The 60,948-nt window shown below is 43.3% G+C and overlaps 6 protein-coding genes across 7 annotated transcripts in view; all 6 read right to left on the minus strand.

Annotated features, from left to right (window-relative positions):
• LOC110538427 (3',5'-cyclic-AMP phosphodiesterase 4C) overlaps positions 1 to 367 on the minus strand; it is a 68,067-nt gene extending 67,700 nt beyond the window's left edge. Inside the window, exon 1 of the mRNA XM_036938384.2 lies at positions 1 to 367. This exon is cut by the window's left edge and continues 20 nt beyond it. Within this exon, the coding sequence (XP_036794279.2) occupies positions 1 to 276 (276 nt within the window). The 5' untranslated portion in view covers positions 277 to 367.
• Positions 368 to 11,533: 11,166 nt separating this feature from the next.
• Positions 11,534 to 28,909, minus strand: LOC110538426 (ribonucleoprotein PTB-binding 1). 2 transcript variants are annotated; one of them, XM_036938387.2, is made up of 15 exons: positions 28,501 to 28,842; positions 26,881 to 26,947; positions 26,260 to 26,729; positions 18,720 to 18,911; positions 18,490 to 18,610; positions 17,781 to 17,881; positions 17,581 to 17,652; positions 17,188 to 17,266; positions 16,648 to 16,835; positions 16,428 to 16,506; positions 16,178 to 16,317; positions 15,675 to 15,746; positions 15,392 to 15,523; positions 13,575 to 13,634; positions 11,534 to 13,474 (listed from the first exon to the last, which is right to left on the minus strand). In XM_036938387.2, the coding sequence occupies exons 1-15, from the start codon at positions 28,813 to 28,815 to the stop codon at positions 13,340 to 13,342; spliced, it is 2,223 nt and encodes a 740-aa protein (XP_036794282.2). In that variant the 5' UTR covers positions 28,816 to 28,842; the 3' UTR covers positions 11,534 to 13,339. The 2 variants fall into 2 exon arrangements, with proteins under 2 accessions (XP_036794282.2, XP_021480920.3); XM_021625245.3 differs by lacking the exon at positions 17,581 to 17,652 and having other exon boundaries at positions 28,501 to 28,909.
• Positions 28,910 to 29,460: 551 nt separating this feature from the next.
• On the minus strand, positions 29,461 to 44,650 carry LOC110538425 (non-receptor tyrosine-protein kinase TYK2). Its single transcript, XM_021625244.3, has 24 exons — positions 44,022 to 44,650; positions 43,187 to 43,395; positions 41,240 to 41,363; positions 40,028 to 40,160; positions 39,719 to 39,882; positions 39,066 to 39,450; positions 38,769 to 38,954; positions 38,341 to 38,498; positions 38,153 to 38,270; positions 37,831 to 38,014; positions 37,549 to 37,667; positions 37,136 to 37,309; positions 36,765 to 36,852; positions 36,368 to 36,495; positions 36,004 to 36,139; positions 33,962 to 34,113; positions 33,687 to 33,837; positions 33,465 to 33,556; positions 33,115 to 33,307; positions 32,763 to 32,881; positions 30,743 to 30,915; positions 30,530 to 30,647; positions 30,254 to 30,364; positions 29,461 to 30,164 (listed from the first exon to the last, which is right to left on the minus strand). Exons 2-24 carry the CDS (start codon positions 43,371 to 43,373, stop codon positions 30,024 to 30,026), a joined length of 3,534 nt encoding a protein of 1,177 aa, XP_021480919.3. The 5' UTR covers positions 43,374 to 43,395; positions 44,022 to 44,650; the 3' UTR covers positions 29,461 to 30,023.
• A 5,255-nt stretch (positions 44,651 to 49,905) lies between these two features.
• LOC110538424 (hsp90 co-chaperone Cdc37) lies at positions 49,906 to 53,456 on the minus strand. The gene is made up of 8 exons (XM_021625243.3): positions 52,971 to 53,456; positions 52,270 to 52,551; positions 52,017 to 52,122; positions 51,821 to 51,936; positions 51,320 to 51,442; positions 51,051 to 51,233; positions 50,869 to 50,940; positions 49,906 to 50,688 (listed from the first exon to the last, which is right to left on the minus strand). Exons 1-8 carry the CDS (start codon positions 53,079 to 53,081, stop codon positions 50,548 to 50,550), a joined length of 1,134 nt encoding a protein of 377 aa, XP_021480918.1. The 5' UTR covers positions 53,082 to 53,456; the 3' UTR covers positions 49,906 to 50,547.
• A 9-nt stretch (positions 53,457 to 53,465) lies between these two features.
• LOC118937738 (vascular cell adhesion protein 1) lies at positions 53,466 to 55,996 on the minus strand. Its single transcript, XM_036938388.2, has 5 exons — positions 55,785 to 55,996; positions 54,968 to 55,234; positions 54,462 to 54,794; positions 54,096 to 54,347; positions 53,466 to 53,812 (listed from the first exon to the last, which is right to left on the minus strand). The coding sequence occupies exons 1-4, from the start codon at positions 55,834 to 55,836 to the stop codon at positions 54,097 to 54,099; spliced, it is 903 nt and encodes a 300-aa protein (XP_036794283.1). The 5' UTR covers positions 55,837 to 55,996; the 3' UTR covers positions 53,466 to 53,812; position 54,096.
• A 1,013-nt stretch (positions 55,997 to 57,009) lies between these two features.
• On the minus strand, positions 57,010 to 60,660 carry LOC118937739 (intercellular adhesion molecule 1-like). Its single transcript, XM_090193432.1, has 3 exons — positions 60,375 to 60,660; positions 59,953 to 60,279; positions 57,010 to 59,754 (listed from the first exon to the last, which is right to left on the minus strand). Exons 1-3 carry the CDS (start codon positions 60,535 to 60,537, stop codon positions 59,729 to 59,731), a joined length of 516 nt encoding a protein of 171 aa, XP_090049558.1. The 5' UTR covers positions 60,538 to 60,660; the 3' UTR covers positions 57,010 to 59,728.
• Between the last annotated feature and the right edge of the window lie 288 nt (positions 60,661 to 60,948).

Raw genomic sequence — 60,948 nt, forward strand, 5'->3', positions numbered from 1 at the left:
GCCGATGGAGGGGTTCGTGGTTCCTTGGAACGAGGATGGCCAGGACATCCGACACTTCCTCAGCCCCGGTCTGTCGCTCGTGTCCATGGCATTAGAGCGCTCTATCCCTCGGTGGTGTTTGCGGTCGGTGTCGGAGTATCCCCGGTGTTTGATTTTGATGGGGGTCCGTGGCTGCCTCCAAAGATGTTGCGGAGGCTTTAGGGTCGCCTGCTCCCGGGGAACGGGGAGCGAGAGAGATAGGCTCTTTTTCGAGCATGGTGGTGGTACTTCCATCATAGTGCAAATTCAAATTTCCCTTTTATATCTCAACTTATTGACACAAATAATAATATGGCTATATATTCTTTGACTTCAAATTACTAACCTATTAATGTCCATCATTGCCACTTAATCGTAGCCTACCCTGTGTATTTGGGTAGACAAAAGTGACCAAGTCAAGTGCAGTCCGATGTTATATGTAATATTCTAAATAATAACATTGAAACCTTTCGACAATTATCACAGTGGTACTGTCAGGCAGAGAATGTGACTAATTTCACCCAGAAAGTGTCTTTCTTTTTCCTACCGTTATCCAATTAAATTCCCAACCAAAAGTTAATCTCTCTTCTAAATGAAAAACGCTTCCCTTCTTTTTTGCTTAGAGCTTCGCCAATCGTTAAAGTATCCGTCTGGTAGGTGACGATAGCCACTCGCCGGTGCTTCAACCTGAAGTTTGACGCCTTGTCGCCCATTGCGCACTGGATCACTTTAGTTACAGAACAATGTATTGCTTTTATCAGCTCCTTGTTGCAAAATCACAGACCGCCGGCTCCTGTGCGACGCGGGGTATTATTGCTGCTCCCGACTGCACATGTCTGTTAAAGCTCGCTCGTAACCGCTCCGTCTCCAACTGCAGCCATAAAAAGTAACAGAATACCGTTGTGCATCTGGAACTACATAGGTTGAGCCGCACGCGCGGAGCCCACTGTCTCGACTTTCCCCTCTATTCAAATGTTTGATCCAATTATTTCAGTTTGAGATTAAATTAGACCTCGAACACTAGAACATCTCCATTAATTACATAATTTCGGTTGCCTTTGGAGTTGTGGTTGTGCCTGTATCCAAAACCCACGCGATGTTATTTTCTTTGCCGCTCTTCTTCGCACAATGCATTATCAAAATAAAAGGCTACCAGAAAAGCATTGACTGTCGAAGTCCTGTAGTCGCTGCTTCCATTATCTCTCCATTGTCACGTCTGAACTCCAGATTGACAAATGTTACATTAACCATAACGCATCATCAACCCCTCCAGTCCACCGCTCTCTCTCTCTTCTTTCTCGCTCGCTTTTTTCTCTCCAGCAAGCCCACACCCGCGGCTCGGGTCCAGTTGGTTTATCTCTTTGGATTGAAAGGAATTTAATAATGAATTATTATTTCCCTCATGTTGCTTTCTTTTCTCGACAGTCAATTTTGTGCAAGCGCATTTGACGGTATTCTCCTGAAAAGCCCTCGACATAAAATCAAAATAACTGATGTATTTTAATAGGCTACTAAATCGTTTTTCACCACTGTCTGCTTTTAGTGCACTGCCGACGTGGTCAAAAGTGTAAACCGTAGTAAATGGATAACCACCTCTCACAAAACGCGCTATTTGTTGTATCCGTTTTAGCTATTTGTCGCAGTCGTTCCACTGATGCGAGCTGTCACTTAGATTTCTCTGACCGTTTTCAGCATAATTGGATCATATCTGGACACGCAGGGTTGAAACCAAGAGCAGTCTCAATGCATGATGCGTTTGTAGAGCGCTTTCACAACTGCATTTCTACAACCTTCCGTTAATCATATTATCGTCTCATCTGCTGATGCATAATGATCAGGGATTCTCAGCTCCACTTTTTATTCAATCTCCGGGCAATGCTATGGCACCGTGGGCCATAGAATTAAGTATTTGTAATATCACATATGAGCACGTCTACTTACCCATAAAGGCATTAAACAATTAGATTTTTAATCTGCAGAAATTCTCTCACGTCAAACATATTTTTTTGCTTATCAGTTAGATATTCTACAGCTATGGAGAGATGGCTATAGGCTACGGGAATAATTTAAAGTCCCAGTGCAGTCAAAAACGTGATTTTCTGTGTTTCAAATATACACAACATGACCAAAAGTATGTGGACACGTGTTTGTCAAACATCTCATTCCAAAATGATGGGCATTAATAGGGAGTTAGTCCGTTGCTGCTATAACAGCCTCCACTCCTCTGGGAAGGCTTTCCACTAAATATTGGACATTTGCTGAGGGGACTTGCTTCCATTCAGCTACAAGAGCATTTGTAAGGTCAGGCACTGATGTTGGGACTGATGTTGGGTGAATAGGCCTGGCTTGCAGTCAGCGTTTCAGTTCATCCCAAAGGTGTTTGACAGGGTGGAGGTCAAGGCTCTGTGCAGGCCAGTCAAGTTCTTCCACACCGATCTTGACAAAGCATTGTCATGCTGAAACAGGAAAGGGCTGTTGCCACAAAGTTGGAAGCACATAATTGTTTAGAATGCTATTATATGCTGTAGTGTTAAGGTTTCCCTTCACTGGAACTAAGGGGCCTAGCCCGAACCACGAAAAACAGCCCCAGACCATTATTCCTCCCACCAAACATTACAGTTGGCACTATGCATTGGGGCAGGTAGCGTTCTCCTGGCATCCGCCAAACCTACATTAATCTGTCAGACTGCCAGATGGTGAAGCGTGATTCATCACTCCAGAGAATACATTTCCACTGCTCCAGAGTCCAATGGCGGTGAGCTTTACACCACTCCAGCCAACGTTTGGCATTGCACATGGCGATCTTAGGCTTGTGTGTGCGGCTGCACGGCCATGGAAACCCATTTCATGAAGCTCCCGACGAACAGTTATTGTGCTGACGTTGCTTCCAGAGGCAGTTTGGAACTTGGTAGTGAGTGTTGCAACTGAAGACAGGCAATTTTTACGAGCGTCAGCACTCGCCTGTCCCATTCTGTGAGCTTCTGTGGCCTACCACTTCGCGGCTGAGCAGTTGTTGCTCCTAGACAATTCCACTACACAATAACAGCATTTACAGATTCAGATAACTTTTAATGTCCTCAGATGAAATTCATCTTGCAGTAGTCATAAAACATATCACATCTAAAAATGATAATAAGTAGCAAAGGATATTTACAAACACATAGGCAGGGTAAGTGCAGTTTCATAGTGAAGTGCCAAGTGCAATTAGTCCAACATTTTGCAGGGCCGAAATTTGATGAACTGACTTGTTGGAAAGGTGGCATCCTATGACGTTGCCATGTTGAAAGTCACTGAGCTCTTCAGTAAGGCCATTCTACTGCCAATGTTTGTCTTTGGAGATTGCATGGCTCTGTGCTCTAATTTTTACACCTGTCAGCAGCGGGTGTGGCTGAAATAGCCAAATCCACTAATTTGAAGGGGTATCCACATACTTTTGCATATATAGTGTATTTCCACACTGAGGATGGAATAGTACTGTGAAATTGTGAAAATGATGAAAATGCAGTTTAGTGTAAGAGCTGTTTGAAAAGAACACCTGAAATGTCTGCCTGTTTTGTTGAGATGAAGTTTTGGCCTGCAGTATAAGTTTCAAACCTTTCAGGTTACATATCCCTCCCATTAGGCTCGTCCAATTAGTCCCCTCACTCAAACCACTCCCAGACAGTCCTAGCAAAATTCTTGCTTGAGAAATTGTTCTTTGCTAAGAAGATATTTTTGTTTATTTTTGTCATTAAATAAAAAAAAAATAAAAAAAAAACAGTAAGGTACTTAAATTGTTACCCAGAAATGATTTGATATTGAGATCATTGATCAGTGGCGACTTGTCTTTCAGGGCAGGTGGGACATATTTTTTTGGAGGGGGGGGGGGGGGGCTTGACTGTTTTGCATGTTATTTTGGCATTAATACGAGTCACACATCAGTTTGCAAACAATGTAAAAAAATATATATATAATTTAGTTAATAAAGCCGCATACAATCATGGTCTCTTTTTTGTTTTCTTGAGTAAGGCAGCTCCAAAATGCAGGTGTTTCAACCTAGCTCAGTGCTTTCTGTTGTGGTGGGGCAAGCCAGCAGAAAATAGGAGTGCTGTGCCGTGATTGGCTCAGTGTTCTGTCACTCATGGGGGAAACTAAGTCACCAGTCCTTAGTAAGGGTAGACATCGAAAATTCTAGCCCTATGCGTCCTGCCATATATTTACATTAGTAGTTCCCTTCCAAGAAGGCTCAAGGTCATTGGCCACAGATAAAATGACATCAAGTCACGTTATATGTACAGTAGCTTTGATTAGACTGATCATGTCAACATCATACTTTCACAATCTTATCTAGCAGTCACATCACGAATCAAGTTGACAATCTACTGGCAAATCCTTTTTAATCCTTGTCATATGAAGAGAAATAATGAAGATAAATTATAGATAAAATGTATCGCTGCTCATCGGCCACTGGACATAAACATTACACAACAAGTTGGAAATTGCAAATTCCACAATGAGTGGTTTGGAAGGAACCGGTGACTGTGGCTAACCGCAAGCATTGCAACTGGGAAGTCGGAATAAATGAGTTCAAACTGAGAAAATATGTTTTGAACGGTCATCCAACTCGGAATTGTCAATCTTTCTCTTTCTCTTTCTTTGATGACAAAATTTCCCCAAGAAGAACTACTGCGCCACCTTCCTGTTTAAGAGAGCACATCACCACAACGTGCGTCCAAAAATGTCTTATACGGTGCTGCATAAATGATGTAATATGCCAGGGAGATATGTATACTGTAACTAAGAAAGTAATAGAAAGTGTATGTTGTGTAGTAAGCTGTTAGTTGCCCATGTGCCTCACCCTAATAATTTGGTCTATTTTCACCTCAATTTAACCTTAATTTCCCCTAACATTACCGTTCTGACTCAGTGGTGCACATATAGCCTATGATCTGTTTATGAGAAATATCATCATCTAATATTGTAAGAGCTTTCATTGTCTTCTTATTTGCCCCCTTTATTTATCCTATGGTTCTGACTTGGTGTACAGGGAAAATACTTTACGAGCAGCCCATGTTCTGCTTTCTGTCGCTGTACATTTCAAAAGTGATGAACACATAGTTATATTTTTTATTTAACTAGGCAAGTCAGTCAAGAACAAATTCTTATTTACAATGACGGCCTACACCGGCCAAACCCGGACAAAGCTGGGCCAATTGTGTGCCGCCTTATGGGACTCCCAATCACGACCGGTTGTGATATAGCCTGGAGGCTGTCTGTAGTGAAGCCTCTAGCACAGAGATGCAGTGCCTTAGACCGATGTGCCATGTCCGTTTTAGCTCACTTGTTAGTCTTAATTGAAAATACGGAATGCCTCTTATCCACTCATTGTTCCTTCAATTGTCAGTAGAAACCACATTTGTTTAAGCAAGTTAGCCATATCAGCTATGTTTTTTAAAAAGGCTGTAAACGAGGCTGAATTAATTGTTTCGCTGCCAGACAAGGCTCCGCTGACAGCCAGGTGTAGCGGTGGTAAGGATTCACTCCATTGTGCTGGAAAGAAAGCTCTGCTATAGGGACAGCTTTATTTAGGCCCTAACAGTTTGTGGGCACCGATTGTTGCCGTTATAGTGCAATTCATGTATTGTTTAGTGTTGTGTTGTGTAGTGGCTTTGCTGGCAAGCATCTAAAAAATGTGGGAGGAGTTTGCCCCACCAAGATTTACATGCTAAAATCACCACCGATTGATATAAAAACAGCTGCATTGGGCCTTTAATACAAAAATAATGGAACCTTGTGTATTCACAATTTACAAGTCTAAATGAATTCTCCAAATCATAACCAAGATACCTGAGCCCTGTAACCACAGGACAAGGAATCTACACAGAGTCAAAATAATTACCCAGGGATGCAAACCCAGATCGACTCCAATGCTTCCTACCGTTGCTGGATGTCCTTTGTGTGATGGACCATTCTTGATACACATAGGAAACTGTTAAGCAGTCATTGAACGCGAAGAACCCATCAGTGTTGCAGTTGAGTCATTTAGCAGACACTCTTATCCAGAGTAACTTACAGTAGTGAGTGAATACATTTTTCATCGAACCCACAACCCTGGCGTTGCAAGTGCCATTCTCTACCAACTGAGCCACACAGTAACAGTTCTTCACACAAACTGGTGCTTCTGGCACCTACTACCATAACCCATTCAAAGGCACTTAAATATTTTGTCTTGCCCATTCACCCTCTGAATGGCACACACACAATCCATGTCTCAATTGTCTTAAGGCTTAACAATCCTTCTTTAACTTGTCTCCTCCCCTTAATCTACACTGATTGAAGTGGATTCAATAAGGGACATCAATAAGGGATCATAGCTTTCACCTGGAAAGAGCAGGTGTTCTTAATGTTTTGTGTAATCAGTTTAAATACTGTACCTGCTATGTTGATGAGGTAACATTATGAACACTACCATAGATACCTGATATGCTTATGTCATGACGTTGCCCTCTTTGGGTACAGCAAGCACCATCCCCCGCTCTCTGCTTCTACAACCAGATGGCTGTGGTCAGAGTGAGGTCGTAAATTCCTAGGGAAGACCCTGCCATATGGCCACACAGTATAGAGAGAGAGAGTGAAGTTTCATAGAGAACAAAGGAATTTCTTCCACCTCACAGAACTTGAGGTCCGAACAACGTTTACGTTCCGGAGAAGGTATAAAAGATCGGTGAAGAATCCAGCTACGAACTGGTTCGTTTGTTACAACTTGGGGAAGCTCATGGGAGACGGTGCGGCCACATTACCCTAACGCTGTTTATATAATAGCCTCAGATATGAGGTTTACATCTAATTGTTGTATAAGATGAATGAGTGAGGATGATCCTGTTTGTAAAATGGTGTAATGTGATTTTGGACTGTTTAATGAAGGAAACTCCAATTCCCTTTTGAGTTTAACTAAATCAGAGGACCGCCCATGAGCCCAGTTGGGGTCAGGCATCCTGGGACAGCCCCTTTTCTGCAATTCCGAGTAAAACCCAACTTTGAGAAATTCTCAGTAGACCATGTTTCTCTCAATCACGGGAGGACAAAGGTTGCAGACCATTGCTGAATATTTTAACCACCATACCACGTGGTTAAACTCTTAGACTATCGATACCAACAGAATAAGAACAAGTCTTTGATATTAATTACTAGTCTGCAGCTAGGAATTCGGTGTCATTGAACGCGAAGAACGACAACCGCCGAAACAACATGAATGAATGTCGCTCTGAACTATCCCCTCTAACAGACAGAGAGAGAGAGAGATGGACAATTCTACAAAATAAACAAACTTTTCAACAGCGATCAAGATAACACACTGAGCGTATATATATATATATAATATATATATAATATATATATATATATATATATTGATTGCGATTGTTCCCGAATGAGTGAGCGTTCATGTGCAAAGGATTGGCATTTCAATTGTTATAATTATTAACTCTGTAGTGACTTCTCAGTTGACCCCACTTCCCTTTTGTCTAACAAGCCACCATGCCAGTTTAGCCCACTAGGGCACATTCCCCTATCATTTCTTGTAACCATATTGACTTTGTTGGTTTGTTTATGCATTTCTGTGAATTACTTAGTTAGTAATAAATACATGATTTAAGACAACTGATGTATGGATGACTCAGTGAAGACTGGGTTCGTGCAGATAACCAACAATTTACGACGTTTGGAATGAGACTAAGGTGAGGTAAAATAAATAAATCATTAATTCGAAGACTAATTGATCAGATATAAAATATCTGAAAAGTTATTTAAGGAAATTATAACTTTGTAATGTGAATATTTTCCTTGGTGCCTCGACTTCCTATTTAATTAGTTACATGGTTAATCAGTTTAATCGCGTAATACTAATTACAGAGAATCTTTGATAAAAAACCAAGTCTTCAATTTAATGATAGTAAAGACACGACACTTATGAGGAAATGTTATAATCATTACCATACAAATCCTTATAAGTCCTTATAAAAGCTACCATATAAATGCTGGATGTGCTAATGAGGTACCATTATAGACACTACCCAATGAATTCCCGGCTATACTGATGAGGTAACGTTATATGAGGATAAATAACCTGCTGGTAAGTGAGACAGGAAGCCATGGGAATTATATGAGTTTACTAGATTAATGATAAGTGACGATCCATCCAGACCAGCCTTGCTGACTGAACTTTCGTCAACTATATTACCTGCTGCTGGCGAAATACCATGAAGGTTATTCACATTTAGAAATCACCTGTAGAAATCTCACATTAGTCCTCTGAATATAGTGTACGCATGTCTGTCTGTCTCTCTGTGAGAGTGAGCGCTCAACATAAACGTGTGCCTGCTGGGTATTTGATGTTTTGGAATATTGATATTAAGATGATTCTGGTAAAGGAGCGCGCTCTCTCGCTCTTTGATGCATCACCAACACATGAAAGTCTCTATTTATATCATGACAAGAAAAGCCCTGTGTGTCTGGCCTCTGTCCCAAGTTGTGTGTAGTCAAGTGTGAGCACCAGGGAATTCTGGGAATTGTCTGTTTGGCCTCTGTCCCAAGCTGTGTGTAGTGTAGTGTGAGCACCAGGGATTTCTGGGAATTGGACCTCCTCTTAGGGAGGACAATGAAACATTAATCCACACTACTTTTCTGACAGTGAAGAATAGTCTTGCCTGGCCACTAACATTGTGTGTGTGTGTGTATCAGTAAATGTGGTACTGTAGGACAATGGGTGGTGGAAGGTAGTCCATACATGCTCATATGCCACCATGTCAATGCAGCCATGCATAACAATGTAATAATGTATTTTGGTGGAAGGTAGTCCATACATGCTCATATCCCACCATGTCAATGCAGCCATGCATAACAATGTAATAATGGATTTTCTTCCAGCGGGGTATCTGATGTCATTTGTATAAACCTAGAAATAAACTCAGTGTCAACATTTTATTTTTCTGCAGTGGTGGTGAAGGAGCGTGTTCATATAGGCTATGAGCCCGTTACCGACCGGCATCCTCCTTTAAACTCCATTTGAAACTGCAGTGTCTCTGTGTGCGTCTCTGTGTGTGTGTGTGTTTGTGTTCCAGGGCCGAGGTGGAAAAGAAAGATGACGTGATCTAATGTATTAGGAATGGGAGACCTTGAGACTGTGGTTTACTTTGGGGACCAGCTGAGCAACATTTATGACTTTTAAAGTCCAGATAAGTAGATTTGGGAGCTTCTTAGGACCATATTGATGAGGCTGAGGGGCTGGAGAGGATATCTGAGAGCAAGATCCAGTAGCTGACCCATCCACAAGGCTGTCCAATTTCCTCACTGCCGCTCCCCCATCTCCCCATCCACTGCCATGGCTTCTGTTTCAAACACAATTAGCAATGATGCTGATACTGCGTCTGTATGGAACATGGGCATTGAACACCATGGATGTGACACCACTGAAATGGGGAGTACATGGCAAAGCAGTTGCTTTTTATTTTAACTTTGGAACCAGAGGGGCTGGACCCATTGGCCACCACATGGATTCCTGATTAATAAAACATTGCAGGCAGCCTTACATTTTTCACATCGCCTAACAATGCTTTTATACAGTCAGCAATGCAAATGGAAAGGGTGGTTTAAGAGGTATTCATGCTAAAAACAGCTCCATTATTTGAATGTGATTAAGAGTATGATTTGTAAACCCCCCCAAAAGTCTCTGGTTGATTGAGTGTTCAATTGTCATTTCACTATACTGATTATAAACCGCATTGATCCTGCAGAATAGCAACACTTCATGTCTAAGTGTAGCACAGGGAGAACATCTCTCTGCTGATATTTACAGTGCAGTCCTCATAGCGCTTCTCCCACCCTCCTGTATTTTGGAAAATCACAGGTTTCTGCAGCAACTGTGTGCAGGGTGACTGCGTGGGTGGAAATATGAAAGGCAGAAATCTAAATGTGTCTGACACCGTCCACTGAGCCGCGTTTGGTGGTTCCCCCAGAGCGCTCTGGTTACAGACAGCAGGCACCACAAGAGAGATGAAAGGCACTAAAAGTATCAAATACACAAAATGGAGGTGTGCAGATTTGTTTCCAATATGCTAAAAGGATGCAACCATCTGAGCAACGTTCCATTTCTATGGTAACATTTGTTTCCGTCACCATAAAATTGATATGAACGTTCCATTTAAACCATATAATGGTGTTCAGCCAACGTTCCCTGCCTAAATGTAACGCAAACATTTCCTCTACATAGCATCTAATTGGTTTCATCTCAGTGCCCCAGTCAAGAACACTGCTGCTTCTAGCGGTTGTGACCAGGAGAGAGTAACAGCCAACCAAAGTCACCTTGTAGCCTGATTACAGGATGGAGGACTGGCCTCTTCAGTCCCCTCGTTTCTTACAGTAGAGGAGCTGAGGGGGTGAAGGGCACCAACAGTAAAACATTTGACCACGGTGTGCCCGAACTCAACGGTTTCCACAAAAATCCCAGTGCTGGTGCCCTGAACCTCATCAGTGCCTTTTCAGCTATAAGATGCAAGGAAACAAAACTTTATTTTGTATATATTTTTGTGCAGGTATATGTCAATTTCAAAATATTTTCACCCTACTGAACACAACCATGTACCCTAAACACCAGTCAACTTCCCCTCCTATTAACCACTGACTACTCAGTTTTGTCCAGTTCTCCCTCTAAGAGAGTTAACATTTTCAGTCATGTCAGTCTCTCCATTGGAATTTCTCTCCATTTCATCATATTGACATTTATCCTCGCCACAAATGGCCATGGATTTGGAGTCAAGCTGTGTCAGCCAGTATCAATTGCCAGCACCACGTTCACCGAGTCTAAAGTAGACTAACATATTTTCCATGTCTAACTCTGGGACTGTATTGTGCATGTGCGAGAGGTGCCTTGGGCCATAAAGCATAACAGACCCAGAAACAAGACAAACAACTATCCTCTCTCCTAACAGCAGAAGCCATAATTGGTCAGTTTGTATCTGTATTCTGAAGCCATCTATTGGATCTTTGATTCACTTCGACAATGGTTTCAAAGGCAGCCAATGAAAATTTCAGTTGATGAATAGCAGAATTTGTGGTTTACGAAAGTCTATTAAAACGCAGTCCTTATGCAGACCTACAACCAAAAATGAGTGCTAGTTTGCATGCCAACTAATTGGTATTATAGGGTTGCTTTTGGCCAGTTATTATAACCCATTTGCATGAGTACAGGACTCCAAATGTATTCATTTGACAGTTAAGGTTTATGGAGGTATTGTTATAAATAACATGAACAACCCAAAGGGGGACTGTAGAGAGCCATAAGAGTAACAATAATGTACTTATACGTTTGATCTGTGTTCCTCACTTATGAGAGGAGGCAGGGAGTCTCAGGTGTGGTGGCTGCATCCATGACAACCAAACTTTGCAAGTCAGTGTTGTCCTGAGTTAACAGCATCAAAATGTAACTGCTGTCTAACACAGCCAGCGTATTGACCATGGAAATGAATTGACCACAAAAAGATGAATTAAATAACATTTACTTGCTCCAAAACAGACATATGGCAGTACAGATGACAGAAGAGATGAGCTTCTTGTATTCATGTCATACAGCAGCACATCTGGGTCTATACAGAACATGGGGAAATCTGCCATGTGGCTGCACTTGATAATGGTCACTAAAATATACACTAAGTATTGAGCAGCAGTTTCAATCTTAAAAACAGACCAGAAGCCAAAGATATGATTGAGAAAACAAGAGTTCAGGACTCCGAGGAAATGTTCAAGCTTTAAAGTATGTACACGGCAAAGGGGGGGGGGAGAGTAGTCAAAAAGCCCAGAGGGGGAAGTTGAGATGACAGGGAAAAACTGTTAAGGCGCAAGTGTAATTGCAGTTCCCATCAGAAGTCAAGAGGTAATGGTGATCACAATCAAAATGTCAACCAGATTATTCTTCACAGACTAAGAACTCAATCACTGACCAATCATAAGCTTAATATCCATGCAAACCTCCCGAGGCAGACAGAGTAAACACCTGTTAAGAGTCCCTGGACACTCCCATCACAGTAACACTTCAGATAGGAAGTCAACTTCTCCTGGACTGGTACACTGGATGAAAATTCTACAACTGTCAAGCTTGATTAAATATCAGTTTAGCCCCTGAGGATAAACAGCCCCCCCCTGCTGGTCTACAGGAGAAGGACAGCCACATGGGAGCCAACCTAGCCATGGCTCATTAATAAATGACAGTAGTTAATTCATGTTTAGGCTCTAAGTGGATAGAGGCCACAGGTGTCCCTGCTTACTGTTATAATCTGTAGATATTAAAGTCGGGATAAGGCACAGCAACCATCCCCTCCGAACAAATGAGCGCAAGTCAGGTGCCATGGTGGTTGAGATGCAAATACTAACTCAGACAAAGAGCTCACGTCAACACAGAACACACCGATTTGGCAGAGCACAGGTTGAAAAAAAAAAGAAAAAAGTGAGAACAGAAATTCAACAAACCTGGAGAATTGTGACCCACCTGTGTCCTCCAAGTGCAACACTAAAACACTCAGTGCAGAGAACAGGCTCCCAAATGAGATGGAGGGGTGGAAGAGTGAAGTGTTGAAAACAGCATATGCCAGACTAGTTTTTGGTAAGGCGACAGTTCTTCCAAAGGACGAAAGACAGAACTGCTACACAGATCTAAGTGAATCCAAGTAAAGGCCTGAATCCTGTCCAGACAGTCAGTACATAACCCCTGTAGGAGGAAGGAGCGGGAAAAACACCATCCAATCAAACAAACTAATGAACTATATACAAAAATATTGGGAGGCAAAACGTTTTAAAATAGAAACCCGTTGACACCATCACAACAGGAAGAAAAAGCTAATACAAAATTATTTTAAAAAATAAAATTAAAAAAATAGTGTTCAGCCAACCAATGAAGAGAATACACAGAAGACCTGAAATCAGATTTTACAATTATTTTCTTATAGTACAAGGTAACTCCCAGTTTTTAAACAAAAGGATTTCCTGAATGAAAAAATAACATTAAAAAAAAAGATAAAACTTAATTTACAAGCACACTGAAATCATATTTACAAAAAAAAAAAAAAGAAAACATCAAACTCCCATACACTGGCACGCATTGTTATGTCCTGATTAGCAACAGGCTGCACCCCCAGCGCCCTCCAGGGGTCACTGGCAGGAACACAAGTGAGAGACCACTGGACCACCAAGCCCAAACCTAAAAGCTGATTGGAGGAGCTCCGGGCTGAAATGGAGCCATGAGCCACATCCTGGCTTTTAATTGGCAACTCATACAAGATTTGATTGGTTTCCATTAGAAGATACGCTTGCGTTTCAGGTAGGAGTCAGCATAGTGGCCCCCAAGGCCCTGGGAGTGTTGTCCCACGTAGCCCCCTTCTGGGCTGGGCTCTGGAGACGGGATGAGACGCTTGTGACCACCAACGGGAGTCTACAGGGGGCAGAGACATAACCACTGTCAATGCCATGGTGAGAAATGGGGACAGAACAGGAAATGGCAGACAAACTTACAATGACAGAGGCACACTGACCTTCATCCCCAGACCAGATGCGTGTGTGTTAGAGTGGATCACCGGAGGCATGCCCACAGCCTGAACAGACAAACAGTGTTCAGGGATCAAAACAGAACCACAAAGCATTGGTCTCATCTAAAAGGCACAATATGATTTCCAGTGAAGACTGCCAGCTTGGGTCTTTGTGAGTGTAAAACAAAAAAAAGGAACAAACAGGCACAGTAAAGCCTGATCAACTTCAACTTCGACAGTCCACTCAAACAAAAATATGCAATATCAAATATCCGCATCTGACTACACAGGATTTCGCTACAAAATCTCTGCAGGGCAAGTCTCCGCCATTTTGTTTGTCATTGTTCTGCCAGCATGGCTACTGTGGTTATGCAACAATGCGCGGCTTCAAGCATATCAGATAATGTGTTGCCCGCATTCGTCTGAGTGGACCAAGGACACGCAGACTAAGCCAATCATTTCAATTAACATTTGCAGCCCAACTGTTTCATAACGTTTAGAACGTAAATTGTCCCCAACATGGGTGCTACGCGAGCCAACATGGGTGCTACGCGAGCCAACAGACGTCAAGACTAGAGGTTGACCGATTAGGATTTTTCAACGCCGATAATTGGAGGACCAAAAAAGCCGATAACGATTAACCAGACTATATTTTTTTGTAATAATGACAATTACAACAATACTGAATGAACACTTATTTTAACTTAATATAAAACATCAATATAAAACATCAATAAAATCAATTTAGCCTCAAATAAATAATGAAACATGTTCAATTTGGTTTAAATAATGCAAAAACAATGTGTTGGAGAAGTAATGTGAGCCATGTAAAAAAGCTAACATTTAAGTTCCTTGCTCAGAACATATGAAAGTTGGTGGTTCCTTTTAACATGAGACTTCAATATTCCAAGGTAAGATGTTTTAGGTTGTAGTTAATATAGTATTTATAGGACTATTTCTCTCTATACCATTTGTATTTCATACACCTTTGACTATTAGATGTTCTTATAGGCACTATAGTATTGCCGGTGTAACAGTATAGCTTCCGTCCCTCTCCTCGCCCCTACCTGGGCTCGAACCAGGAACATGTCGACAACAGCCACACTCAAAGCATTGTTACCCATCGCTCCACAAAAGCCACAGCCCTTGCAGCGCAAGGGGAATAACTACTCCAAATCTAAAAGCGAGTGACGTTTGAAACAGTATTAGCGCACACCCAGGCAGCCCAAACGGTTGCATATACCCTGACTCTGCGTGCAATGAACGCAGGAGAAATGACACAATTTCACCTGGTTAATATTGCCTGCTAAACTGGATTAGTAGTTTTACTAGTGATTATGATTGATTGTTTTTTTATAAGATTAGTTTAATGCTAGCTAGCAATTTACCTTGGCTTCTACTGCATTCACGTAACAGGCAGGCTACTCGTGGAGTGCAATGTTAGAGCGTTGGACTAGTTAACTGTGCAGTTGCAAGACTGGAACCCCTGAGCTGACAAGGTGAAAATCTGTCGTTCTGCCCCTGAACAAGGCAGTTAACCCACAGTTCCAAGGAAGTCATTAAAAATAAGAATGTGTTCTTAACTGACTTGCCTAGTTAAATAAAAAGGTAAAAAAAATATTTTAAAAAAAAATCAGCGCCTAAAAATCGGCCATTCCGATTAAATCGGTCGACCTCTAGTCAAGACATCTCCGCTAAGTCTAAATAACAGAGGTCAAACTTTATATTTTATACTCAATCATCATTAGATCGGTTGATTACATTGGGAAGAGGCAGAGGGAAAGTCTAAGCAGCATTGGGGGTGGGTATCAGTGTGGGCCTACCTTGTTGAGATGGCTGGAGGGGAGGCTGCCGGGGCCGGGTGCCACCGAGCTGTAGTAGGAAGACGAGGGCGGGCTGGGGGGGTAACTATAGTGGGAGGAGGCCTGCTCACTGTAGCCGGGGTGGCCAAAGCACTACAGAGACATTCATCATGTTATTCTATGCTGCATGTACAGTTCTACATGCATTGAAAAATGTAAAAAAGACTACAAAGGGGAGTAGAGATAGAAAAGGCAAGAGATGCCTCAGTTTGAAGGCTGGATGTGAATAGTGGAGATGGTTTACCTGCTGTCCGAACCCTGCCAGAGCTCCAGTGTCCAGAGCCTCCTGCTGTTCATACAGATGGCCGAGAGGATCCTGGGGAGAAAGGAGCCAGATGCCATTAAACCTACTGCTCATATAACCAAGACTGTACCGTACACTTAAACCACAGCTTCAAGCTTTTTGGTGGCGCATCTGGCAAGTACATTGTCAAGAGGGCAGTCCCGTGTTTGTGAGGCAGAAGACCCTAGGTTCAAACCATTGTGAGGACAGGGTTGCTAGACAGGGAGAAAGTGGTGCTGATAAGCAGGCCCACTGTGTTCCATCACACTAGAAAAGCCCATGCACTGACCACTGGGCAGCCAGAGTTAGAAAACCCACCGGTGGCCACAATGACCTTAACCAAGACAGCAGTGTCCTCGGATATCAAATAAACATCAATGACCATGCATTCTATCACAACATCAGATCAGCCATGCCAGGCAAAAGGCCTGGACAGTAAAGGTTAGAGGATAAGGGGGACCTACCTGGTGTATTGGAGGGTAGTCTGGGGTGTAGGACTCCTGGTAGCGCAGCCTGTAGTTACAGTGGATGTTCTGTGTGCGCTGGTTGGATGAGTTGCCTAGCGCTGGTCTCTTCCTGTAAGGGTGGGGCCTGCAGTTGGTGCCTGAGTGAAGGACGGCAGGAATGGAAAATGTCAAAAACCCTACGGGTCAGTACTGGGAAGGAATCAGAGTCAAACTTCACAGTATGCAGACAGTAGGAGGGGCAGCTCACCTGATGGGAACAGGCTGTGGACATTGAAGGGGTTCTGGGGAAGATTCACATTGTTGGGAGGGTGTCCTAGTATGGACAACTATTGGAGAAGACATAAAAAATAAAAAATTCATTAAAATTAAATTAGGGGACTTGATGTTATGTAATATGACACAATGACTTGAGCATCCCTCCTAGTAGGGACAATATTAGAAAAGTATACAGAGTATTTGAATCATACCCCAGGTGCTGTAGGCCCCTCTGCCCCCATCACTCCACCCAGGTGGGAGATGGACATGCCCTGGAGAGTGGGGGAGGGGTTCTGGGAGAAGCTGGTGGGAGACTCTCTGCCCAGGGGTCGACCCATAGAGTGGGGGTTTATGGGTCCCATAGGGTCTGAATGGAGGCCCAGGGATGGAACCACAGCGCCTGGGGACAGGAGACAAACACCTTATTAATATAACAAACACCCCATCACTACACAGAGCCCTGAGATCACACAAAGTCAATACACTGAAAATCAATACAACACTAATACAGTAAATAACCTAGATGTAATAAGTACTGGCCAAATCCACTGCATGTGTAAAGAAGCTGTAATGTAAATCACTAACAGACCAGCAGGGCTAGCATAGCATGCATATGCTCAGCATCAATGTAGAGCATTGCTGTATGTGATAAATAAGTCAAACTAGAAACTAGTGAGTAGTATTGGCAGTACAAAATAGACTTTAGTTATGCCAATAAAGTATTTTAAAATGAGATGAATGGAAGGCCAAACCTTGAGGCAGGTCTCCCAGCAGATGGACTCCCTGCTGGAGAGGCATAGCAGCCAGAAGGGTGTCCCCCACCAGTCCTGCCTGTAGGAGACAAGTTAGACACACACACACACCTCAGTGACCACAAGATGATAAAAACAGTCTACATACCAGATATTTACTGAACCAAAAATGTCATCACATTTAAGAATCATGTCAGTCAACAGAATTCACAGTAAAACACTTCAAAACCAAACCATTAATATTACTAGAAAAGCGCCTCAAAAAGAACACAGCAGAAATAAACACTTTCCAGAGGAAGAGCATTTACCAGCTTTGGTTTAGGGAGCAGTCCCTTCACAACAAACCTATATCAACCACACGCACATCTACACACACGCTCAGTGATCACTCACACAGGGAAGTAGTCGATTCTCTTTATTGTGCAGCACCTGAGCCCAGAGAAGATGATTTCCCAAAAAGGCTTGCTGATAGTAGAGGAGAGAATAAAAGTAGGAGAAGTGTGGATGAGGGAGACTAATGAACCAACATAAGAGGGGAGAGGAGCTGGAGGTGAGAGAGGTGGTGAGTATGCAGGGTATGGTGTGCAGGGTACCTGTTGAACTTGTGCCTGGTTCTGGAGGAGGAGCTGGAGCAGAGCAGCAGACAGGGCGGGGTTAGCCAGCAGCGGCATGGTGGGAGCAGCACCAAGGAGACCTGCAGAGAGACCATTTGACCTTAGGACCTGACAACCTATTATTTCACCACGCATTAAAGGTGCAATTATGCATCCTTGTTGCTAAAATTCTAATAATTTGCCTAATTTCAGTTTGTGACAAAACAAGCAAGCATAGAGAATCATTGTGTGACCTAAACCGCTGTGAAATATATTTTCAGCTGGTGTACAAAACCGTAAGCGACAGACACACTATTGAGAAGCATAGAAATTGCGCATATAGAAAAAAAAAACTCTCATTTCCCAGCCTTGCTTACAATGAGAATGACAGATCTTTAACTCACATTCTATGTGAATTTGGTCGGGTCGCCGAAAAAGTTAACCATTGCAGCTTAAAAGCACGTGTCAATCTCATTCCACAGAATTTCCACGGGATTTGGCTCCTCCTTTGTACTTGTATGATGAATTAAGGTCACTAATTAGTAAGGAACTCCCCTCACCTGGTTGTCTAGGTCTTAATTGAAAGGAAAAACAACACTATGCCCACTATGAAATTATTTTGACACCCCTGCTTTAAAGCATTAACACCAGGGTAAGAGACTCATACCATACATTGTCATCCTTTAGGAAATGGCATGATCTTACTCACCTTGTTTCCTGCCCTGGGTGAGGGGGTTGAGCAGCATCTTGAGGGTGGCAGGGTTACTGAGGCCTGTGAGGATCTGCATGGCTGTGGGCTCAGGGAGGAGACCTTTCCCTCGGTTCAGGGCCTGTGGAGAGGGAAGAGGAGCGCCATTCAGAACATTTGTTTTACCACAGTAACATAAGGGAGTAATAGTTCAAACATATGGTCTGGTGTGGCAACCAAGAAGTCTTTACCATGGTCTGGGCAGCGATGAGGGCAGCCAGCATGCTCCGTCCCGGGGGTCCAGGGGCACAGAAGGAGACCCGGATATGGGTCCCACCTAGAGCCCTGCCGTCAGCCTCTCTCTGCACCTGCTCAGCCATCTCTGCCGAGGAGAACTCCAACACAGCAAACCGCCGGAAACTGTCATCCTGGCCCTGAGCCAACTGAATAAAGGAAAATTAAGTTAAATATGCATTCCTTATGCAATCAGTCCAAAACTAATGACTAAGCCTTGGTTCTGCCAAATTCACTACATTCACTTCATTCTGTTTGCCATTGAAATAGGTTTACACAGAGAATTCAGTAATATTAAACTTCTTGACATTGTGTGGATGGTGTTTTTAACAATGATTCCTTTCTACTAATTGCTGTATGGAAAGTTGTATTTGATACGATGGTAGAGACAGTAGGTGGGATTAAACTGAATCATGCCCAGTGGCATTCTGTAATATAAAGTAGAGAAAATACTTCAGATTTCATGTCCACATTTCTCTAGTTTGCCACAGCTACGACTGGAGTCTCAACTTTTAAAAGCAATTACCAATCAATGATCTAAAAAAGAAAAGTAGTAATGAACAATGTATCAAGACCAAGTGAGCTATGGAAAAAAAATCATGAGCTTCATATTCCTGAGTTAACCTGTCCAATAGTTAAATTGCCTCACTCGCACTATTACACAACAGTGTTCTGCCAGACCTCAAACTACTGTGCCCTATAGGTATATGAATGAGTGTATGTGGTGCCAAAAGGACAGTGCTGTCTCGTTCCAGAAAGGCCTGTAGGGCCAGAGGCCTGCTGACTGACACCACCTGGGAGTCAGGTGGTCATCACCATAGAAACCAGCAATGCTCATTGCTAAAGAAGCAGAGTGGCCACAGGAAAAGCAGGTCAAAGGTCAGGTCAGGACTCGAAAGCCAGATTCATACAAAATAGTCAATCCATATCCACCTCCTTTATATGGAACTTCCCAAGACCCGGTCATCACAACAGATGCCCCATGTTACATGATAACACAGCTCTGCTACAAGGTTCAGATGGTTACCTCAAACAGATGTGTCAAACACACTTGCTCAGTGTAAAACAAAAGCAGTTGCCAGTGTTTCCCCTACATGAACTTAGCAGCATTCCACCACCATTCTTAAATCGTGGCGATCCACTGAAAAAAATGGAATATATAAATAAAAATAATTCAGGATGGTAAAACGTTCAGTGTAAACTTAAACCAGACAAAGTATGTAGACAAGACAATAGAGCTAAACTACACTGCTCAAAAAAATAAAGGGAACACTAAAATAACACATCCTAGATCTGAATGAATGAAATATTCTTATTAAATACTTTTCTTTACATAGTTGAATGTGCTGACAACAAAATCCAAAATCATCAATGGAAATCAAATGTATCAACCCATGGAGGTCTGGATTTGGAGTCACACTCAAAATTAAAGTGGAAAACCACACTACAGGCTGATCCAACTTTGATGTAATGTCCTAAAAAAAGTCAAAATGAGGCTCAGTATTGTGTGTGGCCTCCACGTGCCTGTATGACCTCCCTACAACACCTGGGCATGTTCCTGATGAGGTGGTGGATGGTCTCCTGAGGGATCTCCTCCCAGACCTGGACTAAAGCATGCGCCAACTCCTGGACAGTCTGGATGGAGCGAGACATGATGTCCCAGATGTGCTCAATTGGATTCAGGTCTGGGGAACGGGCGGGCCAGTCCATAGCATCAATGCCTTCCTCTTGCAGGAACTGCTGACACACTCCAGACACATGAGGTCTAGCATTGTCTTGCATTAGGAGGAACCCAGGGCCAACTGCACCAGCATATGGTCTCACAAGGGGTCTGAGGATCTCATCTCAGTCCCTAATGGCAGTCAGGCTACCTCTGGTGAGCACATGGAGGGCTGTGTGGCCCCCCAAAGAAATGACTCACCCACCGCCAAACCAGTCATGCTGGAGGATGTTGCAGGCAGCAGAACGTTCTCCACGGCATCTCCAGACTCTGTCACGTGCACAGTGTGAACCTGCTTTCATCTGTGAAGAGCACAGGGCGCCAGTGACGAATTTGCCAATCTTGGTGTTCTCTGGCAAATGCCAAACATCCTGCACGGTGTTGGGCTGTAAGCACAACCCCCACCCGTGGACGTTGGGCCCTCATACCACCCTCATTTGTGGCCTGCTGGAGGTCATTTTGCAGGGCTCTGGCAGTGCTCCTCCTTGCACAAAGGCGGAGCTAGCAGTTCTGCTGCTGGGTTGTTGCCCTCCTACACGTCTCCCGATGTACTGGCCCTTCTCCTGTTAGCGCCTCCATGCTCTGGACACTACGCTGACAGACACAGCAAACCTTCTTGCCACAGCTCGCATTGATGTGCCATCCTGGATGAGCTGCACTACCTGAGCCACTTGTGTGGGTTGTAGACTGTCTCACGCTACCACTAGAGTGAAAGCACCGCCAGCATTCAAAAGTGACCAAAACATCAGCCATGAAGCATAGGAACTGAGAAGTGGTCTGTGGTCCCCACCTGCAGAACCACTCCTTTATTGGGGGTGTCTTGCTAATTCCCTATAATTTCCACCTGTTGTCTATTCCATTTGCACAACAGCATGCGCAATTTATTGTCAATCAGTGTTGCTTCCTAAGTGGACAGTTTGATTTCACAGAAGTGTGATTGACTTGGAGTTCTTGTGTTGTTCAAGTGTTCCCTTTATTTGAGCAGAGATAGATATATATATATATATATATATATACACACACACACTGGAGCAAAAAAGTATTTAGTCAGCCACCAATTGTGCAAGTTCTCCCACTTAAAAAGATGAGGCCTGTAATATTCAACTACGACAGACAAAATGTTTTTTTTTTTACAGAAAATCACATTGTAGGATTTAATGAATTTATTTGCAAATTATGGTGGAAAATAAGTATTTGGTCACCTACAAACAAGCAAGATTTGGCTCACAGACCTGTAACTTCTTTAAGAGGCTCCTCTGTCCTCCACTCATTACCTGTATTAATGGCACCTGTTTGAACTTGTTATCAGTATAAAAGACACCTGTCCACAACTGCAAACAGTCACACTCCAAACTCCACTGTGGCCAAGACCAAAGAGCTGTCAAAGGACACCAGAAACAAAATTGTAGACCTGCACCAGGCTGGGAAGACTGAATCTGCAATAGGTAAGCAGCTTGGTTTGAAGAAATTAACTGTGGGAGCAATTATTAGGAAATAGAAGACATACAAGACCACTGATAATCTCCCTCGATCTGGGGCTCCACGCAAGATCTCACCCCGTGGGATCAAAATGATCACAAGAATGGTGAGCAAAAATCCCAGATCCACACAGGGGGGACCTAGTGAATGACCTGCAGAGAGCTGGGACCAAAGTAACAAAGCCTACCATCAGTAACACACTTCGCCGCCAGGGACTCAAATCCTGCAGTGCCAGACGTGTACTGGCTTTAGCACGGGGACATGTCCAGGCTCGTCTGAAGTTCGCTAGAGCATTTGGATGATCCAGAAGAAGATTGGGAGAATGTCATATGGTCAGATGAAACCAAAATATAACTTTTTGGTAAAAACGCAACTCGTCGTGTTTGGAGGACAAAGAATGCTGAGTTGCATCCAAAAAACACCATACCTACTGTGAAGCATGGGGGTGGAAACATCATGCTTTGGGGCTGTTTTTATGCAAAGGGACCAGGACGACTGATCCGTGTAAAGCAGGGGTGTCAAAGTCAAATGGATGGAGGGCCAAATAAAAAAATCAGCTACAAGACGAGGGCCGGACTGTTCGAATGTTCATTGAAAAATTTTTAAATGACGCATATAGTCTAGTGAACCTAATTGAACCTACTGAAAACCTAACAAATATATTACAATATGATCAGATAAATAAAGCAATATTTTCTTATGGCTCTGTCAGTAATCTTTAATTTTCAACAGACACAAAAGACAAATTTCCTTTATATAAATATCCCCATAACATGAACATTAAATGAAAGAAACCGGTATTCAAGGCACCATCAGTAGACTATATTTTCTATTTTAGCAAAAGTGGGCTAAATTTACTTAAGAAAAAACAATAATAGCAATTTTCTATCATCCACTCAACTGAAATATTTTTAAAATATAATTGGATTGAAATACAAAAAAATAAAGTGCAAAAATCTATTAATCAAAAACACTTTGTTTAAGGAGAAGTAACATGCAGTGAAAACAAATATTAAATTTTAACTTTTAAACTTGAACTGAGTAAAAACTCTAAATATGTGATTGCACAGTAATGTTCACTTGTTTGAGGTTGAGGGTGATACTTGGTGGTGTCCCATCTTTTCCACAAGTTCATCAATGTTCGGGGTAAGGCTCTGAGCTGAAGAAATCCTCAGAATTGAGTGGAGGTGTTCAGCAGTAAGTCGACTTCTGTGTGATGTTTTGTTCAGGTTCATCAAAGAAAACAGTTGTTCACACAGGTATGTGCTGCCAAACATAGACAACGTTTGAGCAGCCTGGATGCGCAGCTGGGGCATTGTGCCGGGGAGGAAACGGGCGAACTCCGCAGCACCCACTGCCGCATATTTTGCCCTCAGTGCATCATTGCATTGGAGGTCAATCAACTCCATTTGGAGGTTTGGTGGTGAGCTTTCCACGTCAACAGCAAATGGGTTACCGAGCAGTTCCAACCTGCTTTTTTGTGCTTCAAAGTCAGCAAATCGGCGTCGAAAGTCAGCGGCAAGCATACCTATTTTATCAGCCAACTGTGTGCTCGGGAACGCACTGGTAGAGAGCTTCTCTTTCATGGTCTGGCAGCTGGGAAAGTGGCTCAAATTTTCTTTCCGCATCTGCGTCTCCCACAGAGTCAGTTTGGTTTTAAATGCCTTCACTGTACTGTACATATCAGAGATGACACGATCCCGACCCTGCAGCTGCAAGTTTATTGCATTCAGATGACTCGTAATGTCACACAGAAAAGCCATTTCACACAGAAACATTTCGTCTCGGAGTTGTGTTGTGTCTTTCCCTTTGCTGTCCAAGAACAGACAAATCTCCTCACGAAGCTCGAAACATCTTTGAAGCACCTTTCCCTGGCTTAGCCATCGCACCTCTGTGTGATAAGGCAAATCACCATGCTCCGTTTCTAACTCCGTCAGAAATGCCTTGAACTGGCGGTGATTCAAACCTTTGGCTCTGATAAAGTTAACTGTGCGCGTGATGATGCTCATTACATGCTCCATTTTCAAGGCTTTACCGCACAACGCTTCCTGGTGTATGATACAATGATAAGCTGTCAGCTCACCTGTCGCGTTTTCCTCTTGCATCTTTTCCCGTATCTTCGCCACCAGTCCGCTCCTGTGTCCACACATCGCAGGTGCTCCGTCGGTTGTCAAACCCACGAGTTTTTCCCAAGGCAGCTCCATCTCATTTACACATCTTGACACCTCTTCATACAAATCATGCCCCGTAGTTGTGCCATGCATAGGACGTAAAGCCAAAAACTCCTCTGTCACGCTTAGGTTGGAGTCCACTCCGCGGATGAAAATTGACAACTGGGCAATGTCAGAAATGTCGGTGCTCTCATCCACAGCCAAGGAATATGCAATAAAATCTTTTCCCTTTTTCACAAGCTGCTCTTTTAGATTGATGGACAACTGGTCTACTCTCTCGGCAATGGTGTTTCTGCTCAGACTCACATTTAAAAAGAGTTGCCTTTTTTCTGGGCAAACTTCGTCACAAACTTTAATCATGCAGTTTTTGATGAAATCCCCCTCCGTAAATGGCCGGGCTGATTTAGCGATCTCTTCTGCCAAAATAAAACTGGCCTTGACAGCAGCCTGGCCTTGTGATTTGGCTTTTTTGAACAGAGCCTGTCGAGATTTGAGGCCTCGTTTTAATTCCTCTGCCTTTTGTAGCCTTTGTTCCATGTCCATATTCTTGTTTTTGTCCGCGTGTTTCGTTTCATAATGTCGTCTCAGATTATACTCTTTCAGTACCGCCACACTTTCTCCACACAGAAGACACACAGGTTTTCCAGCTACCTTCGTGAACATATACTCCGACTCCCACCTTGTTTGAAACCCCCGGTTCTCAGTATCCACCTTCCGTTTTGCCATTTTTGATGGGTATCTGAAAGTTAATTTTACTGTGATGCTGACGACTGCTGTGCCAATAAATATTGAAATGAAGCAGCCTACTGCTCGGTGCGTCACCTTTGCATTGTGGGAAATGTAGTATTGGTGCGTGTAAAAGATCTGCGGGCTGCCGGCTTGCTGCGGGCCGGTTCTAATAATAAATCAAGATCATCCCAGGGGCCGTAAAAAACCTTCTTGCGGGCCGGATGTGGCCCGCGGGCCTTGACTCTGACATATGTGGTGTAAAGGAAAGAATGGGGCCATGAATCGTGAGATTTTGAGTGAATCCCTCCTTCCATCAGCAAGGTCATTGAAGATTAAATGTGGCTGGGTCTATCAGCATGACAATGATCCCAAACACACCGCCCGGGCAACGAAGGAGTGGCTTCGTAAGAAGCATTTCAAGGTCCTGGAGTAGCCTAGCCAGTCTCCAGATCTCAACCCCATAGAGAATCTTTGGAGGGGGTTGAAAGTCCGTGCTGCCCAGCAACAGCCCCAAAACATCACTGCTCTATAGGAGATCTGCATGGAGGAATGGGCCAAAATACCAGCAGTGTGTGAAAACCTTGTGAAGACGTTTGACCTCTGTCATTGCCAACAAAGGGTATATAACAAAGTATTGAGAAACTTTTGCAGGTGACCAAATACTTATTTTCCACCATAATTTGCAAATAAATTCATTAAAAATCCTACAATGTGATTTTCTGGATTTTTCCCCTCATTTTGTCTGTCATAGTTGAAGTGTACCTATGATAAATTACAGGCCTCATCTTTTTAAGTGAGAACTTGCAATTGGTGGCTGACTAAATACTTTTGCCCCACTGTATATAAAACCAAGATCTTTAAGAACTAACAAGCAAAGTAAAAACAGTCCAGGACAATCTAAAATTCAAAAAAATGTCATGGCGTTGGCCATCCATTGATTTTGTTATACGTTTGCGTCATCCAGATAGCGTAAGAAAATTGTATAAGCAATGGCAAAGTGTATAATAGCTCTAAAACTGCTCATTTTCTCTGCCCAATGGCAAAATGTGTAGAACTGCAGGACATTAGCTTAAAACCAAATGGTGTTTGAGGCCAAGAGGGCCTCTAATACCGTGCCATTAGCCATGCCCACGCTAACTCTGCCACCACTGCTTAAAAAAAACCTAGAGGGAAACAGTTGGAACAGCTTTCATGACAAAAGTTAAAAGTAGTGTCAAAAGTACAAGCAGGCATGTTCTGCTTACTACTAGAGTATACTGGAGCCACAGATTCAAATTTAACTGAGAAAACCTACTAGATACTATTCATGAGAGCCAGATACACATGTTAAATCCTCTGAAAATATCAGAGTAAGTTTGTGTGAGAGGGCGTTGGAGTACCTGTCCGCATGTGACTGACCTGGCAGAAGATGGGTGCATGCGTGTCGGCCAGGGCATTGCTGAGGTCCTGGGCGGTCAGCAGGCTGGGGGGCAGACGGTCCACACAGAGACACCTTGAGTGCAGCAGGGGGTAGGTGAGGGAGCCCACCTCAGTCCAGTGGACGTACAGCATCCTTGAGCCCAGCTGCTTCCCCAGCAGCTCAGACTTAGCCCTAGCCGCAGAGTCCTTCTTCATGTACTCCACGAAGCCGTAGCCCTTGGAGTGGCCAGTGGAGGCGCTGTGGACCAGGAAGCAGCGCTCTAGGTTGCCGAAGGGTCTTACCAGCTCCTCAAACTGCTGCTGGGAGAAAGCGTGGGGCAAGTTGGCGATGCACAGCAGCGCGTCGGTGGGCTGCAGCTGCACAGAGATCTCCCTCTCCCGGAGCATGTGCTGGTGGAACTCTTTGATGGCACATTGTGCCTGCGCCCCATGGAGCAGTGTGATGAAAGCTGAGGGAAGAGAACATGAGCTAAGACCTTGAAGAAATATGTGGAAGGTTACATTGCTCAAAATAGGAAGAGAGTTGAGGAATCTGTCTAGCTCGGTCAGAGAGCCTGCTGCATCCAATTAGTCTTACATTTTAGTCTTTGTTTTACTTACCTGTTCCCTTGTATTTGTCCACAAAGCAGTACTTCAAGTCATAGTTGCGCAACAGCTCATGAACCTCCTGAAAGGGAGAAAGTGTGGTTAGCTACAGTCAGCATTTCCCCTAACATTTTTAAAAGCCCTCCTTGGCCAGAGATAATTTTGCTTTTTCCCCCTCCTCCCCCTGCAATTGAACACATCTTGCCTGGGCTTATGCAGTGTTATGCCATTTGAGTGACTCAAACATAATGCCATTTTAGATTCTCCCTATCTAGTTTTTACTTTTGTGATTGTTGGTTCTATCACATTTTTGGGCATGGAAGCAACGATTTAGCAGTGATAGCCCACCGCTGCTAAACTAATAACTTAACCTAAATGAATACCATTACCTTAATACATTAAGGTGTCATTCTTCTCCAACTACCACAACACTTAAAATGTGATATTCCCAGATTAGTACAGGTCTACTTTTAACCATACAATGGTGTAGTATTGTAGGCATAAATTAAGCTTAAAATTAAGTGTTAAACACTACAATCACTTGAGAGCATGACAAACGAATGTGATGTGTTAACATCCCTAATCTAAAGCATCTGTTGTGTAGCTCCGTCTACTATTATTCACTGACCAGCTTGCCATCATTTTTGTGAGGGGGGGGGGGGGGGGGGGGTCAAAACATGTTGCCATCAGTTTTTCGAAATGTCCAATTAGGGATAGTGTGATATTGGCAAGTGCTTTCCACAACAATATATGAGTATACACCATCTGTAGTGCCAAAATGCTCATCAGTATTGATTAAAAAAAATAGAATGATTCCACAACGCTTTGCCTGTTCCACAAACGAATCGCAATGCTGTCTAGCATTTTCTGAAAGCGGCTACGTTGCCTCTACACCTTCAACCCTTTGTCACTGCTACTCACGTTCCCATCTCGAACTCCCAATATGCACCAGGCAAACAATGAAACGCGCACAGGCCACAGTTCCCCACGAGTCAAGCATGTTCCAACTTTTTTTTTTTACAAAATGTTCCAGGGACATGAAGTTTGTTTCAATGAGGGAAATTAACTGAAAATACTTTAAAAACGACACTTTTGAACCAGTCACAATGCATGTCAATCCATAGCCTGACAATTACTGGGCAAAACAAAACAAACAGTTTTGCTAACGTTAGCAACTAGCATTGCCTTTCCGCACGAGGATTTTAATTCTGCACTTTCAACTTGTCCATCAGCCACGCGTGATGCTGGAGTGGGCAATTGCAGCCAGGCCGTGAATAACCACCAAACATCACCTACCACGTCCTAGATAAACGTTGAGGTCTCAAAGTTTATTCGCGACATAATTAGGAAAGACAATTAGTCGTCAGCAAAGCATTGTTAGTTACTAGGAAACGATGCTAGCTAACGGTAAGAGAAGCTAGCTAGAATATAGAAATCACCAAAAGCCAGCGAACCCAGTTAAATTACTGGTAAAAAAGCTAGATGTCAATTTCATCGCAAGGGTATGGTCAGTCATGTTTTATATTTATTAGATTCAACAGCTGCAGCCTGGGCTTGACATGATCTGATGCAATTACTGACCCGCGTTAGATTTCTAACGCTTGTGAAAACTAAAAGAAAGTTTAGGAAACTTACCTGATTGCTAACATCGGGTGGCAGGTTTTTAATTATGATTTTCCGGCGATTGTAAAACTCTCGACGAGTTCTGTCCAAGCGACTCTCAATCTCTTCAGGGCTAAGCGTCGTCAACTCTTCATCGACCCTTCGCTGACACTTGTTGTCCGATGATGCATCCCCATCACTGGGCTCGAGTTCGGGATCCCTGGACACCCAATTCTCGTGTTCGACAGCGGGGTCATAGTTTTCGTGAAATGGACGGCTAGCGAAATTGGGCCCTGCATTTGGATTTTCTTCTCTGGCAACTGCGCTAACGGACGCCGCGGCCTCCATCACTGTTGCTTGGGAAGTTTTCTGAAACTGACAACATCGTCAGATTTGAGCAGTTTAAACAATACACACATGGGCGCAACTCGGTTTCTAATTGGACGAGAGAATGCATTTTTTTATAACACGTCATGAGCGGGGCGGGTAGTTGTACTGTTGCTTGCCTGTCATATATCAAAACCAGTGATGCCCACTGCAAGTTCCACAAACCCACATGATCCAGTACATTGAATTGAATTACCGGTATGAAAATATGGAGAAAATCACTATATCATTTCTGATTCAATAGAAGTTTAGGTATTTTCATTATATTCAGCTGTGTATGTCCATGATTGACAGAGGAAAATGTACTTTATTTTAGAAAAGCTCAACCAATTGGGAAAATATTTAGGCATAAAATCAAATTAGCTTTCGCCTCTAGGCACACTGGACCTTTTTATCTTATCCAATCTGAGTAGGCAGTTTGCTCAAATTGACAAACACAAGAAAACTTCCCTTTGCTTTGCACTCAACACCCTTTAAAATAAATACACAATTGGTCATTTACATTCAGTGAAAGTGTTATAAATGATGAGCTAACAATTTACAACCTGCATTTTTTGGACTTTGGTCAAATTGATTAAACACAGTGATACACAGGGATACAAATGCTTAATTTTCAACATTCGCCCACTCAAACATTTAATACATACAGACATAAGGAAAAACATATGATACAATAAAAACAACAAATGTTTAATATTTACATCAATACAGAAATAAAGAGAAACTGTTGGTAATATACATGCCTCAATTGAAGTGTTATATTAATCATGTGAACATTATGAGTGACAAATCATATTTCATATGATAGGGATCCTCCAACTCGGGCTAAAATGTAGCACCTAATTGGATCAGTCATGGAACATGAACCCGGTTCTCCTCCGGAGACAGCACTATAGCTGCCATTCAGGGAATTTCACACCTAAAAAAATAATATCTGTCGCATCAAAATAAAACAAGTGCCATCACTAAGGGCTCATCTATATGAATGAATAGATGGGAGTAACTAAAAACCTGAGTTCCAATTTATTAATACAAAGAGCAGTCTACTCCTTCAGAACAGACAGAGGGCACTATGGTGCAGGGTGTGGTGTAGACTCTAGAGTAGACTTGTAGCAAAGTGCTGAGGCATACAGGAGTAAGGCCAGCTGGCCTGTGAAAAAGTACGGTTCTCATTGGCTAATTTGGGCCAGCCACATATTGGGTTGCCGTTCGTATGTCTTGCGAATCGCTTCGATGGACTCCATGAGGGATTTGAAAGATGGCCGTCTCGCGGGGTCAAAGTCCCAACAATGCTGCATCAACATGTGGACCTGTTGAAAACAAGACAGATTCGTTCCCTAGGTGCATTTGGCTTACAGAAATAATGAAGACTGTGAGAGTGTTTAGCTGTATGCTTGACCTCGCTAGGACAGTCTCGGGGGCAGGGCAACCTATTGTGTTTCTCCAGCAGCTTGATCAGCACCATCACCGTCATCTGACCCTGCACGTTACCCATCATCTGAACAAACTTCTATAAAAAAAACACATACAAAACACACACGTCACAATTAATGCACTCAGCAAACCACACACTGACTGTATCAGTATTATGCAAAAAGTTGTTGTCCTTGATTAAATGGATCATGCAGATTTAGACTGAGCTAGTTTGAGAGAGATGGAGGGTGTCGTTTCGTACCACTGGAGGGCTCTGACGATGGTCACCGTGGGTCAGGACCTCATAGAGCGTCACGCCAAAGGACCAAATGTCTGAAGAGAAGGAAAACTTGCTCTCCTTCAGACACTCAATCGCATACCTGTAAAATAAGTCAAACACCTTTTTCATGCACACATCTGGACTCTAAATTAGCAGCCCAGAGCCCAGCAGGGAAGTAATGGCTCCAGGACTCACCAGTACACAGGACTGTCTCCATCCTCACGCACACGGTAGTAAACATCTCCCTCTGGGATGTATTTGGTAAGGCCAAAGTCCCCGATCTTCACCAGATGCTCATTCTCCACCAGTACGTTCCGGGCAGCCAAGTCCCGGTGGATGTATCGCTTCGAGTGCAGGTAATCCATCCCCTTAAAAGGAAAAAAAGCAGAAGGAGCAGGAGGAGAGATGAGGGAGACCAAGGTGAAAGAGAGTAGTGGTTAGAGAAGAAAATAGAGTACTTTAATCTATTGTTGTATAAAACAATATTCCAATATTGGATAGCAAATCTTCAACTTGAACCCAAACAGTGTACCAGCTACAGAACTAAACATAACCCTAGAAATAATCTAGATTACATATACAGTTGAAGTTGGAAGTTAACATACACTTAGGTTGGAGTCATTAAAACTAGTTTTTTCAACCACTACACAAATTTCTTGTTAACAAAACTATAGTTTTGGAAAGTCGGTTAGGACAAGTAATTTTTCCAACAATTGTTTACAGACAGATTATTTCACTGTATCACAATTCCAGTGGGTCAGAAGTTTACATACACTAAGTTAACTGTGCCTTCAAACAACATGGAAAATTACTGAAAATTATGTCATGGCTTTAGAAGCTTCTGATAGGCTAATTTACATAATTTACATAATTTGAGTCAATTGGAGGTGTACCCGCGGATGTATTTCAAGGCATACCTTCAAACTCAGTGCCTCTTTGCTTGACATCATGAGACAATCAAAAGAAATTAGCCAAGACCTCAGAAAAAATTGTAGACCTCCACAAGTCTGGATCATCCTTGGGAGCAATTTCCAAACGCCTGAAGGTACCATGTTCATCCATACAAACAATAGCGCACAAGTATGAACACCATGGGACCACGAAGCCGTGGGAAGGAGATGCGTTCTGTCTCCTAGAGATGAAAGTACTTTGGTGCGAAAAGTTACAATCTATCCCAGAACAACAGCAAAGGACCTTGTGAAGATGCTGGAGGAAACTGGTACAAAAGTATCTATATCCACTGTAAAACGAGTCCCATATCGACATAATCTGAAAGGGCCCTAAGCAAGGAAGAAGCCACTGCTCCAAAACCGCCATAAAAAAGCCGGACTGCGGTTTGCAACTGCACATGGGGACAAATATCATACTTTTTGGAGAAATGTCCTCTGGTCTGATTAAACAAAAATAGAACTGTTTGGCCATAATTGTTATGTTTGGAGGAAAAAGAGGGAGGCTTGCATGCCCAAGAAAACCATCCCAACCGTGAAGCACGGGGGTGGCAGCATCATGTTGTGGGGGTGCTTTGCTGCAGGAGAGACTAGTGCAACTTCACAAAATAGATGACATCATGAGGCAGGAAAATTATGTGGATATATTGAAGCAACATCTCAAGACATCAGTCAGGAAGTTAAAGCTTGGTAGCAAATGGGTCTTCCAAATGGACAATGACCCCAAGCATACTTCCAAATTTGTGGCAAAATGGCTTAAGGACAACAAAGACAAGGTATTGGAGTGGCCATCACAAAGCCCTGACCTCAATCCTATAGAAAATGTGTGGGCAGAACCGAAAAAGCATGTGTGAGCAAGGAGGCCTACAAACCTGACTCAGTTACACCAGCTCTGTCAGGAGGAATGGGCCAAAATTCACCCAACTTATTGTGGGAAGCTTGTGGAAGGCTACCCGAAACATTTGACCCAAGTTAAACAATTTAAAGGCAATGCTACCAAATACTAATTGAGTGTATGTAAACTTCTGACCCACTGGGAATGTGACGAAAGAAATAAAAGCTGAAATAAATAATTCTCTACTATTATTCTGACATTTCACATACTTAAAATAAATTGGTGATCCTAACTGACCTAAGACAGGGAATTTTTACTAGGATTAAATGTAAGGAATTGTGAAAAACTGAGTTTAAAGGTATTTGGCTAAGATGTATGTAAACTTCCGACTTCAACTGTATCTTTATATTACCATGCAGTGCTCCTGTCTCACCTGGCAGATCTGCTGTGCAAAGAGGAGGCTGTGAGCCACGCCCAGGCGGTGTTTGGCTAGGTACTCTCTAAGGCTGCCCAGCGGTAGGAACTCCATAATCAGCTGCACCGTCTGCCCTCCTGTGGAGACAACGAAACAGGCATTTACAGCAGTCACTCATACATACAGACGCTACCCTACACATGTATATGTGAACAGATGCTGGAAACCCACCACACATGAACATGTCATATGTAGGAAGGAGCCAAGCAAGAAACGTAATAAACAAGCACTGTATGAAAATGAGACAGCTAGTCATATACAGCAGGTGGATGACAGACAGGTGAGCTTGACTGGATCACATGCCACTCACCCAGCTCAGAGCAGCAGCCCTTGTACTTTACTATGTTGCTGTGGTAAAGAGACTTGAGGATCTCAATCTCCTTCATCCAGCCTTCATGGAGATGACTGCCTCCCTCATGCTTCAGGGCCTTCACTGCCACATAGTCCCCCGTCCCGTCGTTGGCTGGGTCATACACATAGAGCATCACCTTCCCAAAGTGACCCTGGAGACAGAGAGAGAGCACAAAGCATTCTCTCAGTTAGAGGGAGGCCAGGGAATAATGTTTTACATAACACCAGTAGATCACAAAGCACAACAGAAGATGAAGAGCACAGAGGGGTTTATAAGAGTCATGTTGTCCTGCGGGGAAATTAACTCACCTCCCCTAAGTCCCGGATCTTTTTCAAGTAGCGTTTGAGGAAAACGTTGGGGTCAGCATCCGGGAGAGACTCCAGGGGGGATATGTCAGGATCTGATCAGAAACCAGGAGAGCAACATTAAAGCAACACTAATCAATCTCGAAAATGTGGTCAATCTAAATGCTAGAAGAGGAAACAGAGAGAAACAGACTGTGATCCAAAGAATAAAAGGAGAGGACATACTCTTGATCTGTAGTTCAGTGAGCTCTCGAAGCACAGTACGGAAGGACGGCCTCTCCCGGGGTTCGTAGGTCAAACACATGCTAATGAAGCTGGCCAGTTCCTGCGACGAGGGTTCGGTGAGGCGACTCCGCGTCTCATAGAAACGCTCTTTCTGTTGGCAGGGTAGACGTCAGGGTTCAGTATGAATCACAGGCATGGTAAGAGGATGGCAGAAAAAATGAGTTATGATTAGAGGGAGGAGAATTGAAGGGCAGTGACGATAGGACTGTAGGTACCTCAGTGAGCGTGCTGCCACTCATGGGCAAATCTCCATTGTTGCAGATCTCCAACAGTGTGGCTCCAAAGCTCCACTGGTCAGCAGCTCTGCCGAATGGGGCACTGCTTGGCACACACTCCGGGGCGATCCATGGAATTCGCTCGACACGCTCTGTAGGGCATACAGACAGTCTAAGTCAGACCAGGCTATACAGTGCCTTGCGAAAGTATTCGGCCCCCTTGAACTTTGCGACCTTTTGCCACATTTCAGGCTTCAAACATAAAGATATAAAACTGTATTTTTTTGTGAAGAATCAACAACAAGTGGGACACAATCATGAAGTGGAACGACATTTATTGGATATTTCAAACTTTTTTAACAAATCAAAAACTGAAAAATTGGGCGTGCAATATTATTCAGCCCCTTTAATTTCAGTGCAGCGAACTCTCTCCAGAAATTCAGTGAGGATCTCTGAATGATCCAATGTTGACCTAAATGACTAATGATGATAAATACAATCCACCTGTGTATAATCAAGTCTCCGTATAAATGCACCTGCACTGTGATAGTCTCAGAGGTCCATTAAAAGCGCAGAGAGCATCATGAAGAACAAGGAACACACCAGGCAGGTCCGAGATACTGTTGTGAAGAAGTTTAAAGACTGATTTGGATACAAAAAGATTTCCCAAGCTTTAAACATGCCAAGGAGCACTGTGCAAGCGATAATATTGAAATGGAAGGAGTATCAGACCACTGCAAATCTACCAAGACCTGGCCATCCCTCTAAACTTTCAGCTCATACAAGGAGAAGACTGATCAGAGATGCAGCCAAGAGGCCCATGATCACTCTGGATGAACTGCAGAGATCTACAGCTGAGGTGGGAGACTCTGTCCATAGGACAACAATCAGTCGTATATTGCACAAATCTGGCCTTTATGGAAGAGTGGCAAGAAGAAAGCCATTTCTTAAAGATATCCATAAAAGGTGTCGTTTAAAGTTTGCCACAAGCCACCTGGGAGACACACCAAACATGTGGAAGAAGGTGCTCTGGTCAGATGAAACCAAAATGGAACTTTTTGGCAACAATGCAAAACGTTATGTTTGGCGTAAAAGCAACACAGCTGAACACACCATCCCCACTGTCAAACATGGTGGTGGCAGCATCATGGTTTGACCTGAGACTGGGACGGAGATTTGTCTTCCAACAAGACAATGATCCAAAACATAAAGCAAAATCTACAATGGAATGGTTCAAAAATGAACATATCCAGGTGTTAGAATGGCCAAGTCAAAGTCCAGACCTGAATCGAATCGAGAATCTGTGGAAAGAACTGAAAACTGCTGTTCACAAATGCTCTCCATCCAACCTCACTGAGCTCGAACTGTTTTGCAAGGAGGAATGGGAAAAAATTTCACTCTCTCGATGTGCAAAACTGATAGAGACATACCCCAAGCGACTTACAGCTGTAATCGCAGCAAAAGGTGGCGCTACAAAGTATTAACTTAAGGGGGCTGAATAATTTTGCACGCCCAATTTTTCTGTTTTTGATTTGTTAAAAAAGTTTGAAATATCCAATAAATGTCGTTCCACTTCATGATTGTGTCCCACTTGTTGTTGATTCTTCACAAAAAAAATACAGTTTTATATCTTTATGTTTGAAGCCTGAAATGTGGCAAAAGGTTGCAAAGTTCAAGGGGGCCGAATACTTTCTCACGGCACTGTATAATACCACTACATTCAGTAGGTTCATGAATCACATGGTCTCACAGCACAAACTAAATAACCTCTAAAGCCTTCCGGCTAAGTGTCAATATGATAATAAGTACAAGACAACCAGGAAGTAGGCCTCACAGCAACCAGGAAGTGGTTTACACAGGGCTTCCTGTGACTCAATCTGATCTAAACGAATGAAGATCAAACAAAATCACCAGAGACGGAAATTGAGGGTTGACAAAATAACTCGCTGTGGAGAGATTCTATTTCTCATGTAGTGAGTGTTGCCCAACATGGAAGTGGTCTGGTAGGAACCAACTGTTTCATTGGTCAAGTAGGAACTAACCTTCTCTGGACAGCACGTTGAGGGCAATGCCTGGATCGCTCAGCTTGACGAAGGGAAAGGTGCCCTCCTCCAGACCACGACGAGCCACCAGAATGTTTTTGGCACAGACGTTACCATGTACCAGTTGTTTAGTCTCCTGTAGTAACCAGGTCATAGAGGTAACAACATAAAGTACATTCAGGTCACTCAATAGTGGGAGATTAGGGTTGGCAATACATTAACTATGGACACAAGGGTTTAGAGTTTGAAACGGAGGGACTATCACAGAAGACAGGAGATCAACATCCTAAAAGATCATTGTTTCATACAATGAGTGAGGAGTAATCTTAGTTTGTTGTGATGTGAGGGTATCAGGCTGACTTACAAGGTAGCCCAGGGCACTGGCCAGCTGTTTGGCTACAGTAAATTTCCACTGAGGGGTGACCAGCGCCCTTTCCCTTCGCAGGAACACATCCAGAGGCCCAAACTCCACAAACTCCTCCACCATGATGTCTGCAGACAGGTCAAAGACAAGGATTATTATCAAGGATCACACCACTTACTGTTAGAGATGAGCGACACTTTAATTAGAATCAATACATTGAAGGGCTATGGTTTGGCTGAGAGTCAGGCTTGTTATTGCACTGTACACCAGTCCCGTTGCCTTGTAATTCAAACAACCAATACAATTAACCTTCTGAGAGGGAAGTGTCAGTGCTGAAGAAGGAAGTTGCACAGCTGAATGAGGAAGTGTGAGGTTGAGTAGTGCCATGGTGACTTACTCTCAGATCCTTTGACAGACACGCCGTGAACAAAGACCAGGTGACTGTGAGATACTTGGCTCATCAGACTGGCTGTTTCAAAGAATGCCTATGAGAGGACAGGAAAGAGGAAGGATTATCATCACATTGTAAACAAAGGTTCACATTCAACAGAGTTGAATTGGTGAAAACGGTAGTTTAGAACCAACAAGGTACTTAAGAAACCGTTGTGTGATTGTGGCAAACTGGGTTGGTACCTAGGATGGTGTTATCGCACAGAGCTAAAGTCCAGGCATCATCACACAGAGCTAAACTCTTCAGGTCTCAGGTAAGGTTACTCATCACGCAATCAATTCCTGTAAGAGGATAATGATACAGTAATGGTAACTCACTAATGCTACGTCCTTGTGGCTCTGGTCCAAGATCTTAAGAACCACTCGGATCTCTTTGCAATCAGTAAGATTGTTGTTCCACTTGTCCTCCTCATCCTCCTCCTCTGCTCCGCCCCGCACCAACAGACTGCCCGAGTAGATGTTGGTCCTGGTCCCACGGCCCAGATGCTGCTCCTGAGCACAGGGACAAACAGCCATTTTAGAAGTACTGGGTACAAACCGGACAAAGATAGAGAAGAGCATCAGTGTTCAGTAGGGAAAAATGTATTGGAATTTAGTGAAACTGGGAGGTACTGTTGCAAAATGTTTCTCTACGGTGTGCCCTACTGAATATAACCCAGGTGAAACATACACAAAGGAGGGTGCTGACAGACAGAGAGAAGTATAGAAGAGAAGAATGCCCTCTCTCTCACCTGGGTGATCTCCTTGTCTTTGATCTGATGGAACCTCAGCTGAGTCAGACAGAGGGCCACAGAGTCAGGCTGAACACACTGGTCCGCACCCTGCCTCATCACCAAGAGGTTGGACAGTTCTGCAGCACACAAACACTCGTTTAAATACAGCACAGGAAAACATGGGACACACAACACATCCTTACAGAATAACATCTCTGTACATATGTTGAGCTGTGGTATGTTAGGGGCAGAACAACACCAATGCACATCTATAAAAAAACACATCACACCCAAACTAACCTGCAGGTCGGGGTAGGCAGCATTTCTTCACAGTGAAATTGTCCGTGCCAGACTTGAGCACAAAGGTCTTGAGGCTGTCGGTGAGCTCCTTGACACTGGAGAACTCCCGGTCCCAGCCTTCCAGAGAAAACACTGAACCACTATGCAGGATCCTGAACTGCTTGTGGATTGCAGCTTGTCCATTCTATAGGAAGCCAGCAAAGACACACACATGCATCCAAATATATAACTTCTAATGACATTGTATTGCTTTTTATATTTTTGGACTTGACATTTTCCATGTTCCTCGTCCTTCAGGGCTTTGGTGCGGAGGCACGTTTACCTGACTCTTGTTTAGAACAGCTAATATGATGCGGTGGTAGTCGAGGACGCTCCAGCGCACAAGAAAGGCTCCCTCTTCAACTGCTTCCTTCCTCAGTCTCTGCAGCACAAAGTCATCACTGAAAAAGACAGTCAGAATTGCAGTGGGAGCCAGGGAAGTGTGTGTGTGTGTGTGTGTGTGTTACTCACTTCATTGGTCCATGGAGGCCATTGGTGGCACTGAGCACTACTCTGGGCGGAGCCACCTCGTGACACAGGTAGTGGTGTGCGTCTGCAGTAAGCCGGAAGTACCCGTCCAGCAGGGAGACGAAAGACAGAGCCTCAAGGCTGGAATTCATTTGAACCTCCTACACACATATACACATATCATCCTCGGAAAACACCACCTACACGCATTTCGCAGTCAGATACTCCGCTTCCACACAGACATACATCATATAGTAAGATGCAACTTCACACACAAACCTAACTTGAGATCCGCACACTTGACTTAGGTTTTCGTATAAATCATGCAATGTTGTCAATGGGGGATTTGCACAAAACATGGAGCTACGTGTGTGTATCTCAAGATAAGTTTGGGGCCCAACAGAAAGCAGTTGAGAGGCAGGTGCTCGAACCATAGAGAAGTTGTCCTGTTTAAAGATGCTGACGTTGGCTCCAGTGATGGTGATGTGGGAGATTTCAGGGAAGTCGCAGAAAGATGTCCATGTGTCAGAGGAGTTGGGTTCTTGCTGGAGGGGCGATTGCTTCACACTTTTCCGATTCCCTAAGTAATCGTTCCCAAAGTAACTGTTGGCCTGAGGCTAGAACAGATAGACACAACTTACAGAAGGCAATACTACGAGAAACACACAAAGGCACAGTTCTAACTAGCAGTCAAAGAGCCTGATAAACATCCAATGGGACAGACATACGTTCTGCACTGTCATCTTCCTCCACTGAATCCCCTTGGTACCAGACACCATGACCTCATGCATGACCTGAGGGCCAACGTTCCCAGGGTCAGAGGCCCCGTGGGCGTGGCTGGTGTTGAGGTAGGAGCCGCTCCCGTCGCCCCCGTCCTTCCTCAGCTCCAGTTGGGCCGCGAGGAAGGTCTCGGTACCGAAGCGCGGGGCTAGGTGCTCCAGAGTAGACAGGTATTTATACATGACCTCCTGGGAGCCCAGGCGTCCTACGTCCACAGTGTGCTCCTGGAAGGTCTTCACGAAGTCAGCAAAAACACGCCGGATACGGATCTTGGTCAGGAAGTTGTCCCTCGCTATGTGTTTGGAGAAGGATCTCGGAATGCAGCGCAGGAAGCTACAGTATGGCAAGGGGAATACGGAAGTCAATCAAAACATTACGGCTGTGTTTGTAAAGGCACTAGTTTCCCTATATAGTGCACTAGTTCCCCTATATAGTGCACTAGTTTCCCTCTATAGTGCACTAGTTTCCCTATATAGTGCACTAGTTTTGATAGTGAATAAGGTGTCATTTTCAACACCGCCTCAGACTATAGTAATGTCTGAAACCTTGTCAAAGCCCTTCCTGAAGCAATGCATCCCATCCCCTCTGACTCATGGCTTACCTGACAGACTTGGCCACTTCCTGTAGCGTGCAGCCTGAGCGCAGGGCCTGGTGAGAGAGGTGCAGCACAGCCATCCCCAGACTCTCATTCTTAAAGCGACTCAACTCTTCCTTTCCTTGAGCATCCTCCATTGGCGTGACATCATTCACAAAATCAAACTTTGCCTAAGAGAAACAAAAAGGGAAATGAGTTTTTTCACCATATGAAAACATTCGTGTGACACAGGAATATTATGTTAATGCACACTTCCACAGGAATATATGAATACAAACACATTTTGGATAAAACACGCCTCATTCTGAAACTCACCTGGCAGAAGAGGTATTCCAGGGAGGTCATTTCTAGCAGAGGTGAGCCCCCGTGCTCTGTCCCTGACCGTGGGGCATATCGCGACACTGACGGCTCCTTCTCACTCAACCCATGCCAATTCCGAAAGTAAAACCTGGGAACAGAAAGAGAAAATTCCCTATATAAATATGCCTGTACACAAAAGCATTCAGTGCATCGTCTCCCCATACAGACCAATACTAACTCTCTCTCTCACACACACCCACACTATAAAAACAGTTGGCTGGTATGCCCTAGCCAGTCTGAGCGGTCGGCTCCCGCTAGCACAGTTATGCTGACTGGGACTTGGGTTCTGATCCTCCACAGGATGTCCGTTCAGAACAATGCTGATGCTTCTCTGGGTTCTGACCCTACACAGGATGTCCGTTCAGAACAATGCTGATGCTTCTCTGGGTTCTGACCCTACACAGGATGTCCGTTCAGAACAATGCTGATGCTTCTCTGGGTTCTGACCCTACACAGGATGTCCGTTCAGAACAATGCTGATGCTTCTCTGGGTTCTGACCCTACACAGGATGTCCGTTCAGAACAATGCTGATGCTTCTCTGGGTTCTGACCCTACACAGGATGTCCGTTCAGAACAATGCTGATGCTTCTCTGGGTTCTGATCCTCCACAGGATGTCCATCCAGAACAATGCTGATGCTTCTCTGGGTTCTGACCCTACACAGGATGTCCGTTCAGAACAATGCTGATGCTTCTCTGGGTTCTGACCCTACACAGGATGTCCGTTCAGAACAATGCTGATGCTTCTCTGGGTTCTGATCCTACACAGGATGTCCGTTCAGAACAATGCTGATGCTTCTCTGGGTTCTGATGCTACACAGGATGTCCGTTCAGAACAATGCTGATGCTTCTCTGGGTTCTGACCCTACACAGGATGTCCGTTCAGAACAATGCTGATGCTTCTCTGGGTTCTGATCCTACACAGGATGTCCGTTCAGAACAATGCTGATGCTTCTCTGGGTTCTGATCCTACACAGGATGTCCGTTCAGAACAATGCTGATGCTTCTCTGGGTTCTGACCCTACACAGGATGTTCGGGATAACTACGGTAGACTGAACAGCCAAACTAACGGGACTCAAGGGAAACTGAAGGGAGTGTGAGGGAAATGAAGTTAGGGAGAAGGGGACGGACGGCCCTTTTTTTTTAAACACACACACACAAACTAACCTCATGCGATAATGGAGTGTCAGTCTTGTCTGCTCTTCTGAGTTGAAGAAATGGTTGGGACTGTACCAACAGTGGGATTCAGGGTCATACAGGGAAAACAGGACATGGCACAGTGGAGTGATACCTAGGGGGACAGATATATAGGTTACACACACCTTGGATTCACCCTTTCAATGACATACAGTGCATTCATAAAGTATTCAGACCCCTTCACTTTTTCCACATTTTGTTACGGTACAGCCTTATTCTAAAGTGGATTACATTTTTAAAATGTCCTCATCAATCTACACACAAAACCCCATAATGACAAAGTGAAAATAGGTTTTTAGACATTTTTGCAAATGTAAAAAAAAAAAAAAAACTCTAATACCTTATTCACATAAGTATTTAGATCCTTTGCGATGAGACTCGAAATTGAGCTCAGGTGCATCCTGTTTCCATTGATCATCTTTGAGAAGTTTTATACAACTTGATTGGAGTCCACCTGTGGTAAATTAAATTGATTGGACATGATTTGGAAAGGCACACACCTGTCTATATAAGGTCCCACAGTTGACAGTGAATGTCAAAGCAAAATCCAAGCCATGAGGTCGAAGGAATTGTACATAGGAATTGTACATAGACAGGGTTGTGTCAAGGCACAGACCTGGGGAAGGGTACCAAAACATTTCTGCAGCATTGAAGGTCCCAAAGAACACAGTGGCCTCCATCATTCTTAAACTGAAGAAGCTTGGAAAAACCAAGACTCTTCCTAGAGCTGGCCGCCCAGCCAAACTGAGCAATCGGGGAAGTAGGGCCTTGGTCAGGGAGGTGACCAAGAACCCTATGTTCACTTTGACAGAGCTCCAGAGTTCCTCTGTGGAGATGGGAGAACCTTCCAGAAAGACAACCATCTCTGCAGCACTCCACCAATTAAGCCTTGCTGGTAGAGTGGCCAGATGGAAGCCACTAAATAAAAAGGCACATGACAACCCACTTGGAGTTTGCCAAAAGGCATCTAAATGACTGACCATGAGAAACAAGATTCTCTGGTCAGATTAAACCAAAATTGAACTCTATGGCCTGAATGCCAAGCGTCACGTTTGGAGGAAACCAGGAAACCAGGCACCTTACCTGGCAAATAACATCCCTACAGTTAATCATGGAGGTGGAAGCATCATGCGGTGGGGATGTTTTTCAGCGGCAGGGACTGGGAGACTAGTCAGGATCGAGGGAAAGATGAACAGCGCAAAGTACATCGTTGATGAAAACCTGCTCCAGAGCACTCAGGACCTCTGAAGCGAAGGTTCACCTTCCAACAGGACAACAACTTGAAGCACACAGCCAAGACAACGCAGGAGTGGCTTCAGGACAAGTCTCTGTATGTCCCGGTCTACCATTTCTGGAGAGACCTAAAAATAGCTGTTCAGCGACACTCCCCAACCAACCTGACCGAGCTTGAGAGGATCTGCAGAAAAGAATAGGAGAAACTTCCCAGATACTGGTGTGTCACGCTTGTAGCGTCATACCCAAGAAGACTTGAGGCTGTAATCACTGCCAAAGGTACTTCAACAAAGTACTGAGTAAAGGGTCTGAATACTTGCGTAAATATTTCAAGTTTTAATACACTTGCAAGCATTTCTAAAAACCTGTTTTTGGTTAATCATTATGGGGTAATGTGTGTAGATTGATGAGGAAAATAAACGATTTAATCAATTTTAGAATAAGGCTGTAACGTAAAAAAATTTGGAAATTGTGAAGGGGTCTGAATACTTTCTGAATACCCTGTGAAACCCAGATTCCTGTGGTCATCAACCCAAACACACCCTTATGTGGCAGGCTGTCAATGTCCTCATACATGAGGAAACAGAACACCACACAGCTAACCGGAGAGTCCTAAATTCTTTCTCAATACTCACACAAAATATTGTTTGTTTCATGAAAATAATAAATGGCACTGGTTCTTACCCACAGTCTGTGCTGCAGAGATGGAAAGCTCCTCGGCTGTCACTTTACCCTCTGTGTGGGTCAGATAGCGCTCCCCTGCCTTGGTCCAAAACAGATAAACATGGACGCCTGGTCCCTGAGGAGGCTCACACTGGCCTGTGGATGACCCTGTCCTGGTACTCTTGGAGCGGCCACGTCGAGACATCATGGACCAGGCTGGGTCACAACACCTGTCCCAGGTAGGAAGTAAAAGAAAAGTATTTCACTGTAATCCAGCATTTACCACAAGCAGTAATTCAATAGTGTCTTGCGGTGCAGAATCACTCATTGAAAAGGCAATTAGATAACAATTAAGGACATACGTTTTATACATGGGTTTTGTTAATATCAACAACAAAAATTATACTCAATTACAAAGTAAGCCTTATTGTAGCAAGTAAGCACATCTGGATCAAATAGATTTGTTACCATGTAATTGATCGGCATTATTACCATGTTCTGAGAACTCGCGATATGATTCAATGTTTTCTAGTAAGGCCTTCCGGGTATTGCACATGAACATCAGTAAAGACGCAAATTTAACGATAACATGACATGAAAATCCGGATATAATTTATCCAATGTTTCCACATTTTAAAAACCTATTCTCACCAATACATTAATCACTTCGTCATCGAACTGATTGATCACGGATATGGTGGCATATAGCCTACTGTGTACTGTAAACAATTGTAAACCAGTGGCATAAAGCCCACTTCCTATAATACTGATATAGTATACTTTACCCGCGAATGCAGGAATAAACCCGGGTATTTGTAAATTGTACTGCACATTTGTCAAACTACAGATTTCTTACCATTTAGTTGCGTCCCTAAAACGTATAGTTAGAAAACCCAATGCAGGTTGAAACGAAGTCCACTCTTCGTATGATTTCCTAATGCGTGTTTCCCCTACTCCTACGCATGCCCGTGAAGCGCATAGATGGAGAAGTCAGCTTCAAAATGAAAACACCGAAACCACTTTTGGCCACTCCCCTAGAACCAGCTGTACTACAGTAGGCTTGTGGGATAGATCAAATCCAATTGTATTTATCACATGCGCCGAATACAGCAGTTGTAGACCTTATCGTGAAATGCTTACTTACAAGCCCTTAACCAACATTGCAGTTCAAGAAATACACTACCATTCAAAAGTTTGAGGTCACTTAGAAATGTCCTTGTTTTCCATGAAAACATACATGAAATGAGTTGCAAAATGAATAGGAAATATAGTCAAGACGTTGACAAAGTTATAAATAATGATTGTTAATCGAAATAATAATTGTGTCCCTTCAAATTTTGCTTTCATCAAAGAATCCTCCATTTGCAGCAATTACAGCCTTGCAGACCCTTGGCATTCTAGTTGTCAATTTGTTGAGGTAATCTGAAGAGATTTCACCCCATGCTTCCTGAAGCACCTCTCACAAATTGGCTTGGTGGTAGCGATGGGCATTTCCGGCTCTTTTCAGTGAGCCAGCTCGTTCGGATCAGCTCACCAAAAAGAGCCGGCTCTTTTGGCTCCCAAACGGCTCTTTTAAAAACATGTTTTGTATTTTTTCCAAGTCAAACAGTTTGCGATAGTTTGACTATGATTGTTGTTAAAACAATTCGAATTAAATTATAAAATGAAATCATACTCTACCTTAACCACAATGTATTTAAAAATGCATGTTTTGTTATGTAAAAGAATGCAAGTAAACATTTGCATTTAAAGTATACATTTTTAATGTATAATAACAAAGTGCATATAAATCGAACCATTCAAAACGAATACAATCTGAACAGAATAATACATTACACCATATCAAAGAAAAATAAATAACAATGTGCAAAACTGCAGCATCCCACTTAAAACATGAATCTGTTCCCTCTTTCCTCTCTCTTTATTGCCATGTTATAACCAGCAGCACACAGCAATGCTGACCATATTTGGCCATATTTGGCTTTTATGAGACATTTTCATTCAGAAATGCAAGCTGCCCCACTTTTGAGGGGCTGATGCGGTTTCTTCTCTCTGTAATTATTTGTCCCGTTTTCGAGAAGACCCACGGATGTGGCCACTATGCAGAGTCTCCCTGTCATGACTTTAGTAAGCTGTGGGTAGACAGAGGCCTTGTTCTTCCACCAGCTCAGGGGCTCCTCCAAATAGGATCGGACCTCCATTTATGGCATCTGCTGAGGGATTCCTTCGTGCTGCATCCCCAGTTGCTCTCTCGTCAAACAGCATCCAGCAGACATTTGTGGCACTACTGCTGCTGGTGCTTCTGATCCCTCTTCTTCCTGGTGCCTGAGCCAGCTGACTGCTGGGGCTGTCCCTCCCTGTTGCTGAGGTTATTATTTGAAGAGCCTCATCAATCGCTCTGGCATCACTGAAGGCTAACTTCTTATACCTGGGGTCAAGTGTAGCGGTTTCTGATAGCAGGTGATTATATTCCATTCTGTGGAACTTTCTGTCCATTGATGAACATAGGGTGTCCATCAACTCTGTCACATGTCACATGTCCTGTGGACGTGCTACCTGTCCCAGACCTGCTGTTTTCAACTCTCTAGAGACAGCAAGAGTGGTAGAGATACTCTTAATGATTGGCTATGAAAAGTCAACTGACATTTACTCCTGGGGTGCTGACTTGCTACACCCTCGACAACTACTGTGATTATTATTATTTGATCATGCTGGTCATTTATGAACATTTGAACATCTTGGCCATGTTGTTATAATCTCCACCCGGCACAGCCAGAAGAGGACTGGCCACCCCTCATAGCCTGGTTCCTCTCTAGGTTTCTTCCTAGGTTTTGGCCTTTCTAGGGAGTTTTTCCTAGCCACCGTGCTTCTACACCTGCATTGCTTGCTGTTTGGGGTTTTAGGCTGGGTTTCTGTACAGCACTTTGAGATATCAGCTGATGTACGAAGGGCTATATAAATACATTTGATTTGGTTACATTTGCTTCTCTCTGTCGGCTGGCTGTGATTCACTGCAGGCCCTTACACAGGAGTATCATTTTTGAGGCTGTCACAGCTGAAAAGAGAGAACAGTAATGTATTAGTTCAGTTTAACATTTTGTCTACTGATACTACATTCTCATCTACATATATAATACTGGATTAAATAATGATGTAGTAATAACGGCTTACTGTACCTCTCTCCACAGTGACCTGCTCAAAGGGTTCCAGGACTCTGTCCACCACCTCCCATTCCTCTTTGATCAGAGCATCAACAGGTGCATTGACAATGACCAGGGTAGAGATGATGGCATCCTTGGACTCAGGAAACTGCTTCAACATCTAAAATGTTGAATTCCACCTTGTAGTGTAGTCTTGTTCAGGCCTCAGCTCAGGCATCCCCATCTGGCGTTGTGTAGAATTTCGTTTTTCAGTACCTACTGTCCTCCTGTGGAAGTATTCCACAGCTGCTTTCACTTTGTCCACAGTGGGCTTCATCATCTTCAGAGCATCTCTTACAATCAGGTTGATTGTGTGGGAAAGACATGGATGATGGGTCGGTCCATTTAAACATTTTCACGACTTTGGTTATGTTCGCTGCATTGTCGCTAACACAACAGACCACTTTTCCATCTGCTTGCCACTCTCAACAGTTCCTCTGACAAATTATCTGAGGTGTGTCTGTCGCTGAACTCAAAGCAGTCCAGAAGACAGCTCGACATTGAAGAATCTTCAATGAAGTGACATGTAACCGACATGTAAGAAGTGGTCGCCCTTGATGTCCAGCAGTCAGTGGTAAGGCAAACTGCAGTAGCTTTTTGGACTCTTTCCCGCACTGAAGCCTGTGTGCTCTTGTACAGTTTTGGAATAAGTGATTTTGAAAGGGTTTTCCTGCTTGGAATTGTGTACATTGGATTTAGACTATTGCTATAATTTTTAAAACCTCTGTCCTCCACGATTGAAAATGACTGGAGGACAATCATTTTAGCCAATGCAATATCTATTTGGCCTTGTTTTGCTACAGACATAGACTTTGGCATAAACTGGTCCATAGAAAACAGCGTTGCTGTGGGTCGCGGAGTAGGCCTACTTGACTGAGTGGAAACATCTCCACTTGTGGAGGTGCTGGCTCCACCACTATCACTAGCAGGTCTGCTAGTTTCTCGAAGCTCCTCTACAGCTAGCTTCACAGTTGGGTGTAAAGTCGCATATGCCGGTGTAGGTTGTGCATTGAACCAGCTTTATATGAGATTTGGTTTGGCAAATTCTACTCCATGCTCTAACATTGTCTACATTATTAAAATGCATCCACATGCTACTGTGCTTCCGTTTCCAGCTGTTGTTTTCAGTTATCCTTCCTCTCTCTCCTTCTCGGCAGCTAAGTGTGTGACTGTGTTAGTTGGCTCGAGCCTCCCTCACGCATCTTTGGTTCATTGGTTGACACTGTGTGTCTGATTGTCAGGAACAACAGGTGAGGCTGTTAGTCTGAGCAGACAGTCAAAACAAATGTGTGTGCGCTTGAGCATTTAGGCCAATATTATTTTTTATTTCGTTTTTTTGAATTAGTTAATTTTCATTATTTAAATATTTTTATTATTCATATCTTAATTTTTGTATATTTTTATAAATAGATTTGGCCCTTCTGATATGCGAGCCGGCTCCCAACATTCACCTACAAGAGCCGGCTCTTAAGAGCCGACTCGTTGGCGAACGACCCATCACTACTTGATGGGAATTTCTTACAGTACCTTATGGTCAAGTGGCACCCATAACAGCTCAATAGGGTTGAGATCCGGTGACTGTGCTGGCCACTCCTTATAGACAGAATATCAGCTGACTGCTTCTTCCCTAAATAGTTATTGCATAGTTTGGAGCTGTGCTTTGGGTCATTGTCCTGTTGTAGGAAGAAATTGGCTCCAATTAAGCACTGTCCACAGGGTACGGCATGGCGTTGAAAAATGGAGTGATAGCCTTCCTTCTTCAAGATTCCTTTTACCCAGTACAAATCTCCCACTTTACCACCACCAAAGCACCCCCAGACCATCACATTGCCTCCACCATGCTTGACAGATGGCGTCAAGCACTCCTCCAGCATATTTCATTTTTTTTCTGCATCTTACGAATGTTCTTCTTTGTGATCCGAACACCTCAAACTTAGATTTGTCTGTCCATAACACTTTTTTCCAATCTTCCTCTGTCCAGTGTCTGTTCTTTTGCCCATCTTAATCTTTTTGGCCAGTCTCAGATATGGCTTTTTCTTTGCAACTCTGCCTAGAAGGCCAACATCCCGGAGTCGCCTCTTCACTGTTGACGTTGAGACTGGTGTTTTGCGGGTTCTATTTAATGAAGCTGCAAGTTGAGGATTTGTGAAGCATCTGTTTCTCAAACTAGACACTCGATAACTATGCAATAACTATTTAGGGAAGAAGCAGTCAGCTGATATTCTGTCTATAAGGAGTGGCCAGCACAGTTGTGCACCAGGGCCTCCCACTCCTCTTTCTATTCTGTTTAGAGCCAGTTTGCGCTTTTCTTTGAAGGGAGTAGTACACAGCGTAGTACGAGATCTTCAGTAGACTGACAAGTTCCAGAAGAAAGTTCTTAGTTTCTGGCCATTTTGAGCCTGTAATTGAACCCACAAATGCTGATGCTCCAGATACTCAACTAGTCTAAAGGCGGCCAATATAATTGCTTCTTTAAATCAGCACAACAGTTTTCAGCTGTGCTAACATAATTGCAAAATGGTTTTCTAATGATCAATTAGCCCTTTTAAAATGATAAACTTGGATTAGCTAACACAACGTGCCATTGGAACACTGGAGTGGTGGTTGCTGATAATGGGCCTTGGTACACCAGCTACCAAGCTTTCCAGCTACAATAGCCATTTACAACATTAACAATGTCTTCACTGTATTTCTGATCAACTTTATGTTATTTTAATGGACATAAAATTTGATTTTCCTTCAAAAACAAGGCCATTTCTAAGTGACCCCAAACTTTCGAAAGGTAGTGTAGGTGCTTACTTACAAGCCCTTAACCAACAGTGCAGTTCAAGAAATAGAGTTAAGAAAATATTTACTAAATAAAATGGTAAAAATAAAGTAACACAGAATTACATAACAATAACAAGGCTATATACAGGAGGCACCGGTACTAAGTAAATGTGTGGGGGGGTACAGGTTAGTAAAGGTAATTTGTACATGTAGGTAGGGGAAAGGAACTATGCATAGATGATACAGTGAGTAGCAGCAGTGGGGGATCAATGTAAATAGTCCAGGTGGTCATTTAATTAATTGTTCATTAGTCTTATAGCTTGGGGATAGATGTTCAGGAGCCTTTTGGACCTAGACTTGGTGCGCCAGTATGACTTGGGTGACAGGAGTCTTTGACAATTTTTTGGGCCTTCCGCTGACACCGACTGGTATATAGATCCTGGATGGCAGGAAGCTTGGCCCCAGTGATGTACTGGGCCGTACGCACTACCCTCTGTAGCGCCTTATGGTCAGATACCGAGCAGTTGCCATACGAGGCCGTGAGGCAACCAGTGCAGCTGTATAACTTTTTGAGGATCTGGGAACCCATGCCAAACCATTTCAGTCTCCTGACAGGAAAAAGGTGTTGTTGTGCCCTCTTCACGACTGTCTTGGTGTGTTTGGACCATAATAGTTTGCTGCACTTAGCATTATTATGCAATGGAAGACAGGTGAAACAATCTAATAATATTTCTAAAATCTACATTTAAGAACACCCTATCCTGACACATGTAAACCAGTGTTATTTTTAATAGCAAATAATACTCAAAAGTGATTCTTCATCAACTTAAAATTTGATGTGGAGTGACACCTGCTGGTCAAATTAAGGAGAGAAAACAATGAGCAAAAAGGTCGTAAGGGGCCAGTAGACTGGATTCAAAATGTCACATGTTGATATGATCCAATTTCAACCTCAGTTACTAGGCTATCCCACATTACATCACTATGTATAATTCTATCACATCAATAACTGAAATCCTGCCTTGCCTTCCCTATACATGTAGAACCAGTAGTGAGAGTATTGAATGAAAAAGAGAAACTTGTTCCCCAGCAACTGAAAGCACACAAATACAAGGTACAGATTGGCTGGCTGACACAGTGTACATACACAAAGAGACTATGTACAGGCACACACACGTTTAAGAATACAACTTTACTAATAAGGCCCAAGCAAGAATTGTTTAAAAAAAAGAAGCGCATTCAGCAAGTGATATTGGTGTGATACTGTTGTCCACAAAGAGTGGACATCGTCACAGAGAGGTTACATTGTTCCAAAGCGTTAAGGAGAAATTCATGAAAAAACATTGGGAGTAGCAATAGAAGTGACGACTACATAGATGAAAATATCATCATCGTAAAGTCAATTCATGTCAATCATTCTATCTTCTGTTCGCCCATCTCCTTATTCAGCTCTTCATAAGTAGCGTCCTCCTCCTTGTCATCTCCCTCGTCTGCCCGTGAGTTAGGGACCCAGAGCCCAGAGTCAATGCATCTCTTCATGTGGACCTTAGCCTCCTGACAGGTGGGAACAATGACATTCAGAGCACCAGTTTATAACAACTTCAGGAGGTTTTATGTCACTATTCAGCGTGCCTTTACATTTGTAGAACAATGTATGTTGTCGTATGCTTGCCCTGAGCACGTGGAAGACAATACAACAAAAGAAACACAGGAATGGATTGTTTTGTAACCTACCGTTGGGTCCAGCTTCGTGATGACAGTCTGCAACATGGCAATGTCCTTCTCGTCAAAACATTTCTGCATCTCCTACAAAAAGGACAAAATAAACGGCTTCGTTAACTTGCAAAAACAGAGATAGGGATGATGATGGAAGGACGGTGCTAAATGGAGGAGGTGCAGCAGTAGATGTCCTGTACCTCAGGTAAGGACTCATACACCTCGGCAGGATCCAGTCCTCCGGGCCCCAGGCGTTTCTGTCTCTCCTCCTCTTCGTACTCCTTCATGGCCCTCTCGATGCGGATCTTGGCCCTGCCGCGCACCCTCTCCTTAAAGGACTCCAGCTCATCATTAAAGGCATCCTGATACTGCTGATCTGCAGTCTGAGAGAGGGAAATGTAACTGTTAGTCTATATACTTTGCTATTGAGTGCAAGTGGGAAATGTATCACCTTTACACGCAAACAAACCTTTATCTTGTCGAAGAACTGACGGAAGCAACCGCGGGGATCCACCTTCAGGCTCTTAGCCAGCTCCAGGATGAACTGCATCACTATGGTCTGGTGGGCCACCTGCTCCATCAGCGCTTTCTTCTACAGGAGGAAAACATCAACAGGACACTGACATTAACCCTTGTGTATGCTCATCTGTATCAAGAAAAGGAAACTGCATGTGTACTTCGTACTGAGGCATGTTTGGGCAAATAAAGAGGATCAGACGATCACTTACTAACCTACTTCATAACCTTCTCTACACCAGGATTGTGTTAATTATGTACCAAATGTAAGAAAATGGACAGAAACAGGGAAGGACTACCTGGACTTGTTCAACAAGAAACACTATCATTTTCTGTTTCAAAACATTTTGCTACCCTGTGCCCTACTGAACACCCTGATTAGTGGTCTCGGGGGTAATGTATAGCGGATGGGTTATTAGTGGTGAGGTTTGTCGTATTACGGTTCTGCACTCACCTCCTCCACCTCCAGGTCAATGCACATGATGACTAGGTAGTTGGCCGTCTCCTCACACACCAGGTGAGGGTTGTCTGATAGGTACTTCTGGCTGTCGTCCCAGCGTTTCATCATACCTGACAACAGAGACAGAGACCATGGCCATGACAACTACCCACAAAGAATGAGGACAACAAAGAATGGGAAAATGACTCACCAAAGTGTTTGATCTCTTTCTCATACTTCTCCACAAAGGTCTTGTGTTTCTGCTCTTTCTGCTCCTCGGTCTCCTCCTTCACATCTGGCTTAACATTCATAACACTCTAGGAGAGACAGAAGGAGTGAGAGAGAGATCGGAGTGGGACAGAAGGAGTGAGAGAGAGATCGGAGTGGGGGCAAGTCAAGTGGCATCAGCAAATAACCATCACCTGCAGCCAGGGTGCACCAGTGGTTCCACACACTTAACCCACCTTGCTGAAGCCCTCCTTGCAGAGTGTGTCTACATTCCATGGCATCTTCTTCTCTTCCCGCCGGTGGTCCTCCAGTTTCTTCTCCCAGTCCCGCTCCTCCTTCTTCAGCCTCTTCTCCTCGGCCTGTGCCTTGCTCAGCTCAGCTTTGGCATCGTCCGTGACTGAACTGGACAGATTCTTAGTCTTCTTCTGTGCTTCAGTCAACTTGCGCTTAGATTCAGCTAGCCCCTTCTCCAGGTCCTCACCAGCCTTTATGAACTGGTCCATTCGTTCCACACGCGCCTAGGTGATGGTGGGGAGATGGGTCAGGACAAAGATATCTCATCGCGGATAACTACAACACAACGTCAAATGTTATGTTTATCTTTCCATTGCATTTATCTGCGATAGGAGGCTGTTTACTTAACGCATCTGCAAATCTAGAAAGCTAGCTAATAATGTGATTCTTAGCTAACTTACAGAGACCAAGTAGCTATCAAATTTTTTTTTTTTTTTTACCCTTAACTAGGCAAGTCAGTTAAGAACAGGGTCTTATTTACAGTGACGGCCTAGGAACAGTTGGTTAACTGCCTTGTTCAGAGGCAGAACGACACATTGTTTTACCTTGTCAGCTCGGATTCGATCTAGCAACCTTTCAGTTACTGGCCCAACACTCTAACCACTAGGCTACCTGCCGCTCCAAACGTTCGACATAACGTTACCTCATGCCTCCATTTGAAAAGGCTGGGTGTATCGATGTTTGGATGAGTGTCATCTTCATCATCTGAAACCTCAATGTGGTCCCACACGCTGTAGTCGATCCTACTTGTCATTCTAGCTACCAAGCTAGCAGGCTAAAACGTTGCTTGCAGCAAGAGCACGTTAAAAGTGAAAATAACAGATGTGAGTCTAATGATACAACGTAACTATCTAACTTCAAACCTTGTTAGAAATTATATTGGTAGCTAATATATTTACTATTGCTAAACAATAATAGTGCACAATGTAGCTTTAGCTTGCTATGGAGGAAACCCTAGACATTTCCGTTTAGACGCTTTCCACGTCTCTACGTAAACTCGTTATTGAAGAACGTCAAGGCAAAGGCATGTGGGTGGGGCATGAGATTTTTGTAATAAAAAAAGAAATATAAAGATTATTTAGTAGTTTAAATAATAATAGCCTACCATCATTGATAATAATAAAACCAACTGGCCATATAAATATACATTTGTCATTTTATTAGTGTTTTTATGCATGTAAAAAAGAGAACAAAAAACAACAACGTAGATTTCCAAAATAAAGTTAATGCATAGCTTATTAATGGATATAATTATTCACACTACCTCTCGTTCTAGGGTTCTCCACACTGAAAGTGAACTGTATACCCTACATATATATTTAAACACATCAAAGTATACGTTATGTTGCAATAACAACAACAAGAATCAATCATAACACAATATGCTACTATAAACTATTACATGACCAAAGTCTTTAAAAATGTAAGGCGATTCCTTTTTTTTTCTGTGCGATGGTCTGGCTGACAATGATGACATTCTCACACCTGTAACAAAACCATGCAATTGATATTAGAGACAGACAATATCTTCCCTCTGCTAATCCCCCAAACTTGGACTTTTGTTTTGTAAAGCCAACACTCCACTGTGGGGAAAAGTCACATACCTCCGATGTGGCCCTTTGTACCTTAAAGAGACTCCTCACATTACATACCATAGAAAAATCAAATAAGAACAATGGCTTCTATAACAAGTGTGATGGTAGAGAGTGCTAGTTCTATCCTCTAAATGTGTGCATTTAACAATGCCCCCTTCACTGTGTCTTCCTACCTTAAGACTTAGTCTTGATGATGAACTGCTTACTCTTCTTGCCAATCGTATTAGAAGAAATGCAGGTGTAGGTCCCTGGAAGCAAGGAGGAAGAGGTAAAAAGAGGTAGGTCCTCCATCTTCTCTTTGGGATCTGAAGACTGCCAGCTGTACACAGGACTGGGGCTTCCTGTAGCCGTGCAGTTTAATGTGATTTCATCCCCCATACCGATGTCCAGGGTCTCAGCCTCAGGACTGAGGAAGGATGGGGGGTCTGAGAAAATAAGGGAAAGGGATGGATATTGCATAAAAACGAATACACAAACACAATTGTATTTCATTGTTTCTCATGAAACTATAAATGGTTGGGTTGAGTGGATAGGCTCACAGTGCACAGAGACGTTGAGAGGCTCTGATGTCACTGAAGGAGGCGGTTGTGGTCCCTCTGGTCCCAAGTCCAGCTGAGCCACGCACTTGTACTGGGCTCCATTATCAGCTTTGGTTGGGGTGATCAGGAGGATGGAGGATACTTGGACAGGGGAGGCTGGGGTCAGATCAGAGAAAGAGTGGTTGTAAACTTCAGTCTGCCCTCTGTACCACCTCAGGGTGAGGTATTGAACGGGGGCAATGTTCTGGACATCACAGAGCAGCTGGTACTCTTTCCCCTCCAACATGGGACCAGTGTGGTTCGCTGAGCTGATAGTGACACTGTCTGGAGTCTCTGTGAAAGATCAGCTGGTTAGTGTGTCAAGCAAAACACGTACATTTAGTAGTAGTCGTCACAAATAGAATTCATTATTATGAAGTATGGCCTGATGCATGTACAACAGCCATGCTCTGCCTTAAATTGTGCTAAGATAAAAAGCCAGCTTTATTTAGGCCAGGTTGACTCACTGTAAAGAATGAGGTTGAGTTTCTCCTCACACTGTCTGGGTGCAGTGAAGAAGACTCCATAGCAGATAGGCTCCTCGATCCAGTCGATCAGACTGTCCACCTTCCATTGGACAGCACGGTCCTGTTGGGTGTGTGCTGCCCCGATGGCTGACTCCCAGCCTAAGACACGCACCGGGCGAGAGGCCTCACAGCTGACGGAAACAGGTTCCCCAAACCCCACCACCACCCTGGAGGGTTTCAGCTCCAGAGAGCATCCTTCACCTGACACTGAGACATGGACAATATCATCATCACTATCATCATCGTTACATTGTCTTCATCCGCATCATTTTCACAATCTTTTTCATTATCATCATGATCATCACGTAATCAAATTAGAGAGTTCTATTATTGCTGGCATATCCGCAACATTCATATTTGTTAAACAAAATCACATTTACAGATACAAAGAAAATGTTGCTTGCAGTGATTTGATTGTGTGACTTTAGCAGGTGTTTATGATCTGTTTGTATCACTGTGGATATAAGATTGGGTGGGATGCAGGTTCCACTTTGCCATCCTCTCTGGGTTGCAAGTTTAATTTCAGTGGACAAAGCACAGGTAAATAATTCAGACACTCATACATGCAATATTATATAAGAGTATTTCGCCAAAGAGCTTTAAAACCATTTATGACCGATTCTATTGCCAAACACGTCTTCAAACTACAAACTCGTTGGTACAATGGGGGCCTCTACTGCAGATGTCCCATAACCCTTGACTCCACAGAGAATAAGCAAATCTTATGAATAATAAAATGTCTCTTGCAACATCTTACCGGTGCAGAACATGCAAAAGTTTAGGATCCATTTTAGAAAGTAGTTTTCCATCTTTTTGCAGACTTTGCTGAAGTCCACTATGGTCGGAGTTGAAAGACGAGTGGAATTCCGACTTGGTCCTGCTTGGCAACTCCAAAGTGAACTGTGATTACTAACAAAAGCCCTCCCTCACCAAACGAGGGCTCTCATACCGTAGTCTGTGTCTGACTGCAGGGCCCCGAGGGAGAGAAGAGGGGGCTAAGGAAGTTTGACAGGCATCAAGGCCAGACCTCCTCAATGGTAACTCATTAGGCCTACATCCCAAATTCTTCCTTTAATCATTATTTGTGGTTTAGTTAGAATCTGTATTTTCATGTTCAATGAGAGTTAATATATCAGACCCATTATATATTTCAGCCCAAAATGTATTCCTACTCCTAGAATCACAGGTTAGGTCTTTTGTAGTTCTGTTTGCTGTCATGTATTGTTACAGCAGCACAACCCCAAGCTATTCAGATGACATCTCTGTTCTGTTTTTAGAAAATACCCATATTGAGTTCTATGACTTCAGAAGGGTACTATGGTTACAATTTTCAGTTCTTTAATCTGAAAGTAAACCCCAATGACCTGTGTTAACTTGCCTCAAACTAAACAGTTCCCGTGTGACTGTGGATTCATATACATAGGTGGTTTGAGAGAACTCACAATGCAGTTCTACTCTCTTTTCTGCAGGCATGTTTGAATCCCATACGCACACTGCTTGGAGACCCCATGCTTTGTCAAGACTCAGCAGGTTGGATTGTTGGACTCGAGTTGTCCGGCATGTAGTGTGTAGGCCTCACACTGTGATCAGAATGTACCACCACTGCACAACAGCACCAGCCGTGACCAGGCTGCCAGAAACATTGCTCAGTAATTGGATGCTTATTGGGTGTATTTATAGAAGGCTCAAATGCCAATCCTCAGTGTCTACAGTATGTCGACTCTGGTTTGTGTTTCTACCCTGTGCCTTTGTTTGTTGTGGAAGTACACTACTGTATACTTGTTTCTGACAATGATCATGTGTGTATAATATAAAATGTTTTTCCTCAAGGGCTAAATGTGCTGGCAAATTGCCCTTATAAGTCTACACTGCAGCCAGGTTGTTATAGCAACAGTCAGGCTGCACACACAAAGTGTTTCTTGGCAAGACAGAAGTCCCCTTCACCAGGATAAACCCGAGTGACACAAAAAGGACACACTCAATTCTGAAAAAGGAAGTATTTATATGAGCCACTGTAGGCAGGATAACAGAGGGACTTTCATGCTTCTCTTTAAATTGACCTTAGTTTGCACTGATTAGTATGGAGGTGTCAGTGTTACAGTGATGTATGAGAGAAAGGTTCCCAATGGCATACAAAAGACAGTAGAGGAACATGTCACAGTGAAAGACTGATTCTTCCAAAGCTTTAACTCAATGAGCATAACTGGTTGATGTTTGACAGTGAATGCTGTGTATGCATGCATCACCTGCATTGTAGATGCAAAACTTTCAACCAATGTTGCAGCACTATTGAAATGAAAGACAGCATCAGTCTCACCTAAATAGGTTGCAGTAGAACACTTCCTGAAACAGAATCTCTGACACAATGCTGAGCCTGACAGTATTGACATTCCAAAGAGAGAACTAAATGTCTGAACGGAAGAGCAGTCAGATGGAAACACACACATCACAGGTCATATAAACATAAGCAAGCTGACAAAAATGTCTAAATAAAGTAGAGAATGAGTGTTAGTGACTGTTAAAGACGGCATATAACAACATTCAGTGCTGAAATCAAATGGACAATATACACATAGTTAGTTAGCGACACAATACACAAACATCACATGTAAAAAGCTAGTTTACATCGGGCAACTAAAAATAGTGTTCTGTGCAACTTACAAGCACCATTTTCAACTGTACCAATGCTATTCCAGCCCTGTGCAATGTGAACTGAACTGAACATACTTTGCACTTAAAACTGTAAACATACCTTGAAATCTAGCATGAATTGGTTTAAAAAATTGTTATAAAAAATAAACCCAAATCTCTGATTGTGATTCAACAAAAAAAGACAACTATTGAAGAACTGTGCCACTGCACTCTTGTCAAAACAGAAAGAATTGGCAAGTAACAAAATCATCATCAGGGAATTGTTTCTACTTAACACAGTTTAGCAACTTCTTAAAGGACCATGTGAGCCACCTATGGTGAGATATGACTGTGTAGCCTATTAAAATACCTGAGATAGATAAAACACATTAGTGGCCTTTCTCTCTTCACAGCCCTGAGACTGCGTCCATGGGGTTCATGTCGGTATGCATGTCCACTTCCCTATGGTCCACGGATATAGGTTGAGAAAGTGAAAGACAAACGATTAAAGCTATCATCAAACATACTGACAATACTGAGAATCAAGGGTGCTGTGAAGGTAAAAGAGAGAGATAAAATGGAAGAGTGTGGGCAGAGAACAAAATTAGCAATAGTGAAGAGAAGCTTCCTGTGGCTCTTGGAATAGTACACTTAAATCGGTTAAAAGGCTCTGGTAGCACCAATTGAGAGCAACAAGAAAGAAAAAAAGCATTAGATAGGAAGTGATGCATTGCATGGCTCATTTCTCATTGTATATAAGGTCACTTGTTGCTGACTACAGCGATCAGGCTAGCCTGTTTTCCCAGCCGCTTTACATCCGTGACAGAGACACAATGGCCGTGAGAAGAGAGACTACATTCAGACATGCTTGATAATAAAACAAATAATAAAACAGGACACACATGCCTGTGAATGAATGCTTTGTAGTGTCGCGCCACATGTTCACACCGACACAGCCCAAGACTCATTCAAAACAACACCACATACAAATGGCACAAAGCTATTGGTTGGAGTAGGCTAATAGAAAGCACTCTTTGGATTTATAAGCCATGCAGGATTGGAGTGTTACATCATAATAATTGAGTAAACAACCATTCTTATTCATACAGTGTCTGTTGAGGAAGTCCTGCTGGTCACATTGACGATAGAAATTCTCTTCCTCTGGCCTGGTCAGATGATGGAGTTGGGACCTGCTCTCTGTTTGACAACGACATAGACAATCACGACCACAAAGGTCAGGCCCAGGCAAGATCCTATGATGACCCAGAACGTTGTTCTGCCCCCTGTGGGAAGAGGGTGTGGCTAATGAGGGTTTGATCAGCTGACCGTCCCAAGCTCCTCAGCCCCAGCAACAGCAGAGTTTATTTTTTTGTGATGCACCACACAGACAGACACTAGAGCAAAGACAGCATGCACGACCACTACTATCCCTGCAGTGGTTCCACGACTGCCTGGAGAAACAGCAGCAATTTGGCAATATTAAACATTTAAATATACTGTCAACGGAGATATTTCACAGAACAGTCTATATGGGAAATATTAAGAAAGTAACACGTGTACATGGTACGGAAAGAATGGGTCCCATTTCACATGAAGTGTCCTGAAAAACATTTTTCCATGGTAGTTAGTTTCATATGTACAGTGTAGTAACAATGTAATAATTGCAAAGTAACAAAGTACTTGTGGTCACCTGATGAGGCACCCGTACCAATGGACAGTCTCATTCAGGTAAAAGGCAAAATGAATGCCACTAGTGAGTGAAGGGGGAGCGAGAGAAGAAGAGGGAGCGGTAGTAGGAGAGAATAGAAGCATTTGTGAGAAAGATAAGACTAGGCACTAATTAGAAACATGATCCTACCTATAGGTTTGGGATTCACAGTGAAAGTCTTGCTGATCTTGCCTATCAGACTGGAGGCAGTGCAGGTGTAGGTTCCTGGGAGCTTGGAGAGGGGTGTGAAAAGAGCTTCTTGGACATGTGAAGAATGCCAGCTGTACAGAGGAGTGGGCTTTCCAGTAGCTGTGCAGTTTAAGGTGATTTCCTCCCCCACTCTGATGTCCAGGGTCTCAGCTTCAGGTCTGGAAAAGGTTGGGGGGGTCTGAAGAATGAGGAGAAATAAGAATCAATCAACATGGACTGTTCCCACAAGATTCAGTGTCTGGGGAGGGTGAAATTAGGAGATGGATGAGAACAGATTACTGGAAGAATCTGTTAAATATCATAGTAGGGTATCAGATCAAACTAAATGATCCGCTGTAAACATGAATGGAATGATTGAAAATAAGAGGGAACTTACAGTGCACAGTAATGCTGATTAATGATGTCACTGTAGGATGGGGTTGTGGTCCCTCTGGTCCCAGGTCCAGTTCTGCTCTACATCTATACTGAGCTCCATCATCATCTCTACTGGGGCTAATCATCAGAGTATCTGACACATCCACTGGTGTCTTACTGACAGTACTGTAAGTTACATTATCTAAGGGTTCATTCCCTTTGTACCACTTCACAATCAGGTTCTGTAGAGGAGCGATGTTCTGGATGTCACACTGCAGCTGGTACTGTGTCCCCTCCACCATGGGACCAGAGTGTCTCAGAACAGAGATGGAGACGCTGTCTGGAGTCTCTGTAGAGGAAGTCAACAATGTAAAAAACCCTCAATGCTGATATACAGTTAAATAGAAAAATACCTTTCACATTCACAAGGAGGAAAATACTCACTGTAGAGAATGACTGGAAGTACTTTTGAGAGTTGTTTGCTGTCAATGAGAGTGATGTAGCATGTAGGTTCTATTGTCCAATCAGTAAGGTTATCCACAGTCCAGGTGACAATGTTGACATCTTGTTCAAAACTTCTATGTGGGAATGTGTCCTCCCAGCCCATCCCCTCATGGTCTGTGGATGATGTGCTGCAGTTGACTGAGACTGAATCTCCATATCTCACCACCACTCTGGGAGGGTTGAGCACAAGAGAGGAGGCATGTGTTGGCCTACCTACCGGTCAGAGCACATGACATGTGAACAACATGGCAATGATTACATAAAACCATAAAATGACACTGACATAACAATACAATGTCTGTCAAAAAATATATATTTGCTTGTATTTTTGCTGGTTTGTATTACAATCTCTCTGCTGGCCAAGACAACTGGTTTGACTAAGCAAACTGAATTTTTGAAGTGGCCATACATTTCACTATCAGAGGGTCAGAGGAAGTTGCCTATTGCTTCTGCTAGTTGTTAAAAAACAAAGTTCACTCAGTCAAGTCAGGAACAAGGGAGTAAATGAATGAAA

Source organism: Oncorhynchus mykiss, chromosome 12 (assembly GCF_057628025.1).
Source record: "Oncorhynchus mykiss isolate SJ-2025 chromosome 12, ASM5762802v1, whole genome shotgun sequence".
Classification (NCBI taxonomy): domain Eukaryota; kingdom Metazoa; phylum Chordata; class Actinopteri; order Salmoniformes; family Salmonidae; genus Oncorhynchus; species Oncorhynchus mykiss.

Coding starts and splice junctions, on each gene's coding strand:
- LOC110538426 (XM_036938387.2), bottom strand. CDS start 28,815: ATGGAGGCCGCGGCGTCCGTTAGCGCAGTTGCCAGAGAAGAAAATCCA. Junction 17,267..17,580: donor AGAATCGACTACTTCCCTGT/GTGAGTGATCAC, acceptor TGTCTCCTACAG/GCAGGACTGGTGGGGGACAC. Junction 13,475..13,574: donor CATCTGGTCTGGGGATGAAG/GTCAGTGTGCCT, acceptor TGCCCCCTGTAG/ACTCCCGTTGGTGGTCACAA.
- LOC110538425 (XM_021625244.3), bottom strand. CDS start 43,373: ATGATGTCTCGACGTGGCCGCTCCAAGAGTACCAGGACAGGGTCATCC. Junction 41,364..43,186: donor CTCTGCAGCACAGACTGTGG/GTAAGAACCAGT, acceptor CTGTCCCCCTAG/GTATCACTCCACTGTGCCAT. Junction 34,114..36,003: donor CAACGTGCTGTCCAGAGAAG/GTTAGTTCCTAC, acceptor TATGCCCTACAG/AGCGTGTCGAGCGAATTCCA.
- LOC110538424 (XM_021625243.3), bottom strand. CDS start 53,081: ATGACAAGTAGGATCGACTACAGCGTGTGGGACCACATTGAGGTTTCA. Junction 52,123..52,269: donor GCAAGGAGGGCTTCAGCAAG/GTGGGTTAAGTG, acceptor TGTCTCTCCTAG/AGTGTTATGAATGTTAAGCC. Junction 51,234..51,319: donor AGTTCTTCGACAAGATAAAG/GTTTGTTTGCGT, acceptor TCCCTCTCTCAG/ACTGCAGATCAGCAGTATCA.
- LOC118937738 (XM_036938388.2), bottom strand. CDS start 55,836: ATGGAAAACTACTTTCTAAAATGGATCCTAAACTTTTGCATGTTCTGC. Junction 55,235..55,784: donor CTTTTGCATGTTCTGCACCG/GTAAGATGTTGC, acceptor TCCATGTCTCAG/TGTCAGGTGAAGGATGCTCT. Junction 54,348..54,461: donor TCTCAACGTCTCTGTGCACT/GTGAGCCTATCC, acceptor TTATTTTCTCAG/ACCCCCCATCCTTCCTCAGT.
- LOC118937739 (XM_090193432.1), bottom strand. CDS start 60,537: ATGGGCTGGGAGGACACATTCCCACATAGAAGTTTTGAACAAGATGTC. Junction 60,280..60,374: donor ACTTCCAGTCATTCTCTACA/GTGAGTATTTTC, acceptor CTTCCTCTACAG/AGACTCCAGACAGCGTCTCC. Junction 59,755..59,952: donor AATCAGCATTACTGTGCACT/GTAAGTTCCCTC, acceptor CTCATTCTTCAG/ACCCCCCCAACCTTTTCCAG.